Source organism: Blastomyces gilchristii, assembly GCF_000003855.2.
Source record: "Blastomyces gilchristii SLH14081 genomic scaffold supercont1.1, whole genome shotgun sequence".
Taxonomy (NCBI): Eukaryota; Fungi; Ascomycota; class Eurotiomycetes; order Onygenales; family Ajellomycetaceae; genus Blastomyces; species Blastomyces gilchristii.
The window spans coordinates 2,173,219-2,245,307 of record NW_003101682.1 but is presented as its reverse complement, the minus strand read 5'-3'; the positions used below and the strand labels follow the sequence as shown (position 1 = coordinate 2,245,307).

Sequence of the window (72,089 nt, the reverse complement as noted above, 5' to 3'; positions counted from 1 at the left end):
CTGCTATATTCTGAATTTTATCAGAGATGATGTGCATTGAAGTCTTCTACAATGATAGAGTGTTTTAAAGAGATTATATTTAAAAATCCTCTGTTAATTGTTCAGATATTGTTGTTTTCTTTCAATAACTTTTCATTATAGATATTTATGAGTTGTATAATATCAAACTCATTCTTTTTATCTATAATATCACTCACTACAATATCAGAGACAGATATAATATCAAATCTCACATTAAATTGATATCTTGATCTTTTTCTTCTGTAAATCACTACTCTTGATTTTATCTCAGATTTTTCAGGTAGAAAGTAGTAATAGCTTGAATGAGAAATAATGTACTTTTGCTCAGTATCAAAGTTTCATTCTTGAAGATGTACAAAGTCAACTTTTTATTCAAATGCAATCTGAAGACAATAATAAATACAATTTAAGTTTCTATTCACATTGTTTTGAATGAATGTGATTTTTGAAGAATTCTCAAACTTTTTTTGTTATTTTTGTTGTATATTCATACTAAAAGACAGTAGAAATAGAGTAGAATCTAATCACTATCATTTGATAGTAGATTATAACTGTTTTAAGAAGCAGGAATTTCAACTGCTTGCATTCTTTCTAGTTTATCAACAGAGTTATTTCTCAATTCTCTAATCTTAACAGATGTTTAAGAATTCAAATTCTGTTTGTATTTAGCTAAAGAATTTTTGTTTGAGAATTTAGATGATTGAGAGCTTCTTCTTTTTGAGTTTACAGTTGCAGATTTACTGACTTGACTGTTATCTTCAGTTTTAAATTGACTTTGAGCTTGTTCTTTTCTTCAGTTCTTTTGAATTCTTGAAGCAAATGTGCAGTTTTTTGAATTAGATACATGCTTTTCTTTACATTTAGAGCATTTAAACAGAGTATATTGACATATTTCATCTCTTTTTAAGCATATTTCATATTTATACTCACTAGTTTTATAATCTTTAGCACAGAATCCACATTTTGTATCTCTGAAATAAGAGATTATAGAGTGTCTATATCTTTGACAGTTTGAACACTGTGTTTGTGTTTTGAGATTCATTCTTGAGTCTTTATATTCATGAACTCTCATTTTCAAACCTGTCACTCTCACTTCAGAGATTTTTGATTTTCCAAGTGTCTTGATATAAACTAAAACAGAGATATTTCTTTTAATTTATCTGAATTCAATTAAATTCAGTTATACAGACTCCTTTCTCAGTTGAATAGAATTCTATTTTTCTAACTCATTTTTGAGAAGTAGCATTTCTTTCTCACAGTCAAAAATTTCAACTGAAATATTATAAAGAATGAATTTACTTCACTTTTCATCTCTCTCAGATAGAATTGTTGTATTTAATAGAGATTCTATTACTGATTTCCAGATATTCTCATTCTCAATAAGAAATTCCGCGCTGAATTCAGGCATTGTAGTTAGAATGATAGAGTTTTCAAAGAAAGATGACTCAATTGAAGCTACAACTGATTTTTGAACTTTAATATCATATATTAACTGAGAAAAGAACTGCTGATTAATTTCATTTCTAATTTTAAAAATGAGATTTGAGTTCAGCTTGTTCTTCTGCAGAATCTCTCTATTTAAGTCTTGGAGAATATGTCTTCTATTTCTGAAGATTTGATCATTGTTCTCTTTTTGCATTTTCCTCTCTTCTTTCTTATAAAGAGAAGTATGAGTATTTTTTCTCTGAGTACTTTCAGAGTTTTGAGCAGGTTTTGAGACAGTAGGTTTAGAAACAGCAGATTCTGCTGCTTGAGCATATGTTTTTTCTGATTTGAGAATGAAAAAGATGAAGAGGAGTCAGTGATTGTACTAGAAATTTTTAATGTTTTTTGAACTGTATTTGAAATTCCCAGCTTGAACTTAAATACTTCCTGTAGTTGTCTAGCCTGAGTATGAAGAATTAACAGAACTTCTTCATTCATCTCAATCAGACACTGTTTTTCAAGAATTTCTTTACTTGTTTTTTCATGTTCATATCTTTATCACAATCAGATTCTTAGCAAAGACTGTGTTATTCTGACTTGTTAGAATTTACAGTATGAAAGTGATGTCTCAGCTTCTACAGATATCTTATCTACTCAGATAGTTTTCAAGTAAACTTATTCATCTTATCAGAATATTCTTATCATTAAATCTTGAATCAGAGCTTATAATCTTACTTCTCTGAGTTAATAATCTCTTTAATCTAATATTTTCTTTCACTCTCTAGTAATTTATAAACAGAGTTCTATCTATTTAATGTGTTTATCTTTAAGACTATGTTCTCCTTTCCTTTGTCATGATATTTTCAAATGGTTTCAAAGTATCAGAAGGTGTTGAAATACTGCAATTTGTAAACAGTTTTTGTATTCTGAGCTGTAATTTTCTCATTTTGCATATCGGAAATTAGTAAATGTATAATAGTTGACTCTATAGATATAGGAAAAACCCTGAAAACTAAAAGTTCTCAGATAGATGTCATAGTCTCTAACTGCATACATCTATAATTGAAGAATAATAATAATATAAACAGAATAATAAGTCACAGAGTTCTCTTCTGGGAATTTCTTATATTTATAAAGTAGAGAGATATAAAAAACATTATATATCTGTGGCTCAGATAACAGTTTCAATCTGTAGAACTATAAGCTAACTTTCTTCACAATCTTATAAGACTCTGTTTATAAGAGATTCAGTTTCTTACTAGATCTCTGTATAATAATATTTTTCAGACTTAGTCAGACTCTATTATCTTTCTTAAAACTCTTTACAATGTATTTAAAGTTATAGTATCTCTTTTAATACTCTTGAGTCTTTTTTAAGAATTGATAAGCTTTCTCTCAGATATTAATAAACATCTTCTTCATCTATATAAATGCAGCTTCAGTGTTCACTGATCATTGAAATACTGAGTCTTTCTTAGTGAGATCTGTAAGTAATCTCATAATGTCTGAGAAGTTTCATATAAATCACTGATAGAAGTTAGTGAATTCATTGAAGCTTCATACATCTTTTACAGTATATGAAGCTTTTCATTCAAGAATGGCAGAGACCTTCTTAGAATTCATTCAAATTTCCTTACCAGCTTCTATGATAAAGCCTAAGTATTTAGTACTTCTAACTTTGAAATCACACTTGTTAATATCAATTAATAGTTCTGCTTCTCATAGTCATTGTAATACTCTTCACACATACTCTTGATACTCTTTTCTGAATTCATCAGTGAAGATGAGAATGTCATCTAGATAAGCAGATACAAACTTATCAAGAAAATCTCAGAGTGCTCAGTTAATATACTTCTGAAATATACTGAGAGTGTTAGCCAGTTCAAAGAGTGTGACTATTCATTCAAAGAGATCATAATGTGTTCAGAATGCTGTAAGCTATTCATCTTCTTCAGTGATACAAATCTTATAAAACATGATGATGATATCTAGTTTTATAAATCATTGAGCTTGTCTGATCTGTGCTAGGATTTCATTGATGAGAGATAAGAGATATCAATCTTTCTTTGTCAATCTGTTCAGATCTCAGTAGTTCACACAGAATCAGAGTTCTTCACCTGACTTCTTTGCAAAGAGAATAGAAGCTGCAGTGCAAGAGTTACTAATATATATAAATTTCTTATTTAACAGATCATTGAGTGTCTTCTGAAGAAGAAGAAGTTCATCTTAAGACATATTATAAAGAGAGTGTTATGATGACTCAGAGTTCTTATCATTCTTCTTTTCTAACTTAATACTGTGATTCACTTCTGAGCCTTGTAAAGAAGATATATTTATAATATTATCTTATCAGAAGACATCTAGGTATTCATAATATTATTAAGAGAGTTTTATGTGAGAATCTGTTATTATAGTATGAGATAACCTTTCTAGAGCTTTCTTAATATCAGTCAGACTGATAGAATAGATTGGTATATAATTCTACTGTCAGTGACTTTGTCAGTAACTCTATCAGCAGTTTTAATGACTTCTTTTTCAGAGTATTTTGTAAGTATTGACAGAGATCTGTGTCAGATTCATAGTCTTATGAATATCATCTTCATGAATTCTATCATTATTGAATAATATTAAACTCCTGTTTCAAGCATTCAATAAGATGTCTTATTCAGATAGTCAGACAAGTTCTAACATTAGATTATAATCAAGATTATCAACTTTATATGTATAAGTATCTTCACACTGATGTTCTTCAATATCTATGTTTAGTTTCATTATATAATGAGTGTAAACATCTTTTGAATCATTGAATTCTGTGAGAAGTCAGGGTTTTGATAAGAGAATACACTGAAGATTATGATATCTTATAACTGAAGATTTTATCATTGTATAGTGACATAGATCACTGTCTATCATGGCTTTCATATTATATATATTATCAATCACAGTAGATACAAGAATCACATTCATTGTTATTTTCTCTTCAAATCATTGTTATCTGATCTCTTCAAACTTCTGTTTGTGAATTTGAACAGAAGCTAATCTTTTCCCTGTTTCATCAGAGCATTCTTATAGTTATCTTCTGAATCTTTCTCTAATGTCACATGATTGATGCAGACAGGTGTTGATTCATTCTTTGAGCAAAGAGACACATAGACTGATCAGCAGTTGAAAGCAATGTGTTCTGATCAGTTACAGTTGATATACACTTCATATTAATGTCAATCAGCGACTTCTTTGAGAGTGATCTCAGAGACTCAGAAGCCTGTTCAAACAGTGAAAACTCTTGCTTATGTATAGATATTTGAATCTATTCAGTTCATAGCATCTGCATCATTACTGTTCTTCAGTGTGAGTGTATGAGTCACTGAGATGTAATGTCTTCTGCCACTGTTCTATATACTCTTGAGCTTGGTAAGACAGTCATTCAATGTCTGAAGCTGTGTGCAGAAGTCTTCATAAGTCTGGTCTTCATCTACACTTACAAGAGTCTGTAAGAGTTCAAAAGTCAATGTCTTCTTAAGCATGCTAATCTTCATTCAATTCTCTCAAGATTAATCACCTGCTTCTAGAATCTTGATGTTGAAGTCAGAGATGAATATTGTAAGAGAAGTATTTCTCTGTTAGATGCTCTGTAATCAATCTAATACTTTCTATTACATAACAGTGTCTCAGAACAGAACATTAAGATATTTAATAATATTATCAGATATTCATAACACTGGTTCACATGCTTTCATTCATGAATGAAACTTCTGTTTTATATAATCCTTCAATTGTTCATTGATATATCAATCTTGATTAGTTATTGAACTGATGACATCTTCATCTACACTCAGTTTCATGAGCATTTTCATTCTTCATGATAAGTAGAGAGTGAGATCAGAAGCATTGAAATATGCAGAAGCATCTAAGTGTTCTTTCAGCACTTTTATATTCAATTCTATAGGTGTTGAAATTGCATGAGTTAATCATTGAATCTCTTTGTATTGAAGTTGCTGAGTTGCATGCATATCTGCTATCTGTTATTATTATAATTTCAACATTGCTCAGAGCCACTGTGATATTACTTCTATACTCACATTTGAGAGTTCTCTCATATTATCATTAGACATGGTTATATCATTTTATTGAATGTATGATATCTGTGAAATCTGAAGAAGTGTAATTGTATTCTCATATATCTGAGTGTCAGAACTCTCAGGTCTTTCACTGATATTCTCTTGTAAGATCTTACTCTCTTTGTAAGATCTTGTTGTGAGGCCAGAATGACTGATGAGCAAGCTTCTATCTGAGAACTCAGTGTCTACTTAACTGTTTGACTGTTTCTCTATTTCTTACACATTGTTACATGTTCAGATATCTCTCAATGAATAATCATTTCTAATGAGAAGATGATGAACATTTTTCTAGTATAAGAGGCCTACACTGAATAGATCAATATGATATTGATAGGTCTTATATAACAAAGAGAAAAACATTAAAGAAGGAAAGAAAGAGAAAGTGTGAGAATCAGCGATTGAGATGAATATTTATACACATATGTGGTGGCCGAGGATCAGTGATTGAGAATGGCTGAGAATCAGAGCGTACGCGTTCGTGGCGGCTGAGGATTGGTGATCAAGAATGGCTGGGAATCGGAGTGTACATGTTCGAGAGTGAAGTGGAAGTATCTATGAAGTGTAACAGAATAGTCTATATGATTGATCGGGCGCAGCCCGCCACAGAGTACTTTTTAAAAAAAGTATAGAGAGATTGTCTGAACAGATCTTTTTATTAAAATTACTACTAAAACAAGAATTTTGTAAGAGATCTATACTAAATATGATCAGTATTAAGATATAGATCTTATATAACTAATATGAAAAACATTAGAGAAGGGAAAAAAAGAGAAAGTATAAGAATCAGTGATCAGAGTAAATATTTATACATATATAAGATCAAGCTTCAGAGTAGCAGAATAGAAACTTCATATTAAAGCTTTCAGATTAAAATCTATGAAGTGTAATGAAATAGTAACTCTGTGTTAAAGCTTTCAGATCAGAATCTATGAGATGTAATAAAATAGTCTATATAATTAATCAGGTGCAGCTCATTACATTAGTCTTCTCTTTCTGAAAGTAAGCACAGTTCTCATCAGTTAAGAGCTGCTGTATCAGATAGCACTGAGTCTGAGGTTCAGATTAAACAGTTATAATCAACTCATTTCATAAGATATTGTCAGCTACAGTTACAGAGCCTTTCATCAAGAATATTCTCAATCTCTTATTCAAGTTCATTATCTTCTTCTATAATTCCTGACAGTTGTCAGTTAGAAGTCAGTTGAGAAGAGAATGAGTCAGTGACAGTATAGTAGAGTAAGCTTATATGAAATATATCATGAATTTCTGATAGAGTATTAAGACAGTAGTTGTAACTGTCTAGAACTTCTATTACTTTGTATCTTATATAATGATAATTCAATGTATGAGATAAGTGTGGGATTCATATATTTTTCAGATTCAATTATACAAGATCTTCTATCTTATATTACTTCATAAAATCTTGTCAGATATTAACTTAGTCTTCTTAATCTTGTTTAGTACTTGCTATGAAGGCTTCTGCTCAGTCATAAGTATCTTAAAGCTTTATTACTATATTATCAGTAATCTGAATCAGACTGTGAGAGTTCAGTATTAACTGTATAATCTCTAGAAGATTCAACACTTTCATGTAATAATTATATGTAAGAAAGAATAGACTTACATCTGTTAAAATAGTATCTCAGTCATTGATGATAACTTCAGCATGTAGAAAAAGATCATATCAGTTATCTTATAAATAGTTATAGAACTTATAAAAATAATTCTTCACTATATAAATTATTCATTCTGATGTATCATCAGTCTCAGAGTGATAAGTAGTTGATAAGTGATATGTGATCTTGAGAATCTGATAGATTCTTGTTCAGAGAGTGCTTATAAAGTAGTAGTCTTAATCAGATATAATAGATCTCAGCAATCTATGCATGTGATAGAATAGACTTTATAAGAAGACTTCAGTAACTTATTCAGTGTTTATCTTATTATAAGATTTCAATATTATATCTTTACTCAATCAGTTAATGATAATCAGAACATTCTTACAACTCTTACTTTTAAGAAGATTAATAGTGAAGTTAATTACTATATCTCATCAGATTCTATCAGAGATATTAAGTGATTTCAGTAGATCTTTTCTACAGTTATTTTATAAGATGATAGAAGAATAACAGTTACAGTTTCAGATAAAATGTCAGATGCTGTTTAATATCTCAGATCAGTAGAACTCTCAAGAGATTATTCAGTATAGCTGCTCACAATCTGAATAACTGATTATATGTGAATCATGCATCTCTTACATTATCTGAGTGTGTAAGAGTTCAGACTGAGAATCTCAATGTCACTCACAGAATCACAGAGTATTATTGTTATTAATTAAGTATTCTGAGATATCAGTCTTTATATGTAGTTCTGAAGAGAATTGAGAAGCTTTTTATCATACTGCTTCAGTGAGAGTCTGAAGAAGTTTATCAGTTTGAGCTGTTATATATCACAGTTCTTTCAGTGAAGATTTGAAAGAAGTTGAGACATCAGTGACAGTTCTAATCAGACAAGTATGTATAGTGTTATAAGTTATTCTATTGTAATTAACTAGTATTTTCAGATTCAAGAGCTGATACTCTCAGTTCATTCAGTGAGTGTCAGTTATATCAGAAGACATATCTTACTGTTATTATAAGATAGTATCTGTTATTGAGTTCTAACTGCTGAGATAGTTGTATATTATGAAATGAAGACAGCTTAATAGGTCAGATTATTGTATCTGTCATTCAGTAAGCTTACAGATAATTATGAAATACTTGAGATTCTTATAATCTGTAATTATCTCAAATTTAAAGACACTTCAAAGTTCAGAGTCTTATTTTTCTAGATAGTATACTATTATGAGAAGTTTCTTATTATAGATCTCATAATTATACTCAACAGAAGTCAGTTTCTTAGATATGAAGATATATCATATATAATTATAAGATATCTTTTTTATTTTATTGTAATATAGCTTCTTTTATAACATAGTCAGAGAAATCAGCTTTAACAACTATCTCACAATCAGAATCAAATGTTGTTAGTAGAGAAGTATTAATAAACATCTTTTTCATCTGTATAAATACAGCTTTGATATTTACTGATCATTGAAATACTGAGTTCTTCTTAGTAAGCTCTATAAGCAGTCAAGTAATATCTGAGAAGTTTCATATAAATTATCAATAGAAGTTAATGAATTCAATGCAGCTTTATACATCTTTCATAGTATACAGAGCATCTCATTCAAGAATAGCAGAGACTTTCTCAGAATTCATTCAGATTCTCTTATCAGCTTCTATAATAAAACCTAGATATTTTTTACTCTTGACTTTGAAATCATACTTGTTAATATCTATTGATAGTTCTGCTTCTTATAGTTGTTATAATACTCTTCACATGTGTTCTTGATATTCTTTTCTGAACTCATTAGTGAAGATGAGAATGTTATCAAGATATGCAGATGTAAATTCATCAAGGAAATCTCAGAGTGCTCAGTTAATATACTTCTGAAATGTACTGAAGACATTAGCTAGTTCAAAGAGTGTGACTACTCATTCAAAAAGATCATAACATGTTCAGAATACTATAAGTTATTCATCTTCTTCAGTAATACAGATCTTATGAAATACAGTGATGATATCTAGTTTTATAAATCATTGAGCTTGTCTGATGCAAGCTAGAGTTTCATTGATAAGAGATAAAGAATAGTGATCTTTCTTGATTAATCTGTTCAATTCTCAATAGTTTACACAGAATCAGAGTTCTTCACCTGATTTCTTTGCAAAGAGAATAGAAGCTGCAGTGAAAGAGTTACTAATATATATAAATGTTTTATTCAACAGATCCTCGAGTGTCTTCTGAAGAAGAAGAAGTTCATCTTGAGATATATTATAAAGAGAGTCTCATGATGACTCAGAATTCTTATCATTCTTCTTTTCTAACTTGATACTGTGATTCACTCCTGAGCCTTGTAAGAGAGGTATATTTATAATATTATTTTATTAGAGAATATCTAGATATTCATGATATTATTGAGAGAGTTTTGTATAAGAATCTGTTATTATAGTACAGAATAACTTCTCTAGAGCTTTCTTAATATCAGTCAGACTGATAGAATAGATTGTTACATAATTCTGCTATCAGTAATCTTTTCAGTGACTTCTTTTTCAAAGTATTTTATAAGTGTTAACAGAGATCTGTGTCAGATTCATAGTCTTGTGAATATCATTCTCATAAACTCTATCATTGTTAGAGAATATTAAGATTCTGTTTTAAGCATTTAATAAGATGCCTTGTTCAGATAGTCAGACAAGTTCTAATATAAGATTATCATCAAGATTATCAACTTCATATACATAGACATCTTTACATTGATTTTCTCTGACATCTATGTTTAGCTTTATTATGTAGTAAATGCAAACATTCTTTGAGTCATCAAATTCTGTAAGAAGTCAGGAATTTGATAAGAGAATACACTGAAGATTATAATGTCTTATGACTGAAGATTTAATTATTGTATAATGATATAGACTGCTGTCTATCATGACTTTTATATTATATATGTTATTGATCATAGTAGATACAAGAATTGCATTCCTTGTCATTTTCTCTTCAAATTGTTATTATTCAATCTCTTTAAGCTCCTGTTTACAAATTTGAACAGAAGCTAATCTTTTCTCTGTTTTATCAGAGCATCTTCATAGTTATCTTCTGAATCTTTCTTCAATGCAATGTGATTGATATGTATCACCAGCATTAATCTTTCTTTTGAATGAGGAGATATATAGACTGATCAGCAGTTGAAAGTGATATGTTCTAGTCAGTTACAATTGATACACACTTCTCATTGATGTTAATCAGTGACTTCTTCAGAAGTTATTCTGAGAACTCAGAAGCCTGTTCAGAGAGCAGAAACTCTTGTTTATGTATAGATATTTAAGTTCACTTAATTCATAACATCTGCATTATTATCCTTTGATGCAGATATATGAGTGGCTGAGATGTAATATCTCTTATCACTGTTCTGTATACTCTTAAGCTTGATGAGACAGTCATTCAATGTTCAGAGTTGTATGCAGAAACCTTCATAAGTCTGGTTTTTATCTATACTTATGAGAGTCTGTAGAAGTTTGAAAGTGAGTGTCTTCTTGATCATGCTAATCTTCATTCTATTCTCTCAAGGTTGATCACCTGCTTCTAGAATCTTGGTGTTAAAATTAGAGATGAATGTTATGAGAGAAGTATTTCTCTGTCAAGTACTCTGTAATCAATCTAATGCCTTCTGTTGTATAACAGTGTCTCAGAACAGAATATTGAGATGTTTGATAATGTTATCAGATGTATATAACATCAGTTCACATATCTTTATCTATGAATGAAACTTCTGTCTTATGCAATTCTTCAATTGATCATTGATATATCAATCTTGATTAGTTAATGAACTGATGACATCTTTATCTACACTTAGTTTCATGAGCATTTCCAATCTCCATGATGAATAGAGAGTGAGGTCAGAAGTATTAAAATATACAGAAGTATTTAGACATTTCTTCAGTGCTCACATAATTATATCTGATTCAGTTGATGTTGAAATTGCTTGTACAGAGGTTTCTAGTTGAGATAATCATTGAATTTCCTTGTATTGATGTTATTGAGTTGCATGCATATCAGCTATCTGTTGCTGTTGTAATTTCAATATTGCTCAGAGTTACTGAGACACTGTATCTATACTTGTGTTCGAGAGTTCTCTCATATTATTAGTAGATATAGCTGTATCATTCATCAGATGTATAATTGTATAAATATCTCATACATCTGTGTCAGAACTCTTAGGTCTTTCACTGACATTCTCTTGTGAAATCTTATTACAGAGTCAGAGTGACTGATGAGCAAGCTTCTATTTAAAGACTCAGTGTCTGCTTAACTGTTTAATTGTTTCTCTATTTCTTACACATTTGTTACATATTCAGATATCTTCTTAATAAGTAATTGTTTCTAATAAGAAGACAATGAATGTTTTTCAAGTGTAAGAGATCTACACTGAATAGATCAGTATAATATTTATAGATCTTATATAACAAAGTGAAAAACATTAGAAAAGAAAAAGAAAGAGAAAGTGCAGAAATCAGCAATCAGAGTGAATATTTATATGCATACATAGTGAAGCTTCAGAGTGAAAGAATAGAAATTTCATGAGTTTTCAGCTAAGAATCAGTGACTGAGAATTGAAGCTTCAGCAGAGAATTGACAACTGAGAATCAGAGCCTTAGTAGAAATCTGTGAAGTGTAATAAAATAGTCTATATAATTGATTGAGCGCAGCTCATCACAACAACTGACTTAGTGAATAGAATATAAAATTACAAACAGAGATAAAAGTGAAATTGTGATAAATTTATTATATTAAATACTTATTTATTAAATTTTTATTAATATAAGCTTTAAGTAATGTTATAATTATTAATCAGATGTTTTTTTTTTTTTTGCTTTTTTATAATATAATGTATTTACTTTACAAGTTTCTTCTAAGAGAGTAGTAGTATTATTATTAATTACTAAAATCTTAAACATATTAATATAAATGTAATAAAACAATTTTAACATTTGATAGATATATTGAATGAAACAGTAGTTAAATAATTATATTAATAAGAAATTATTATTATTATTATTATTCTTCAATTATAGATGTATGCAGTCAGAGACTATGACATCTATCTGAGAACTAAAAGTTCTCAGAGTTTTTCCTATATCTATAAAGTTAACTATTATACATTCACCAATTTCAGATATGCAAAATCAGAAAATTCCAGCTCAGAATACAAAAACTGTTTACAAATTGCAGTATTTTAACATCTTCTGATACTTTGCAATCATTTTACATGATAAAAGAAAAGAGAACACAGTCTTAAAGATAGACACATTAAATAGATAGATAGAAAAGAATAGAAATAAAAAAGTAAAGTAAAATAAAGAGAGACTGTAATGAAACAAATTATTAAAAGATAGTATATAGCTGTTTTAACAGACTATATCTGATTAATTTCCCCCTCTTCATATTCAGATATTTCTAAATTCAGTCATTTTCTTATAGCTGCTTGAGTTTCTGATAGAAAGTCTATTAAGTATTTAATTCCTGTCTCAGTTAAGAATAAGAATCTCATATTTAATTGATTTAGATTATACTTCTCTTTCAATCTGACTCTGAGACTATTGTATAATGCACAGTGTACTACAATATACTCAGAATTCTCATTTGCATTGCAGAATAAGCATTCTATTGAATCAAATCTATCATCAAATCTTTGCATATAGGATTTGAAATAGCCATGTCCTAGTTTCAGCTGTATTATAGATGAGAATATTTTCTTTTTACATTTAATTGAACAAGATTTTCACTTGAGTTTTGTTTCAAATCTTGAATAATGTGTACTCTTCTTTTGTTTCTGCCAGCTTTCATTTCACTTGTCTAAACAAGATTCTTTTATTTTTCTCTTTATAAAAGACCAGAACATAATTTTTTGAATAGATCTGCTTAATTCTGCACCCTTTTTTGCAGCTGAATCAGCCAATTCATTGTCATGAATATTCATATGAGTAGGAACTCAGTGTAGATGAATTATCAGCTTTGATATTCTTCTATTTTGAATTTTTAAAATGAAGTTTAAGATCAGTTCAAGATTCATTTGATTGCTATGAATCTGACTATTTCTAAGTCTTTTTAAAGCAGCTTGACTATCAGAGAATATTCATATCTCTTTCAAACTATTTTCTCTTTTATGAGATTTTTTTTTAATAAGTTTGAAGCTTTCACTATTGTAAATAGTTCAGTGTCAAAGACTTCAGATTCACAGCCTAAATTCCAGAAATCTGAGATAAAATTAATATTATCTTCAGTATAAGCAATGTCTGCATCTAATCTATTCAAATTCTCATTTTTTAAGTTATCTGAATAAATCAGAATAGAGTCTTTTATATTGATTGTAGAAATTCTCTTCACATACTATTTATATTCTTTCTCTTTAAATAGTTCACTTATTTGTAAGTCTATAAGAGATTCAAGCTTTTCTCTTCAGAGAGATAACTTCTTATGATCAACTTTTTCAATATTTAAAGAAGAAAATTAATTTTTAATCAGTAAGCATAGTCTGTACAGTTAAGAAGGCATTTTCTTTAAAGAATTATTTTCATTTCAATCAAGAAATATATTTCAATCTAGTTCATTTCCAGAGTGAATTAATGAAAATGAAGAAGAAACTCTTTCTCTGATTATATGATTTAAGCTCATCTTTATAAATCTCAGAGCATAGTTCATACAGGTCTTTTGAAATGTAATAGCAGGAGAGAGAATTGAAGCTTCAATTTTCATTGCTTTAATAGAAGATGATTTGAATGCTCTCAGAATTCTTCTCAAAGCTCTGTTTTGCAGACTTTGAAAGAGTTCAGTGAAATTTTCTTGATTATTTCATCAAACTTGAACTTCATAATCCGCTACTGAGATAATACAGACTATATATAACTGTCTTATAGCCTGAAAGAATAGACCTCTCTCTGTATTTGATAGTCTGATAATGTTGTTCAATAGTCTTTCTGTCTTGACAGTTCTTTGTTGAATATGATATTTAAAATTCAACTTGGAGTTTAATCATACTTCTAATCATTTGACATTTAAACTGGGTTTAATCTCTCTATTTAAAAGAGTTAGAGATAGTTCTTTCTCATTGAATCTAGGAAAGAAATGAATTAACTCAGTTTTATTCATATTAAGTTGAATTTACTTGATATCTGCTCTAACAAGGATTTTCTTTGCAGCTTTTTCAATCACTTTCAAATTCTCTTTGATAGTTTTTAAGCTGTAGACTAGATCAATATCATCTACATAACTTGAAAATCACACTATTTTCATATTTCTATCTTTGAATAGATATGCAGTGTATATTACAAATAAAATAAGTGAGATTGAAGATTCTTATAGCACTTCTATTTTTATCTCAGTCTTGTCTTATTTCATTTTATCAAAGAAAAGTTGTATAATTCTTTTAGATATAAAACAGTTAACTCATTTTATTAGAGAAAGTGACAGTTTTAATATTTTCAAAGTCTGAATTAACTTTGACTTTGAAATATAATCAAATACTTCTTTTATATCAATAAAAACTGCAGTTAAGATCAGATCTTCATGCTTTGCTATTTAAATATTATAAATAACTGAGAGAACAGTGTCAATTGCAGAACATTGTTTTCTATCTCTCATTTATTCACTGAATAAAAGAGAGTTATTAATAGAGCTTCTAAAAGATAGTTGAGTAGCTATTATCTTTTTCAAAATCTTTTCTAGACAGTTTAATAGAGATATTACTCTATATAACTTAGAAATTGAAGTTTTTCTATTAGATTTTACAAGAATCACTTCAGTGACTTCTCTCCAGCATTCAGAATAATATTCATTTTTCAAGAGATTGAAAAAGAGCATAAAATACTCATTCTATAAGTAGGAATATGTATTTTGAATAATCAAGTGACTAATTGAATCAGGTCTGCAGCAGTTTTAACAGAAGTTGAGAAGATATCTAACTCTAATTCATCTTGTATAAGATCAGGTCATTTCCAGTCATTTTCATCAATGTAGTTAAGAAGTGATATATTCTCTTTCTCTGAATCTGAATCTGGTGAGTTCTGAAAGAGAATTCTCATAAAAGCTTGACATTTTTCTTCAAAAGAGTTTGCTGTATATGATTCATTCTGAAACTCATATTCTAAGACTGAAAGTTTTGCTACACTTCTTATTTTAGTATAGTTAAAAGCTTTAAAAACTTTCTTTTCTTATGCTTCTTCAAGAAATTTATTTCAGCAGTCTATTTTAGTTTTTTTAATATCTGAAAAATATTCATTTCTGACAGCTTTAAACTCTTCATCAGATATTACATCATTCTTTCAATCCCTTCTAACAGTAGCTAATTGTTTTCTTTTAGATAAGATATTCTCATTTCATCAAGATTTTGAATACTTAGAAGATTTTCTCTTTGAAATATTATCTCTAACACTTGTTAGAATAATAGATGTAATGAGCTTCACTCTATTCTTAAGCATTTCATTTGAGATATCTTGATCAGAATTTCAATATAGCTTACTCTGTCTTTCAGATTTTAACAGTTTTATACTTTCTTCAACTGCTTTTCAATCAGCTTTTTCAAAGTTAAACTGATTAGAGAGAAGAGGATTTTCACTTATTTATTTTTCACTCAGTTTAATATTAAATTGAATAATCTCATGATCTGATTCTGATGTCTCATTTGAATCAATAAATCAGTTTACAAGTCTTTTTTTCATTAGATTTTATGATATGAAGATTAGATCTATAATAGATTTCTGTTTCATATCTTTTCTAAAGAATGTTTGTTAATCAGACTTATTAATCAAATCTATTGAATGCTCAAAGATTCATTCAATCAGATTATCAGCTCTTACTGCTCTCTTGCATTCTGAATTTTATCAGAGATGATATGTATTGAAATCTCCTGCAATTATAGAGTTTCTTAATGAAGTTATGTTTAAAAATCCTCTATCAATTATTCAGATATTGTTATTTTTCTTCAATAACTTTTCATTATAGATATTTAAAAGCTGTATAGTATTAAACTCATTTTCTTTATCTATAATATCACTCATCAGAATATCAGAGTCAGACATAATATTAAATCTTAGATTAAATTGATATTTTGATCTCTTTCTTTCATAGATCACTACTCTTGACTTTATCTCAGACTTTTGAGGTAGAAAGCAGTAGTAGCTTAAATAAGAAATGATGTATTTTTACTCAGCATCAAAATTCAGTTTCTGAAGCAGTATAAAATCAACTTTTTATTCAAATGTAATTTGAAGACAAGAATAAATATAATTTGAGTTTCTATTCACATTATTTTGAATAAATGTGATTTTTGAAGAGTTTTTACACTTTTTTTGTTATTTTTGTTGTACATTCATACTAAAAGAGAGTAGAGATAGAGTAGAATCTAATCACTATTATCAGATAGTAGATTATAACTATTTTGAAAAGTAGAAATCTCAACTGCTTACATTATATCTAGTTTATTATCAGAGTCATTTCTCAATTCTCTAATCTTAACAGAAGTTTGAGAATTCAAATTCTATTTACATTTAGCTAAAGAATTGAAGTTGAAAGATTTAGATAGTGAAGAGTTTCTTCTTTTTGAGCTTGCAGTTGTAAGTTTACTGACTTGACTCTTCTCTTCAGTTCTAGATTGACTTTGAGCTTCATCTTTTCTCTAGTTCTTTTGAGTTCTTGAAGTAAATATACATTCTTTTGAGCTAGATGCATGTTTTTCTTTACAATTAGAGTACTTAAGCTGAGTATGTTGATATATTTCATCTCTTTTTGAACATATTTCATATTTATGCTCACTAGTTTTGTGATCTCTGGCACAGAATGCATATTTTAAGTCTCTAAAACATGAGATTACAAAGTGTTCATATCTTTGACAGTTTAAACACTGTATTTGAGCTTTGAGATTCATTCTTGAGTCTTTGTATTCATGAACTCTCATTTTCAAATCTGCTACTCTTACTTCAGAGATCTTTGACTGTTCAAGTGTTTTTATATATACTAGAACAGAGACATTTCTCCTGCTTTATCTGAACTCAATTGAATTTAGTCATATAGACTCTTTTCTCAGTTAAATAGAGTTGTACTCTTTCAATTCATTTTTAAGAAGTAGTATTTCTTCTTCACAGTCAAAAATTTCAACTGAAATATTATAAAGAATGAATTTGTCTCACTTTTCATCTCTCTCAGATAGAATTATTGTATTTAGTAAAGAGTCTATCACTATCTTTCAGACATTCTCATTCTGAATAAGTAATTCAGCACTGAATTCAGACATTGTGATCAGAATGATGAAGTTTTCAAAGAATAATGACTCAATTGAAGATATAACTGATTTTTAAACTTCAATATCAGTTATCAACTGAGAAAAGAACTACTGATTAATTTCATTTCTGATTCTGAAAATGAGATTTGAGTTTAGCTTGTTTCTTTGTAAAATGTTCTAGTTTAAGACTTTGAGAATAAGTCTTCTATTTCTGCAGATTTGAAAGTTTTTCTCTTTTTACATTTTCTTTTTCACTTTTCTATGAATAGAAGTATGAGCAGTATTCTTCTCAGTTTTCTCAGGATTTTGAGCAGGTTTTGAGATAGCAGATTTAGAGACAGTAAATTCAGCTGCTTGAGCATATATTTTCTTCTGATTTAAAGAAGAAGAAGAAATAGAAAAAAAAGAAGAAGAGTAAGATGAAGAGTCAGTAATTGTACTAGAAATTTTCAATGTTTTTTGAACTGTGTTTGAAATTCTAAGTTTGAACTTGATCATCTTCTGTAGTTGTCTAGTCTGAGTATGAAGAATTAACAGAACTTCTTCATTCATCTCACTCAGACACTGCTTTTCAAGAATCTTGCTTACTTTTTCAAGTTTCTGTATTTCAAGAACTTGTTATTTCTCTATTTCTTCTTTCTTTCTTCTCTTCAGAATTGCAATCTTAGAAATAGTATTTGAGAAAGCATCTTTTTCCACATCAACTGAGTGTATTTTTAAACTCATTGTTCTCACTCAATGAAAAGTTGATCAGACTATTTCAATTGAGATATTTATTGAACTCTTTTGAAAAGTTAGTCAGACTGTTTCAATTAAGAGATTTCTAAGTCTGTTTTCAATTGAAAAGTTGATCAGACTGTTTCAAAAGAAGAATAAAAGACTTTTATGTATAAAACACCTGATTTTTTTCACACTAGTTCAGTAACTAGATTAGATTTTTAGAGAGAATCTAATAAACTAAAATTAATTTTTGAGATAAATCAATAAAATCTTTACAATCTCTTTCTTAAGATATAGTGAGAAAAAGTATGATATCAATTGATAATAAATCAGATAATATGACAGTTTTTAAGAGAAAAACTGATAAAAAATAAATCAATTTTTTACAGAGAAATTGATTAAAAGTATTTAATTTTATTCTAAATTATTCAATTCTTCTCACACAATAAGTGTGCAACTCAAATCAGTTAATAAAAAGTGTAAAAAAGAATTAAGTATTAATAAAAGCTCTTTAGTCACTGAAAAAGTAATTCTTACTTAAAAGAATATGAAATTATAATAGAAAACAGCTCTGTTTTTAATTCTTTATAAGAATATTATATAAAACTCAGAGAAAAACATCTTACTTTTTGAAGAGAAGTAAAAAACTATTTCTAAGATCTTTTTTTTTTGCATTAACTGTTACAGAAGAATGAGATAGAAACTGCTAAGATATATACTACTGTATACTCTCTATCAAGACTTTCTCTCTTCAGAGTCTTGATATTATAGAGAATATAAGTCTGTTTCTATATAATAATATAAATATTGTCAGCAGAATGTAGAGAAACTGATTATTTATATCTCAAAATAGAAGACTTTGTCAATGATTATATCAATATAGAGCTAATTCTCAAATTTAATAGAAATCTAGTATTGCTATTCTCAATCTCTTGCAGAATCTATTGAATATTGAGATATTAAAACTGGATTTAATATATCTCACTATGCAGAGATTAAAGACTCAGTTCAATCTTGAGATATACTGATTTTATAGTTGTTGATATACTGTTGACTCATTGTTTGCTGATTATATATTGAATGTTGTTGCTGAGATATCTTTTTGTATTATTCTGTCAGAGATGAGCCAGATTGAAAGAGGTAGTACAAGGGTGAGACTTAGTGTTGAAGTCTAGATACACTGATAACAGACTTCAGAGATTGCACTTCAGAAGTGTCTGTTAATTATATGCTTGATATTATCACTGAGATATCTTTTTGTATTTTTCTGCTGAGGATGGGCCAGATTGAGAAGGGCGGTATGAGAGTGAGACTTGATGTTGATGTTTTGAAACATCAAAGATGGACAGGGTTTTCACAGAGATCACTTCTCAGATATCTTCACAATTACAGATCAGAGATCTTTCAAAATCAAGAAGATTGATGCATATGGCTAGGTCTCTTCACCTTACAATTTGTATGGCAATTTGGCCCGGGGTTGTGGTGTGATAGGGGTGAATGGGGGATAATCCCACACAGGAGTTTTGAACAACATCTGGTTCACATTTGGCTGGATATCTCCACCACCACACGGGGTATGCGGTAGGCGATGGGGTCAAAATGCTCGTATGATCGAGGGCTTTTCGATGGATCTATCGGCGGGTTCTTATTCGAAAAATCGGGCGAGTTCGTGGTGGAGCGGTGGGATTAACATCATTGAATAAGAAATTATGAATTAATAGTATTTGTATATAAAATGAGTTTCATAACCTGTGAAAAATGTAAAGCTTACTTAATTGAAAAAATTACTAGCTTGTGAGAAGTTATATAATGAAAGAATTAATTAGTCAGAATATATAATCTGATATAATCTCTTTATTTAAAAGAGTTAAATGTAATTTTTTCTTATTATTATTATTATTCTTCTTCTTCAATTATAGATGTATACAGTCAGAGACTATAATATCTATCTAAGAACTTTTAGTTCTCAGAGTGTTTCTAATATCTATAGAGTTAACTATTATACATTTATGAATTTCAGATATGCAAAATCAGAAATTTTCAGCTCAGAATATAAAAACTCTTTATAAATTACTGTATTTTAACATCTTCTGATACTTTAAAATCATTTAAAAATATCATGATAAAAGAAATAAGAACACGCTCTTAAAGATAGACATATTAAATAAGTAGATAGAAAAGAACAGAAAAGAAAAACTACAGAATAAAATCTCTACAGTTTACATCTTAAGTAATATACATATTTTAACACTCTATATAACTGATCACTGCCTCTGTTCTCTCAGACTTACTTCAGAGATTATCATTCTCTCTAAAGAGTTATCACTGAGCTAGCTTCTGTAACTAGCTTACTTATAAGTGAGATTCTTACTAAGAATAATATCAGAGCTACTCAATTCTAGTTAAGTTTCTAATCTTTCAGCTGTTAATCTCAGTATTTTAGTCTATTAATTAACTGTCACAGTCTTACTTACACTAATCATCTATTAAAAGTATCTAAATCTTATCTCATTTAAATTCTTATTAAATCTGAGATGTTCTAATTAGATAGTTTTTAAATTTCAATTCTCTGCAAGTAAGTGTTTAAAGTGAGAGAGATGAGATTTAATTAGTTAAGTTTAATAATAATTCACTATTCTACAGATATTCTAAATCTCAGTTACTTTAATACTGATCTAACTTGAAGTATCTGAGAGACTGTTAACTCTAAGATCAGTAAGAATTAGTATCTGAGAACTCTTAGAATGAATATCTTAAGCTTAATAATAATTTACTATAGTATACTCAGAGATTCTCAGTACTGTTTTATAACTTAATAGTGAAAGCTGTGATTAAAATAACTCTTACAGAATTTAAATCTACTCTCTTTTAACATTCATTTCTCAGAGAAAAGGTCATTAATTGAGACTTTATAGTAGCGTAGTTAACTACTACGTCACCAGGCCGTTTTTTCTTATTAAATTTAATTAAAAAGTGAATTAACTTAGTTTTATTTATATTAAATTGAATTTGATTGATATCTACTTTAAGAACAATTTTATTTACTACTTTTTCAATTATTTTTAAATTGTTTTTAATTATTTTTAAATTGTAAACTAAATTAATATTATCTACATAGCTTGAAAATCTTACTATTTTCGTCTTTCTATTCTTAAATAGATATGCAGTGTATATTGCAAATAAAACAGATAAGATTGAATTTAAACTCATTTAAAACAATAAAATAAATCAAAGATTAAGAGGTGAAAATTATAATCTTATTTTAAAAATGTAATTAAAACTAGATAGTTGATTTCACTGAAACTATATAAAATTACTATCTAGTTTCAGTATTATATACTGAGATTAATCAATTTAATAATAAAATTATTAGATATTTTAATCATAATTTGATATATACTCATATAATCACTTAAAGTTTAACTGTTTAAAAATATTGTATCTTTTTTTTAAATCAGCTTTTTTATAAGACTTTATTTCAATCAATTTAGAAGCTTTTATTATCATAAGGTATTTAGTATTAAACACTTTAATTTCATTTTTTAAATTTGATAAATCTGAAATAAACTTAATATTATCTTCAGTATAGATAATTTCTGTGCTTAATTTATTCAAATTCTTATTTTTTAAGTTATTTAAATAAATCAGAATTGAACTTTCTATTCTGATTTTAAAAATTCTTTCTAAATACTGCTCATACTCTTCTTTTTTAAATAATTTACTTATTTGTAAATTTATTAAAGATTTCAGTCTTTCTCTTTATAAAGATGATCTGATGGCGTAGTAATTAACTACGCTATTATGAAGTCTCAATTGACAGTCTTTCTCTCAGAAAATGAATGTTAAGAGATAGTAGATTTGAACCCTGTAAGAGTTATCTTAATCACAGCTTTCACTGTTAAGTTATAAAATAGTATTAGAGACTCTCAGATGCACTATAGTAAATTATTATTAAGTTTAAAATATTCATTACAGAAGTTTCTAAGTACTAATTCTTATTAATCTTAGAATTAACAGTCTTTCAGACACTTTAAGTTAGATTAGTACTAGAGTAATTAAGATTTAGAATGTTTACAGAATAATAAATTATTATTAAAATTAATTAATTAGATCTTATTTTTCTCACTTTAGATACTTACTTTCAGAAAATTAATATTTAAAAACTATCTAATTAGAATATCTCAGATCTAGTAAGAATCTAGATAAGCTAAGATTTAGATACTTTTGATAAGTAATTAGTATAAACAAGATTATAATAGTTAATTAATAGACTGAAATACTGAGATTAATAGTTAGAAGATTAAAGACTTAACTAGAATTAAGTAGCTCTAATATTATTCTTAGTAAGAATTTCATTTATAAGTAAGCTAGTTACAGAAGCTAGCTGAGTAGCAGCTCTTTAGAGAAAATAATAATCTTTAAAGTCAGTCTGAGATAAACTCATTATATAACTGTGTCTGAAACCAGAATCAGAATATTTAATAGTTTTATTTTCAATTTAACTAATCTTATTATACAGTTTTAAAATTAAATAGTAGTCTTATACTGTTTCAGTGAGACTTACTATCTACTCTTATTATATTTTTTAAATAAGATTATAATTTTCACTTCTTAATTTAAATTATTTTTATTGCTTTAAATGACTTTAAATCTTATTTAAGTGTTATTAAAAAGTGTTACTTTTTAAAAAATTAAAAATAGTCTAAAAAAAACCTTAAATGTCTAAAATAGTCACTTATATAGATGAGACTAATAAGACTAAATAAGATTACTTTCTCATTTTTCTAGTAATGATTTCATTTAAGATCCTGATATATTAGTTACTTTGTTATGTTTTTTTTAATACCTAGTTCCAGCCGGGATCTTCATCCAGAATGGTATGGAACCAGGATAAATGAGGATAAATGGGATTCTTCGTGGATTAATGATTTATACAACCCTCCGATTACATCCTGGCGGGGAAAACCCAGGCATGTTGGATTCCAAACCCTGAGAGGAATCATTAAATCCGAAACTTAAGCCTCTCAAAATTCTAATTAATACAAAGGGGGACAAATTACTTCAACCAATTGCTCTTTTTTCCCGGAATGAGAAGGTATTGTTGCATGTAATTAATTGTCCCCTCCTTGTATTTTCTAAGTTTCCGGTATCCTGGCATGGTCTCAACCCCTGTTTTTCCTTCTGTATAATCAACACTTAGCCTGTATTTAACATCACACAAGGGCTCATCATAAACTTCGCTTGCATATAAGTATAATGAAAGAATGATAATAATAATAGTAATAAAGATTAAATATGAAATTCATAATCTCAGCAGCTAGTCTAGTCTGAGAGAACAGAGACAGCAGTCAGTTATATAGAATGTTAAAATATGTATATAGCTTAAGATGTAAACTGCAGAGATCTTGTTCTGTAAATCTTTTAATATTTTTATTTTTATTATAGTCTCTCTTTACTGTACTTTTTTCTTTCTTTTCTTTTCTATTCTTTTCTATCTATCTCTTCTTAAGACTCTACTTGAGACTCTGTTCTCTTTTCTTTTATCATGATATTTCTAAATAATTTCAAAGTATCAGAAGATGCTAAAATACTACAATTTATAAAGAGTTTTTATATTCTGAGCTGAAATTTTCTGATTTGCATATTTTAAATTGATAAATGTATAATAGTTAACTTTATAGATATTAGAAAAACTCTGAGAAGTAAAAGTTTTCAGGTAAATATTATAGTCTCTGACTGTATACATCTATAATTGAAGAATAATAATAATAATAATAATCTTCATGAAGATATTTCCTCATACTCAATTCTCTCAATATTTAATTAAGAAAATTGATGTAAAATATCACACTTCTATCAACTTTCACTCAATCAATCTGGATCACTGAAGAGAGTGATGATTAGACTTTCTTCTCTTTACTCTCCTCCTCTTCTCATAATGAGCTTGGGATCTGTAAACTCCCGTTTCTATTTTCTCCTCGTATCACTCAGGGAGAGGGGATTGCTATTTACGAAAACGCGTGAACCTAGTATATGTCTGAGTAATAAGAAGTTCCACTCCGCCTCCATCAGTAAGGGGCCCATTTAAGCAAGGGTCATAAACCTATTGCCAATTTATAAAATCTGGGGAAACATAACTTGGCTGGGGATACATCTGGAAAGGCGGGTAGAACAGCATGCTCAAGAGTGAGTGATTGAGCAGCACATTCTGTGAATCCTCTCCTTCCCTCCTTTTGCAATACCTTCATAGTTCCAATGTTGTTGAAACTTGAGTGACTGTTTTGAGAATGTTTGCAGGTACGGTAGGTTGAGGGTGAGCCAGGACCGTACATGGGAGTGAGAAATTTCCTTGGCCCTCGAACGAGCAATCTTTATTCAACGAAAAAACATATTGCAATTTTACACATACCTGCATGCTGAAGGTGAACACAAGGGAGCAAGCAGCTCTTTAGGTCACCGAATAACGATGATCCTCCTCCAGGTAATCCGCTGCATACATGTAATGTACTCGGAATTGCATATCAATGCATATCCGCGGCGGTATGATGCGTCATTCACACTTGTATAAGAGCGCTTGAAGATACGTAGCTTGCATCGAAGTATTTTCTCGGGCAGATACAGACATCTATTCGACGTCTTAGATGATTGGAACCGGCTCACCTACACGGAGCATACCGAGGGTTCTATGGAATGCTTGGAAGTGTCCCCCGTCTGCACAGTGATGTCATTAATAATGATTCATGCATGCACGGTATATCACTCGTCTCACAGTACTCCGTAGACTTATTCTATCTACATGCAGGGGCTACCCGGTAAACAGGATACCCCACACAACCATGAGTAGATTGACTCGATATATCGATTTCATGCTTTCTCAGATTTACCCTGTTCCCTAAATTGATGATGATGATGATGATGATGATGATGATGATGATGACGATTATTATTATTATTATTATTATGAAATCTCCACATAGTGTACAGTCACCATGCACGGGATCATGCACTGGATCATGCACCGGGACAGAAAATTTCGAACATCGAACAAACATGCGGCCAGGAGTAAGATAGGGCGACGATCGATTAATGACGCTAAAGAAAAGGCTGGGAAAGGGCGATATGGTCGTTCCAATGGTCAGCTGGGTTAACTTAGTGCAAGAGACTCGGGATGGGAGGGTCTGTGTGTCCACCATTTAGGCGCAATGAAAGTAGGAAACTGGTTCAAAATCACTCATTTCATTTCCTCCTGTCGTGAGTAGATTTTTACGAGTTCTCGTTTTTGCCATTTTTTCCCTTTCTTTTTATTTTTAATGTTGGATTGAACAGGATCTCCTTGAGTGTTTTTCTTTCCACTGCTCCTTTCGTTCTTCGATTCCTCCTCACATTTGAGATGGGACAAAAAAAGAAACATCGCAGATGAACAGAGGCTGACACCAGGAGAAAAACAAAACAGAAAATGTGGGCGCCTATCCTTTATCCCGGGTCTGCGCGACTGCACTAGTGGCTGTTCGAACTTGACGTTGGCTTCCAAATTGGTTAACTTTCTTGGATATCGCTGAGGGAGAAGGCGTCGGGAGGGGGCCTCAGGGACCACCAATCTCGAAGTCTATTTGGCTATAGACAGGGTGGAGGGGTCGCCAAGCCGAAACCGCATAACTATAGTATGGTAGTGAAAATGGCCATTGGCCACAAGAAGACTTTCGATACATCTCATATGGCTTAACCCGATTTGAGCAACGAATCTAGCCCCGGCACTCCGAGTAAATGAGGGCATAAACCTCCGCACCACGTTTTCCTCGGGGAATTGGACGGGGCTTCTGTGAAGAGAGATTGGTTCAATTCGAAATTCAAGCAGTCGACTCCGTATACTTGAAGGAGAAGGATTCCGTGCCAAACCAGCGTGGCTTTTTCAAATGGCGCCAACATCCAGGATACCGGTTTCTTTGGCGTAGAAGTGGTGCTCTTCTATGGCGATCATATAGGGTAATTCATGGTATGATAGCATTGATAGCCTCGATAGACAGGGAAATAATTTCTTTTTTTGAGACACTTGCAGCTATCACAATGGTGAATCAATCCAACAACCAGGGTTTGATAATTGATCATAGTGTAGGGGATAAAGTTTAGCCGCAACTATGGGCAAAACGAGATTTTTTGCATTTAGGATATCGTGGAGGGGAAGGGGGACGAGGGGGAGGGGGGGAGCTTTACTATCTCGTCTTTGAAGGACTTAGAGTACTGTTCATGTCCCTAAGCAGCGATCGAAGTAGAATAGCAAAAATGAGGAGTCGAATGACTCTACCCGTATCAGGATCAACAATCACAACCTTAGGCTATGCATGGTGGGGGCCACTGGCAGTCTCAATCAAACTTCATAAAAATCATACCGCTAAAAACTCCCTGAAAGAATGGAAACGCTTATACGAATATAAGGAAAATAGCGAATAGAGTCTGTTCAAGATATGCATCATTGCTGTGAATTGCAAACCCAGCCGATGCTGTGTTGGTTGACGTTGGCCGATGAATTAAAAAAAGAGCAGTCAGTTTGAGGATAGTTTGTCCGCGCCCAGACCCGCCAGCAACCGACGACAACAACAATATCATCATCGATGCTCGAACAAACCCCCAATCTAGCCCTTTCACGATCAGGAACCAGACACCACAACAACAACAACACCTTGCTTGTTCTTTTTGATTTTTTATCATCAAACTCTAAGAAGTTAATTACATACCATCACATCCCGTATTTTCATGATGTTCGCAACCAGGTGTTTCGCTGCCACTGCAATTCCCCGCGCCAGCCCCCCCGTTGCGCTCTTCCACAGCACACGGCCAGCCTTCGTCAAGGTTGGGGATGCAGTGCCGGACCTCGAAGTGTTGACCGAGAATTCACCCGGAAACAAGGTCAATTTGGCAAAGGAGCTCCAGGGGAAAGGTTTGATTATCGGAACTCCCGGTGCATTTAGTAAGTACACCTCCTATTTGCTTCATTGGTTTGTTTCACACGCCATCTAAATATCTGATTCAAGATTGAAATTTCTGAAAATCTTTTTCATTTGATTGGAGATTAAAAACCCTACCTCCCTTTCCTCCACTAGTCTTCTACATTTCCCTCTCAACTGGAGTTTTGTCTAATGAATATATCGTATAGGCCCCGCATGTTCCGCCGCACATGTTCCCGGCTTCGCCAATCACCCGAACCTGAAGGATGCGGGTAAGGTGTTCGTGGTCTCCGTCAATGACGCATTTGTGTAAGCAGTCATATTCCCACAGCACTTCAACGTTGTCGACGGATTGGAAGCTATCTCTCCACAAACTTCCCCCTCGAACTCTCTTTACATGGATAACTAACGTTTGGCTGCTGTGTGATACAGAACGGGTGCATGGTCTAAGATGGTCGACCCAGAGCAGAAGAGCGGGGTATGTAACATGTTCCAAATCGCTGCATATGTGCCCTTTTTTTACATGTTTTTTTTAAATCGTTTAACTATATCTGACTAGACGAACTCTACTGACATGTTGTAGATCCGATTCCTTGGAGATCCAAAGGGAGAATTCACAAAGGCCCTGGATCTAGACTTTGATGCAAGCGCTATTTTCGGGAACCTCAGGAGCAAGCGGTATGTTTTGGTGATTGAGGACGGGAAGGTTAAGAAGACTTTTATCGAACCGGATAACACTGGCCTTAATGGTAAGGAAAAAAGCAAAAAGCATATCTCAATCTTTCCCCGAATTTTTAAAAACAGAAGAAGTAGTATGCTAAGATCAAACTCTCGCCGTAGTGTCGAAAGCGGAGAATGTGTTGGGATAGAGAGGAGTGACAAGACTTTTGAACTTTTTATGACGGATTCCCGTTCTATTATCTAAGGAAATACGGGTGCATGTACCATAATGAAGAGTAGCGCTTATATATTTAAACAAAATACGCATTTCAATAACTAACCTAGAAAATGCAAATATTCTCCTCTCAATTTGCAAAGCTCCCGTCCGATCCCCCGCGTGTCGGTCATGGTGGCAAGGAAAAATAATTCAAAACGCCGGAACCCATGTGTATCATAGTAAAACAAGAACATGAATAAAAACTAACGAGGAGGCGGACGGGGAGGGTAAATGGTTATCCCAAAGTAGTTCGCCCTTCCAATCTTCCATAGTACACCTGTGTCCGCATATGTGACACCAATCCTTGCTCGAGATGTGCATCCAGATATATATTTCTCTCTCTAAAATGAACCCCCGCCCGAACTAAGACTGCTGTTCCTTCAGTACGTTCTCCCACTGTTCCGGTGTGTAGCATTTGGGCGTCCAGGCATGGATAGCCGCAATTTCCGCCTTAAGCGCGGAATTGACGAGCCGGTGTCTTGCGAGCGTGGTTTTCTTATCGAATTGCGGGGAAACTATGATTGCTTGGAAAGCCTGGCCGCAGCCTCCTATATGTAGCGGAAAATCGCGGTTAGTTTCTTAGTATATATATATATATCCAGCCGGTGATTATTGTAGATGCGGTGAGAGAGCGGAAGGGAGAGGGAGGGTCAGAGAGGGGTTTTAGTTTTTGATTTAAAGAAGCTCTGATCGTACCAGACATATCTTCAATTTCCACATGCTGAGCGTCTAGCTTGGCGATCAGTGTGTCTTTGAGAGATGCTACAGTGACGCCCGATGTATTTGCCGTATCTGCCATGGCGGCGTTGACAGCGCTGTGGGCGCTTGCTGTGAAGTGGAACGGTCTCTGGTGACGGAGGATATGGAGGCAGCTTCTGCTAAATGCGGTCCGGCGGAGGAACATATATGATTGTAGGAAACGAAAGATTTAATCAGAAGTATTACAACAAAACAAGAAGGGAGAGGACAAAGGTAGGATGTAATTGGAGATAACTACGTCGATATATATTTCTTATTTTTTCATTCTTTGTTGCTACGAATTGTTGCCGACCAAATAATTCCTGCTCCGACTAACGTAATCAACCACCTAACGCTCGTTTCCACCTAATGCTCGCCTTTGTAAATCAATTACAATCAACTTCAAATATTCATATCTCAATGAATATTTATTTAAAACTATGTTAAAAAACAGAATGATAATTTGTAGATATATATTATATTATATTAAATTTCTATGAGAAAATAACATATAATTATTAATTTATTAAGCTTTTTAAAATACTATTTTAAAATAAAATACACAGTCTATATTTATAAATATATTTATAAATATAAATTATTTTCACATGAAAATTAAATATCTTATAGATTATATATATTTTTAATAAAATATAAAATTTTATCTTCAAATTCTTATTTATTATTAATTTATTTAAATTTTTATATAAAATTTTATATTTTAAAATACTATTTTTGTAATAACTATGTCTTATTTATACTTTAAAATTATAATTTAAATAAATTATTATATCAAATCATTTAAATATATTTATATTTAATAAATTATTTTTCAAAATTTAAAATTTCAAGAATTTTCAAAATTTCACTTATAGTTTATAAAAAAAAATTATAATAAAAAAATAAAGAAATTCTTAAAAATTAAAATATAGAATTCTTATATAAAATAATTTAATATTTATTAAATTATAATATATTTATATAAGAATTATTATTTTTAATAATATATAATATATATTTGTAATAAGCTATATCTGATTAATTATATAGACTATTTTATTACACTTCATAGATTTCTGCTAAAAGCTCTGATTCTCAGTCACTAATTCTCTGTCAAAGAACTTATGAAATTTCTATTCTTCTATCTTAAAGCTTTATCTTATATGCATATAAATATTTACTCTGATTACTGATTTCTACACTTTCTCTTTTCTTTTTCTTCTCTAACATTTTTCACTTTTATTATATAAGATCTGTATATTATACTGATCTATTTAGTGTAGACCTTTTACACTTGAAAAATATTTATTATCTTCTTATTAAAAATGATTACTTATTGAGATATCTGAACATGTAACAATATATAAGAAATAAAGAAATAAATAATCAGTTAAGTGAATACTAAGTCTCTAAATAGAAGCTTACTTATTAGTTACTCTGACTCTGTAATAAGAACTTATAAAGAGAATATCAGTGAAAGATCTGAGAGTTCTGACATCTTAGATATATAAGATATTCATATAATTACACTTCTTCTCATTTTATAAATATTATATATCTGATGTATAATATAGCTATGACTACTGATAATATAAGAGTATGATGAGCTGCGCCCGATCAATTATATAAACTATTTCATTACACTTCACAGATTTGAACCACTTCATTCTTGAACATGTACACTCTGATTCTCAGTCATTCTCAATCACTGATTCTCAGCTGCTATTAATATGTATAGATTCTTCCACTCTGAAGCTTCATTACATACATCATCACATATATGTATAAATATTCACTTTAATCACTGATTCTCATACTTTCTCTTTCTTTTTCTTCTCTAACATTTTTCTCTTTATTATATAAGATCTATCAATATCATACTAATCTATTCAGTGTAGGCCTCTTATACTAGAGAAACATTCATCATCTTCTTATTAGAAATGATTATTCATATATCATCTTCTCATTAGAAATAATTATTCATTGAGAGATATTCAAACACATAATAACATGTAAGAAAGAGAAACATAGTTAAGTAAACACTGAGTTCTTAGATAGAAGCTTGCTTATCAGTCACTCTAACTCTGTAATAAGATCTTATAAGATAATATCAGTGAAAGATCTAAGAGTTCTGATACTTAGATATATGAGATATTCATATAATTACACTTCTTCAAGATTTCACAGATATTATACACTCAATGAACAACATGTCTAATGATAATATAAGAGAACTCTTGAATATGAGTATAGAAGTGATATTACAGTGACTCTGAGCAATGTTGAAATTATAACAGTAATAAATAGCTGATATGTATGCAACTTAACAACATTAATATGAAGAGATTCAACAATTATTATAACAAGAAACTCATGCAATTTCAACATCTACAGAATTGAGTATAAAAGCACTGAAAGAATGCTTAGATACTCTCATATATTTTAATACTTCTGATCTCACTCTCTACTCATCATGGAGAATGAAAATACTCATAAAACTGAGTGTGAATAAAGATGTCATCAGTTCACTGATTAATCAAGATTGATATATCAATAAATAATTGAAGAATTGTGTGAAACAGAAGTTTCATTCATGAATAAAAGCATGTGAATCAGCATTGTGAATGTCTGATAATATCATCAAATATCTTGATATTCTGTTTCAAGACACTGCCATGCAACAGAAAGTGTTAGATTGATTATAGAGTACTTAACAGAGAAACACTTCTCTCACAACATTTATTCCTGACTTTGACACTAAGATTCTAGAAGCAGGTGATCAATCTTGAAAGAATTGAATGAAGATTATCATACTCAAGAAGACATTAACTCTCAAACTCTTACAGGCTCTTGTAAGTGTAGATGAAGACCAGACTTATAAAGATTTCTGCATACAACTTCAGACATTGAATGACTGTCTTATCGAGCTCAAGAGTATACAGAACAGTGATAGAACATGTTATACTTATACATCTGTGTCAAAGATTAACAATGATGCAGATGCTATGAATTGAGTAGACTCAAATATTTATATATAAGCAAGAGTTTCCACTGTTCAAACAGATTTTCAAGTTTCTGAGATCACTTCTGAAGAAGTCACTGATCAATGTTAATGTAAAGTATACATCAACTGTAACTGATCAGAACACATTGCTTTCAACTGTTAATTAATCTATATGTCTTCTCAATCAAGAGAAAGATCAGTGTCTTCTTATTCAAAGAATGAATCAGTGTCTGTCCGTGTCAACCACATTGCAGTGAAGAAAGATTCAGAAGATAACTACAAAGATATCTCAGTGAAACAGAGAAAAGATTAACTTCTGTTCAAATTTATACACAGAAGCTTGAAGAGATCAGATAACAATGATTTGAAGAGAAAATAACAATGAATGCAATTCTTGTATCTACTGTAATTAATAACATGTATAATATGAAAGCTATGATAGACAGTGGTCTATTTCACTATACAATGATTAAATCTTCAGTCATAAGATATTATAATCTTCAGCATATTCTCTTATCAAAACCCTGACTTCTTGCAGAATTTAATGATTCAAAAGATGTTTGCACCTGTTATATAATGAATCTAAACATAGATATCAGAGAATATCAGTGTGAAGACATCTATATATATGAAGTTGATAATCTTGATTATAATCTTATATTAGAACTTGCCTGACTATCTGAACAAGGCATCTTGTTAAACACTTAAAACAGGAGTTTAATATTCCCTAACAATGATAGAGTTCATGAGAATGACATTTACAAGACTATGAATCTGACACAGATTTCTGTCAACATCTATAAAATGCTTAGAAAAAGAAGTCACTGAAAGAATCACTGATAGCAGAACTATGTATCAATCTATTTCACCAGTCTGATCAATATTAAAAAGGCTCTAGAAAAGTTATCCTGTGTTATAATAACAGATTCTCATACAAAACTTTCTCAATAATATCATGAATATCTAGATGTCTTCTGACAAGATAATAATGCTACAAATCTATATCTCTTATAAGGTTCAGAAGTGAACCACAGTATTAAGTTGAAAAAGAAGAATGATAAGAACTCTAAATCATTATAAGATTCTCTTTATAACATATCTCAAGATGAACTTCTTCTTCTTCAAAAGACACTCAATGATCTGTTGAATAAAGAATTCATACATGTTAGTAACTCTTTCACTGCAGTCTCTATTCTCTTTGCAAAGAAATCAGGTGAAGAACTTCAGTTCTGTGTGAATTATCAAGAATTGAACAGATTAATAAAGAAGGACTGTTATTCTTTATCTCTTATCAATAAAACTCTAGCTCACATTGAACAAGCTCAATAGTTTACAAAGTTAGATATTATCACTGTGTTTCATAAGATCTGCATTGCTGAAGAAGATGAGTGACTTACAGCATTTTGAACATAATATAGTCTCTTTGAATGAGTAGTCACACTCTTTGAACTGACTAATATCTTCAGTATATTTCAGAAGTATGTTAACTGAGCACTTCAAGATTTCCTTGATAAATTCACATCTGTATATCTTGATGACATTCTCATCTTCACTAATGAATTCAGAAAAGAATACTAAGAACATGTGTGAAAGATATTACAACAGCTACAGAAAGCAGAACTGTCAATAGATATAGACAAGTATGATTTTAAAATTAAAAGTATAAAATATCTAGACTTTATCATAGAAGCTGATAAGAGAATCTGAATGAATTCTGAGAAGGTCTCTACTATTCTTGAATGAGAGGCTCTGTACACTGTGAAAGATGTATAAAGCTTTATCAGATTCACTAACTTCTATCAGTGATTTATATGAAACTTCTCAGATATCACAAGATCACTTATAGAACTTATTAAGAAGAACTCAGTATTTCAATGATCAGCAGATACTGAAGCTGTATTTACACAGATGAAGAAGATGTTTATTAATATCTCTCTACTAATAATATTTAATTCTGATCACAAGACAGTTGTTGAAGCTGATTTCTCTTATTATATCACAGAAGAAGCTATATTGTAATATGATAATGAAGATGTCTTACAATCATACATCTTCATATTTAAGAAACTGAGTTCTGCTGAATGCAATTACAAGATCTATGATAAGAAACTTCTTATAATCATATACTATCTAGAAGAATGAGACTCTGAACTTCCAAGTGTCTTCAAATTTGAGATAATCACAGATTATAAGAATCTCAAATACTTCATAACTATCTGTAAACTCACTGAATGACAGATATGATGATCTGAGTTTCTAAGCCACTTTCATTTTACAATACACTATCACTCTGACAGCCAGAACTCAATGACAGATGCACTCTTGTGATGAGAACAAGATATGCTGTCTGATGTGACAGACATGCACTGAATGAATTGAGAACATTAGCTCTTGAACTCAAAGATATTAGTTAATCATGATGAGACCACTTATAACACTATACACACTTCTCTGATTAGAACATTCTCTCTCTGAACTGACACTGATATCTTCACTTCTTCTACACTAAATAAACTGTGATATACAGCAGCTCAGACTGATGAACTTCTTCAAACTCTCACTGAAGCAGTATAATAAGAAGCATCTCAATTCTCTTCAGAATTACATACAAAGACTGATATCTTAAAATGTTCAATAGATGACAGTAATGCTCTGTGATTCTGTAAATGATGCTGAGTCTCTTACTCTGAACTCTTACACACCTGAATAATGCAAGAGATGCATGATTCATATATAACTGATTATTCAGACTGTGAATAACTGTATTGAATGATCTCTCAAGAATTCTACTAATCTGAAATATTAAATAGCATCAGACATTTTGTCTGAAACTGCAACTATTGTTCTTTCATCATCTCATAAAAGAACTGTAGAAAAGGCCTGCTGAAATCACTCAATATCTCTGATAGAATCTGATGAAATGTGATAATTGACTTCACTATTAATCTCTCTGAGAGTAAGAGTTGTAGAAACATTCTGATCATTGTGAATTGATTGAGTAAAGATGTAATATTGAAACCTTGTAATAAGATAAATACTGAACAAGTCACTGAAGCTTTTTTACAGAGTCTGTTCTATTGAATGCATGAATTACTGAGATCTATAGTATTGAATCAGAGTCATTAATTTATGAGTACTCTCTGAACAAGAATCTGTCAAGTTCTCAAGATTATATACTATCTATCAACTGTCTATCACTCTGAGACTGATAATGCATCAGAATAGATAATTCAGACTGTAAAGAATTATCTCTATAAGTTCTATAATCACTTATAAGATGATTGATATAACCTGCTTCTACACACAGAGGTTGCTATCAATGAATAAGATGTTATTTCAACAGACATAAGTCTGTTCTTTCTTACACACAGTTATTATATGAAGATATTAAATCTTCTAGAGACTACACAGTTCACACTGAATCTCTGCAGTCTGATTCAGAACACTGATAATAAAGTAACAAAGCTCTGAGATATCTGTAACTGAGCAGAGGTCTTCATGACAACTGTGAAACAAGATTAAGAGAATCAAATCAATATTCATCAAGACTTCACTGAACAATATAAGATAGAAGACTTAGTGTGATTAAATCTTAAGAATATACAGATCACATGTTCATCTTGTACACTGAATTACTGTCATATTAAGTATAAAGTGATAGAAGTTCTAGATAGTCATAACTACTGTCTTAACATATTATCAGAGATTTATAATGTCTTTTACACAAGCTTGCTCTGTCACACTGTCACTGACTCATTCTCTTCTTAACTGACTTTCAACTTGCAGTCACCAGGCATCAGAGAAGAAGATAATGAGCTTGAGTGAGAGATTGAGAATATTCTTGATAAGAGATCTCACAGCTGCAGCTGACAATATCTCATGAAATAGTTTAAGTATAATTGCCTGATCTGAACTCTGAGTTTTATATTATCTGAAACAGTGACTCTTGACTGATGAGAACTGCTTCTGAAAAGAGAGGGCTAATGTGACAGACTGTGTCTGATCAATTATATAGACTATTTCATTACACTTCACAGATTTCAACTGCTTCATTCTCAAATGCATACACTTCAATTCTCAGCCATTCTCAATCATCAATTCTCAGCTGCTACTACGGTCCGTCGCCTGTGTATCTAGACTTCAACACCAAGTCTCACCCTTGTACTACCCCTCTCAATCTGGCCCATCCCCAGCAGAACGATACAAAAAGATACCTCGGCAACAGCATTCAATACATAATCAGTGGACAACGAGTCAACAGCACATCAACAACTATAAAATCAGTATACCCCAAGGTCTGACTGAGCCTTTGATCCCTGCACAGTGAGATATATTAAATCTAGTTTTAATACCTCAATATTCAATAGATTCTGCAAGGGATTGAGAACAGCAACACTAGGTTTCTATTGAATTTGAGAATTAACTCTATATTGATATAATCATTGACAAAGTCTTCTATTTTGAGATATAAATAACCAGTTCCTCTACATCCCGCTGACAATATTTACATTATTATATAGAAACAGACTTATATTCTCTATAATATCAAGACTCTGAAGAGGGAAAGTCTTGATAGAGAGTATACAGTAGTGCATAGACTGACCGTGTGACCGTGTCTAAGACCAGGACCAGATTTTTTGATAGTCTCATTACCAATTCGACTTCTCTTGAAAAAGTAAGGTGTTTTTCTCTGGGTTTTACACAATATTCTTACAAAGAATTAAAAACAGAGTTGTTTTCTGAATGAGACCATGATTTCCACTTCTCAATTTAAATTATTTTTAGTGCTTTAAATGACTTTAAATCTCATTTGAGCATTATCAAAAAGCATTACTTTTTAAAAAATTAAAAATAGTCTAAAAAAAACCTTAAAATGTCTAAAAATAGTAACTTTATGCCAAGAATGGGACTAAATGAGATCAAATGAGATCACTTTCTCATTTTTTTCAAGTCATGGTTCCATTTTAAGATCTGATATATAGTCACTTTACATGTTTTTTTGATAGTCAGTCCCAGCGGGATTCACGCCAAGAAATGTATGGGACCAGACCAAATGAAACCAAATGTGAAATTCATGGTCCCAGCGACCAGTCTAGTAGTGCATATCTTAGCAGTTTCTATCTCATTCTTCTGCAGCAGTTAATGCAAAAAAAAAAAGATCTTAGAAATAGTTTTTTACTTCTCTTGAAAAAGTAAGGTGTTTTTCTCTGAGTTTTATACAATATTCTTACAAAGAATTAAAAACAGAGTTGTTTTCTGTCATAATTTCATATTCTTTTAAGTAAGAATTACTTTTTCAGTGGCTGAAGAGCTTTCATTAATACTTAATTCTCTTTTATACTCTTTATTGACTGATTTGAGTTGCACACTTGTTGTGTGAGGAGAATTGGATGATTTAGAATAAAATTGAATAGTTTTAATCAATTTCTCTGCAAAAAATTGACTTATTTTTTGTCAGTTTTTCTCTCAAAAACTGTCATATCATCTGATTTATTATCAATTGATATCATACTTTTCCTCACTGTATCCCAAGAAAGAGTTTGTAAAGATTTTATTGATTTATCTTAAAAATCACTTTTAGTTTATTAGATTCTCTTCAAAAATCTAACCTAGTTACTGAACTAGTGTGAAAAAAAAATCAGGTGTTTTATACACAAAAGTCTTTCATTCTTCTTTTGAAACAGTCTGACCAACTTTTCAATTGAAAATAGACTAATAAATCTCTCAACTGAAACAGTCTGATCAACTTTTCATTTGAAAATAGATTAATAAACCTCTCAATTGAAACAGTCTGACCAACTTTTCATTTGAAAATATACTGATAAATCTCTCAATTGAAACAGTCTGACCAACTTTTCATTCAGTGAGTAAAATGAGTTCAAGAGTACACTCAGTTGATGTGGAAAAAGATGTTTTCCCAGATGCCATTCCTGAGATTGAAATTCTAAAGAGAAGAAAGAAGGAAGAAATAGAGAAACAACAAGTTCTTGAAATACAGGAACTGGAAAAAGCAAGCAAAATTCTTGGAAAACAGTGTCTTAGTGAGGAGAATGAAGAAGTTCTGTTAATTCTTCATACTCAGGCTAGACAACTACAAGAAGTGATCAAGTTCAAACTTGGAATTTCAAACACAATTCAAAAAACATTGAAATCTTCCAGTACAGTCACTGACTCTTTTTCATCTTCTACTTCTTCATCTTCTTCTTCAAATCAGAAGAAAACATATGCTCAAGTAGCAGAATCTGCTGTCTTCAAACCTGCTAGTTCAAAATCTGCTCAAAATTCTGAGAAATCTGAGAAGAATATTTCTCAGACCTCTGTTCATAGAAAGGAAAAAAAAGAAATGCAAAAAGAGAAGAACTTTCAAATCTCCAGAAACAGAAGACTTATTCTCAAAGTCTCAAATCAGGAGAGCTTGCAAAAAAACAAGCTAAACTCAAATCTCATTTTCAGAATTAGAAATGAAATTAACCAGCAGTTCTTTTCTCAGTTAATGACTGATATTGAAGTTCAAAAACCAGTCATAGCTTCAATTGAGCCATCTTTCTTTGGAAACTCTATTATTTTGACTACAATGCCTGAATTCAGTGCAGAATTCCTCATTCAGAATGAGAATCTCTGAAAATCAGCAATAGAATCTCTACTGAATACAACAATTCTATCTGAAAGTGATGAAAAGTGGGACAAATTCATTCTTCATGATATTCCAGTTGAAATTTTTGACTGTGAGAAAGGAATGCTGCTTCTCAAAAATGAATTAGAAGAATACAATTCTATTTAACTGAGAAAAGAGCCTGTATGACTTAATTCAATTGAGTTCAGACAGAGCAGAAGAAATGCCTCTGTTCTAGTATATACAAAGACACTTGAACAATCAAGAATCTCTGAAGTAAGAGTAGCAGGTTTGAAAATGAGAGTTCATGAATACAAAGATTCAAGAATGAATCTCAAAGCTCAAACACAGTGTTCAAACTGTCAAAGATATGAACACTTTGCAATCTCTTATTTCAGAGACTCAAAATGCACATTCTGTGCTAGAGATCACAAAACTAGTGAGCATAAATGTGAAACATGCTCAAAAAGAGGTGAAATATGTCAACATACTCTGCTTAAGTGCTCCAATTGCAAAGAAAAACATGCATCTAGCTCAAAAGAATGTGTATTTGCTCCAAGAACTCAGAAGAACTGGAGAAAAGATGAAGCTCAAAGTGAATCTAAAACTGAAGAGAAAAGTCAAGCTAGTAAATCCACAACTGCAAGCTTAAAAAGAAGAAACTCTCAACTATCTAGATCTTCAAACTCCAATTCTTCAGCTAAATGTAAACAGAATTTGAATCCTCAAACACCTGTTAAGATTAGAGAATTGAGAAATGACTCTGATAATAAACTAGATAGAATGCAAGCAGTTGAGATTCCCGCTTTTCAAAATAGTTATAATCTACTATCTGGTGATAGTGATTAGATTCTACTATATCTTCACTCTCTTTTAGTATGAATATACAACAAAAACAACAAAAAAAGTTTAAAAACTCTTCAAAAGTCACATTTATTCAAAATAATGTGGATAGAAACTCAAATTGTATTTATTCTTGTCTTCAGATTGTATTTGAACAAAAAGTTGACTTTGTACTTCTTCAAGAACCAAATTTTGATACTGAGCAAAAGTACAGCATTTCTCATCCAAGCTATTACTGCTTTCTTCCTGAAAAATCTGAGATAAAATCAAGAGTAGCAATCTATGGGAGAAAAAGATCAAGATATCAATTTAATCTGAGATTTGATATCATATCTGACTCTGACATTCTAGTGGGTGACATTATAGATAAAGATAATGAGTTTGATACTATTCAACTTATAAATATCTATAATGAAAAATCATTGAAAGAAAACAACAATACCTGGACAATTGATAGAGGATTTTTGAATATAACTCCCTTAAAAAACTCTATAATTGCAGAAGACTTCAATGCACATCATCTCTGATGGAACTCAGAGTGCACAAGAGCAGTAAGAGCGGATAAACTGGTTGAATGAACTTTTAAGCATTCAATAGATTTAGTTAACAAGTCTGATCAACAAACATTCTTTAGAAAAGGCATGAAACAGAAATCTATTATAGATCTAACTTTCATGTCACAAAATCTAATTGAAAAAAGACTTATAAACTGGTTTATTGATTCAAATGAAACCTCAGGATCGGGTTATGAGATCATTCAATTTGATATTGAACTGAGTGAAAAACAAAGAAGTGAAAATCCTCTTCTCTCTAATCAGTATAACTTTGAAAAAGCTGATTGAAAAGCAGTTGAAGAAAGAGTAAAACAGCTGAAATCTGTAAGACAGAATGAGCTCTATTGAAATCAAAGTCAAGATATATCAAATGAAATACTTGAGAATAGAGCAAAGCTGATTACATCTATTCTTCTAACAAGTATTGAAGAAAATATTCCAAAGAAAAAGTCTTCTGAGTATTTCAAACCTTGGTGAAATGAGAATATCACTTCTAAAAGAAAGCAATTAGCCACTGCTAAGAGAGATTGAAAGAATCACTTAATATCTGATGAAGAGTTCAAAGCTATTCAAAATGAATATTTTTCAGATATTAAAAAAGCCAAAACAGATTGCTGGAACAAATTTCTTAAAGAAGCACAAGGAAAAGAAGTTTTCAAAGCCTTCAACTATACTAAAACAAGAAGTGTAGCAAAGCTTCCAACCTTAGAATATGAATTTCAGAATGAATTATATACAGCAAATTCTTTTGAGGAAAAATGTCAAGCTTTTATGAGAATTCTCTTTCAAAACTCATCATCACATTTAGAAGAGGAGAATATGTCATTTCATGAATATATTGATGAAAATAACTGGGAATGGCCTGAGCTTACATATGATGAACTAGAGTCAGCAATATTCTCAAGTTCAATTAAACTGCTGCAGGGCCTGATTCAATTAATCACTCAATTATTCAAAACACATATTCCTACTTGAAGAATGAATATTTTGAGCTCTTTTTCAATCTCTTAAAAAATGGTTATCATTCTGAATGCTGGAGAGAAGCTACTGGAGTAATCCTTGCAAAACCTAATAGAAAGACTTCAATTTCTAAGTCATATAGAGTAATATCTCTGTTGAACTATTTGAGAAAAATTCTAGAAAAGATAATAGCTACTAGATTATCTTTTATAAGCTCTATTAGTGATTCTCTTCTATTTAATGAACAAATGAGAGGTAGAAAACAATGTTCTGCAATTGATACTGTTCTCTCAGTTGTTCATGATGTTCAAGTAGCAAAGCATGAAGGCCTGGTCTCAACTGCAGTTTTTATTGATATAAAAGGTGCATTTGATCATGTGTCAAAGTCTAAGATGATTCAAACTTTGAAGATGTTAAAACTGCCACTTTCTCTAATAAAATGAGTCAATTGTTTCATGTCTAAAAGAATTATACAACTATTCTTTGATGGAAGAAAACAAGATAAAACTGAGATAAAAATAGAAGTATCACAAGAATCTCCAATCTCACCTGTTTTATTTGCAATATACACTGCATATCCATTCAAGAATAGAGAGATGAAAATAGTGAGATCTTCAAGTTATATAGATGATATTGGTCTACTCTACAGTTCAAAGACAATCAAAGAGAACTTAGAAGTGATTGAGAAAGCAGCAAAGAAAATCTTTGTTAGAGCAGATATTAATCTAATTCAATTTGATATGAATAAAACTGAGTTAATTCACTTTTTTCCCAGATTTAATGAGAAAGAACTAAGTCTAACTCTTTTGAATAAAGAGATTAAACCCGGTTTAAATGTTAAATAGCTAGGAGTATGGTTAAACTTCAAGCTGAATTTTAAATATCATATTCAACAAAGAATTATCAAGACAGAGAGACTACTGAATAGTATAATCAGACTATCAAATACTGAGAGAGGTCTATCCTTTCAGGCTATGAGACAGTTATACATAGCCTGTATTACCTCAGTAGCTGATTATAGAGTTCAAGTTTGATGAAACAATCAAGGAAACTTCACTGAACTCTTTCAAAGTCTACAAAACAGAGCTTTGAGAAGAATTCTGAGTGCATTCAAGTCATCTCCTATTAAAGCAATGGAAATTGAAGCTTCAATTCCACCTCCTGCTATTCAATTTGAAAAGGCCTGTATAAACTATGCTCTGAGAGTCATGAAGATGAGCTCAAATCATATAATCAGAGAAAGAGTCTCTTCTTCATTTTCATCAGTTAACTCAGGAAATGAACTGGATTGAAATAGATTTCTTGATTGAAATGAGAATAATACTTTAAAGAAAATGCCCTCTCAACTGTATAGACTATGTTCACTTATTAAGAATCAATTTTCTTCATTAAATGTTGAGAAAATTGATCATGAGAAGATATCTCTCTGGAGAGAAAAGCTGGAATCTCTCATAGACTTACAAATAAGTGAACTATCTAAAGAGAGAGAATATGAACAGCATTTGAAGAAGATCTCTACAATTAATATAAAAGACTCTATTCTGATCTACTCAGATGGCTCAAAAAATGAGAATTTGAATAGATTAGGCGCAGGCATTGCTTATACTGAAGATAATATTAATATTATCTCAGATTTCTGGAATTTAGGCTGTGAATCTGAAGTCTTTGATGCTGAACTATTTGCAATAGTGAAAGCTTTCAAACTCATTGAAATAAAGTCTTATAAAAGAGGAAATGATTTGAAAGAGATATGAATATTCTCTGATAGTCAAGCTGCTTTAAAAAGACTTAGAAATAGTCAGATTCATATTGATCAAATGAATCTTGAACTGATTTTAAACTCTGTTTTGAAAATTCAAAAGAGAAGAATATCAAAACTGATAATTCATCTGCATTGGGTTCCTGCTCATATGAATATTCATGGCAATGAATTGGCTGATTCAGCTGCGAAAAAGGGTTCAGAATTAAGCAGATCTATTCAAAAAACAGTGTCCTGATCTTTCATAAAGAGAAAGATAAAAGAATCTTGTTTAAACAAGTGAAATGAAAGCTGGCAGAAACAAAAGAAGAGTATACATTATTCAAGATTTGAGACAAAATCAAAGTGGAAATCTTGTTCAATTAAATGTAAAAAGAAAATATTCTCATCTATAATTCAGCTGAAACTAGGACATGATTATTTCAAATCTTATATACAAAGATTTGATGATAGATTTGATTCAACAGCGTGCTCATTCTGCAATGTGAATGAAAATCCTGAGCATATTGTAATGCATTGTGCATTATACAATAGTCTCAGAGTCAGATTAAAGAAGAAGTATGATTTAAATCAATTAAATATGAGGTTCTTATTCTCAACTAAGACAGGAACTAAATACTTAATAGACTTTCTATCAGAAACTAGAGCAGCTACAAGAAAATGGCTGAATTCAGAAGTATCTGAATATGAAGAGGTGAAAATTGACTAGATATAGTCTGTTAAAACAGCTATATATCATCTTTTAATAATTTTGTTTTGTTATAGTCTCTCTTTACTGTACTTGTTTCCTTCTGTTCTTTTCTCTATCTATTTAATGTGTCTATCTTTAAGACTATGTTCTCTTTTCTTTTGTCATAATATTTTCAAATGGTTTCAAACTATCAGAAGGTGTTGAAATACTGCAATTTGTAAACAGTTTTTGTATTCTGGGCTGGAATTTTCTGATTTTGCATATTTGAAATTGATAAATGTATAATAGTTGACTCTATAGATATGGGAAAAACTCTGAGCACTAAAGATTCTCAGGTAGATGTCATAGTCTCTGACTGCATACATCTATAATTGAAGAATAATAATAATAATAATAATAACTATCAATGACTGAGATACTGTTTCAACAGATGTAAGTCTGTTCTTTCTTACATATGATTATTATATAAAGATATTGAATCTTCTAGAGATTACACATTTCACACTGAATCTCTGCAGTCTGATTCAGATTGTTGATAATATAGTAATAAAGCTTTTAGATGTTTGTGACTGAGTAGAAGCCTTCATGACAAGTATTAAACAGAATTAAGAAGATCAAGCTAATGTTCACTGGCATTCTACTGAGTAATATGAGATAGAAGATCTGATGTGATTGAATCTTAAGAATATATAAATCACACACTCATCTTGCACACTGAATTATTACTATATTAAATATAAAGTGATAGAAGTTCTATTCAGTTACAATTATTATCTTGACACATTATCAGAGATTTATAATATCTTTTATATAAGCTTACTCTGCTGTGCTGTCACTAATCTGTTCTCTTCTCAACTAACTTCTGACTGACAGCTATTAGAGATTGTTGAAGAAGACAATGAACTTGAATAAGAGATTGAAGATATTCTTAATAAGAGACTCTCTGACTCTGTAACTGCAGTTGATAATATCTTGTGAAATAAGTTAACTATAATTATCTGATCTGAACTCTGAGCTCTGTGTTATCTGAAACAGCGGCTCTTGATCAATGAGAACTACACACAATCTCATCTCTGAAAAGAAGAGTCTAATGTATTAAGCTGTGCCTGATCAATTATATAGACTATTTCATTACACTTTATAGATTGTGCTGAAAGCTTTGATTCTCAGTCTGTTAAAAAGCTCTGATCTTCAGTTGCTGATTCTCAGCTGAAAACTCATGAAATTTCTATTCTTTCATCTCAAACCTTCACTGTGTATGCATATAAATATTTACTTTAATCACTGATTCTTATACTTTCTCTTTCTTTTCTTCTCTAATGTTTCTCATTTTGTTATATAAGATCTATAAATATTATACTGATCTATTCAGCGTAGACCTCTTACAATTTATAAATAAAGACATGTGAATTAGTATTACATATATCTGGTAACATTATTAAACATTTTAATATTCTGTTCAGAGATACTGCTATACAGCAGAAAGCATTAGATTAATTTCAAAGTATTTAACAGAGAAATACTTCTCTTACAATATTCATCTCTGACTTTAATATCAAGATTCTAGAAGTAGATGATTAATCTTGAGAGAATTAAATAAAGATTAGCATGCTTAAGAAGATACTAACTTTCAAACTTCTATAAGCTCTTATAAGTATAGATAAAGAACAGACTTATGAAGACTTCTGCATATAACTCTGAACATTGAATGATTATCTTATCAAGCTTAAGAGTATACAGAACAGTAGTAGAAGATATTACATCTCAGTCACTGATATATCTGCATCAAAGAATAACAATAATACAGATGTTATAAATTAAGTAAACTTAAATATCTATATATAAATAAGAGTCTTCATTATCTGAACAAGCTTCTAAGTTTCTGAGATTGCTTTTGAAGAAGTTACTGATCAATGTCAATGAGAGATATACATTAAATGCCTCAGTGACTGAATGGTTAATGCGGCCACTCAGTAGTGCCTTGATGTGAGAAACTAAGACGCGTGGGTTCGAAACCCGCAGAGAATACATTAAATCCAGAACTTAAGCACCTCAGGTTTCTAATAAATACAGAGATGTACAAATCACTTCAATGAATTGCTCTATGTTTCTGAGCTGAGAAGTTATTATTGCATGTATTTAATTATCACTTCTTTGTATTTTTCTATATTCTTATTTATCTTGATATAATCTTAACATATGTATTTTCTTCTGTATAATTAACACTTGACCTGTATTTAACATTATATAAGAACTCATTATAAGCTTCACTTGTATATAAGTATAATGAAAGAATAATAATAATAATAATAATAATATACATTAATTTTAACTAATCAGAATATATTATTCTTAACTATTAATCAGTCTATATATCTTCTTATTTAAAAGAAAGATTAACTTATAAATCACTATAGTATATAAGTATCAACATTTTTTCAACATTGATATTCATAATATTAATATATTTTTAATAATAGTATCTAATAATACAATTTCATAACACTCTCTTTTACAATATTAATATATTTCAAGAAATATAACAGAGATTAATCAAGATTGTTTATTTTCTTTTATACATTGATAATATTCAATCTGAGTTAGTACTAAAATTATAACTAAGTTAAGAAAGAAGATTATTTTCTCTTATAATAATTCTTCTTACATATATCAGTGATCAGTTATTATCTTTATTAAAAATAAATTATTATCTTTCTTAAATCTTTATTATATTTTCTGAATTCACTTCTTTCACTTCTTTCACTTCTATTGAAGATTCATAAACTCTTTAAGAAATTACTGTAAATTACAAAGTCTATATTATTTATAATTCAACACAGAATACTCTCTTTCAATTATAATAAATAATCACTTCATTTTTCACATCTGATTTCAGGTTATGAAATTTATGAAAAACTCAACACAAATATTAAGATGAACTATGAAATAATTATTAATAGATTATATTATAGATTACTGAAGAGTCATCTCTCTGCTATAATTACTATAACTTTATTCAGAAACATTCATTATAAACTGATTATAACTCTGAAGAAATTTCTCAACATCTGAAGTTATCAAAATACAGATAGATAATAAAAGAAAAATAATCAGAAAATTACTACTAAGCTGATAAGTTACTCTATCAGATAATGATTTTTAATAATACTAACTTTCTAATTTGAAGAAAATTATGTGAAAATGATTATATGTTAGTACTCTGATTTCATAACTCTCATTTAATAACTTTAATAAATAATTACTTTATATGTATATATCTCTGAATTCTTTTCTTTAATTAATTGAAAACTCTGAATTCTGAATACTTCTTCAAATGCTTAATTAGACTGATCATGTGACCGTGTCTGAAACCAGAATCAAACTTTACAGTTATTATATTGCCTAAAAGCATTACTTCTAATCATGATTTGTGTTCATTACATTGATTTCAAATCATGTTATTTCAAATATTAAAGATCTCAGATTCACTTTTCAAATAAAAATCTAGTCTCAGATAAAGAAAATATTTGAATTTTTAGTTACATTTTCATTTTGATTTTATTATTGAGAATGGCATTAAATGAGACTATAAAATCATTTCTCACTGACATAATATCATAACATAGTACTTATTTGTTGAAAATTCAACAGAGAGTATTATCAAATATCATTACTTTTCTAAACACAGATCATAATTCATATAATTTTAATTATAAAAAAAATATAAAATATAAAAAAAAATAAAAAAATAAAAAACAAAATAAAAACAAGAAAAAATCACAATAAAAAAAAAGAGAAAGAAAAAGAAAAAAAAAATAAAAGAAAAAGAAAAAAATACAAAATAAAAATAAAAAAAATCAAGATTACAGAGCTGTAGTATTCTTAAAATACTCACTTTTCAGAGTCTTTACAATGTTTATTATCAACTGTGTATCTCTCATAGTAAGAATAACACAGCTGTGATGAGTCATTATCTTAATATCATCTAATAAATAATCAGTATATATCTGTATAAATGTGAATAATTAGACAATATATATTTAAAAAGTGTGATCAGAGTGGACTCTGCTGTCACTTGAATAACATCAAGAATAGAATGCTGAAATTGATAATTTCTCTCATTAATTTCACAGACAAGATGTGTGAAGATGATCTTAAGAAATATAAGATTCTCTGACTTCTGATAAAAATGAATCTCATAAAGAGACTCTATTTTCATCATATCAGAGACTGAGTGTTATTAAAAAGCATTACTTCAATGTACATGTACTTACTGCAGTGATTCACTCTCTGCATATATAACTGAGAGTTGCAGCTTTTTCACACCACACAGCTCTTTCTGAAATACTGCTGTCAGTTTGTAACTCACACAGTCTCTTAGTTCAGCACACACTGTGTATATACAGCCCTGCATGCTGGGGTTGTGTTGATCATTATAGCCTGACATGATACTCACTTTTCATGAGCCATGTTTCATTTGATTGAGAGAGAGAAGGGACACAACTACTGTTTTATTTAAGAGAGAATGAATAATTGAATCTGTAGAAGATAATTTGATTTCTTCTGTATTTGAAATTTGATTAGTCTATACTCTTCAATTTGAGAGTTTCTGAGAGTGTTTTAATAGTGTTTATATCAGCTTGAAATTAGTGATTGATTGAAGAAGAGAAAAGAGAGAAGAAAGAAATGAGAATAACTTATCTTTATAATATGAAAACAGAGAATTGCTGTAATCATTTATTCTAGTAATAAAGATCTGTTTTCTGCATGTATCTCTGATACAGATTATATGATAACTGCATACAAAGAATATTAATAGTGTATGTATTGAATGAAGATAATGTTATTATACAACACTGTAGCTGTTTCTATACATCTCTGAAAGCTGTTAATATTTTCTTTAAGTCTCTCTATATTTGATAAGTCAGTAATATATTTCAATACACTTCTTCTTTTATTATTATTATTATCATTATCATTATTATCATCATCATTATCATTATTATTACTATTATTATTATTATTATTATCATCATCATCATTATTATCACTATTATTATATTATTTCTGACTGTCTCTTCTGTCTTCACTTCTCTTCAACACTTACTGAAATCAATTATGTCATTTCTCTTCAAATATTCTGCGGTTCTGCAGATCACTAAGACATGTGAGTGTCATCACAGAGTGAAGAAAGAGAAGAAGAAGATGTTTAAGTAAGAAGAGATAGATTGTAAGACATGTTATAATGTCTTGAAGAGACTCTGTAAGAGAGTAGAATAATAACAATTTTAAGTAACACTTCTAATAGATTTAGACTGAACTAAGTATAGAAATAATATAAATGACATCATCTGTGAGAGATTGAAAAAGAAGATAATGAAGAGTCTTATACAGTAGTGATGAAATCAGAAGAAATTCTGAGAATAATTTAAGATTAAGATAAAGAGAGAAAGAGAGAAGAAGAGTATTACTGTAAATAAACAGCAGTAGAAGAAGATTAAGAGAGTATTAAAGTAGAAGATAAAGAAGTTAAAACTGATAAGTTTTTTATTTATTAAGAGATAATAATTTTTGATAACACTTCTATTCTCTAATTAATTAGTAGGAGCTGACAGAGAAGAAGAGAATTAAGATCTTGTTCAGATCTTGAATACACTTTATAATTCAGAATATTAAGAAGACAGCTCTGCTCTCTGAGCATATCAATCTACTTATCACTGAGATGAAACCTGAGACAGCAGATCAGAAAATGTGAGATTTTGAGACATAGATTAATCTGGCTGAGAGAGAGCAGTAGAAACTCTTCTCTGAGAAGACAGCAGAGAGAGATTTTAAGATAATTATCATTTCAGATAAGAAGAAGAAGAAGAAGAATAAGAATAAGAAGTGAATTGTAAAGAATAATAAGAAGAATAAGAAAGAGAAGAAAGATTATTATTATTATTATTATTCTTCTATTATACTCATATGCAAGCGGAGTTTATAATGAGTCCTTGCGTGATGTTAAATACAGGTCAAGTGTTAGTTATACAGGAGGAAATACAGGTGTTGAGATCATGCCAAGATAACAAGAATATAGAAAAATACAAAGAAGTGACAATTAGATACATGCGATAATAACTTCTCAGCTCAGGAACATAGAGCAATTCATTGAAGCGATTTGTACACCTCTGTATTTATTAGAAACCTGAGGTGCTTGAGTTCTGGATTTAATGTATCCCCTGCGGGTTTCGAACCCACGCGTCTTGATTTCCTACGCCAAGGCGCTACCGGGTGAAGAGAAGAAAGATGATAAGTAGAAAAAGTTTTTTTCTTTTTATATTAGTTAGTTGTAAGTTCATAATTATTAATAATTAAAATCAATTTTGAGTTTTCAAAAATTATTGTACAAGTTGTAATCAATGTCAGGAATAATATATGTATATATATTTAATAATCATGATTTACAAATCATCATAATATATAAGTATTAACATTTTTTCAACATTGATATTTACAATATTAATATATTTTTAATAATATTATCTGATAACACAATTTAATAACACTCTCTTTTGTGATTCGGAAGAATGTATGATCACTGAATAATAACGCGGCTGCTTCTGAACTTGCTTATGAATGTAAAGAAGTTATAGCAGTCATCAATTAATTTAGTATACTGTATATAAGAAGTCAGTGTATATCTGTAATTATACACTGACTCAAGCAATCTTTGAATCACATCTGATAGCATGTCTAAAAACTGGTGAGAAGTGCAGGCTTCTCCAGAGCATGATAATTTCATCTACAAAGTGATTTGTAGTTATCATGCCAGTGTGATTCTAAAAATACCTTAAAAGATAGTATATAAAGAGTGATGAGTAAAAGAGCATCTGATTAATACTGTTTCACTTGTTGTGGAAAAACTTCACACTCAGATGAATGCCATGTATGCGAATGAATGAGATGTGAGAAAGAAGATGAGAGCAGTGAACCAGATTTAAAGAAGTTCACTCTCTACTTAAAAGAAGAATAAAAAGAGAGATGATTATTATTAGAGTCATACAATAATAACAGGAAACAGAAATCAGAAATCATATAATGATATAATAATATAATAATACAACAATAGACATCATACAATCAATGAGAAATCATTAAAATGAACATCTTCTCTAGTTAATATAAACACTCTTCTCTGCTACCTGAACTGGAAGATATGCAGAACCTCTCAGAGAATTTACTTGAAGTAGTAAGAAAAGCAGCTGAGATCACTGAACTGAAATCAAAGCTTCATATATATATGAGAATTCTAAATAAAATCAAGGCCTTGCATATGCAGTGGCAGGCTGAGACAGAAGTTAAACAACAATTGATATTCACTGCAGATTAAGCATTCATTATGAAGAGCTTCACTGATACAATCATCACTATTAATAAGAATAGAGAAAATCAGGTTATAGATCTGCAGTGAGAGATTGAACATTTACACAGATAGATGATCATACTGAATCTGAAGATCTCATCACAATTGTTCATAATCTCTTAAGAAGTGTACACACTATCAGAGATCACTGCGCAGAATGAGAATCTGAACATAAAATATATCAAGTCAGAAGATCTGTCAGAATCATCGCACTTTAATAACAACTGAAAAAATAATGCTGTAATCAGCTGACTAAGTCAGATGTGATCATATTATCAGATTAAATATGAACTCATAGACAGACAGTTAACAGAATTTCAACAAGTCTTAAGATCTGTCACATTTCTACACAGAAAAGTGAAGTCATTATAAATAACTGATAAAAAGATGAATCTCACAGACTCAGAATAATATTCATTTTCATGAATATGAAACAAGTTTTTCAAATGAATCTTACATAACTTTGAGAAAGTGAACATATGAGACAAGTGTTACAAATGCTTCACTAAGTGTAGATAAGTGAGTGATCTTATATTATACTTCACACACTTCAGCTTACATTATCTCATATTGAATGAAGAGCTTTCAATATCATTCTATTTACAGATCTTTATTCATGATCTTATATCTGAGTTAAGAGCAGAATAAAAATGCTTAACTTTACAATCAGATATAGTGAAAGAAGCATACAATATTCTCATTGTACAAAAATAGATGAGTTAATTATAATAGAAAATACTGCAATTGAGTATACTTTAACAGAGAACAGATAATCAGACTTCTATGACACAAGTTACACACTCAGATGTGATAAATCTAGATCTGAATGTCATCACTAAAGTGCTGAACTCTCTGAAAAAGAGATTCTCTGAGTGAAAATCTTGATATTATGAGTATTGAGCTTGCTTCAACTGCAGATGTTAGAATTATGATGCAAAGAATTACACACAGTGTGCACAGTCAAGAGAAGCAAGAGAGTTAAAAAACTAGCAGAATTAGTAAGCTTAAAGACACTCACTGATATTCTATAAAAAGCCTTTAAGATGAAAGAGATGCCTGCATTAGATGACTCTCTGAATTCTGTAAATATCAAGAGAAAGCAGGCTTCTAAATGAGATGCAGGTAAGAATGATGAAGAGAACACTTATCTCAACATCTTGAGACCTGAAATATTAATGTATAAAGAGCACTTAAATAAGAATTGAGAGATGACTGTAAAAGTGTTAGCAGATATAGAAGCTTCTATATAATATAATAATGATTATATAATCTGATAACTGAAAGATATTTATCAAGTGAAGAATCTCTGATGTATAAGATTGTCTAATAACTAATATTTAATATTATCTATAAGAGTAAGAGTTCTCTTACACTTCAGAGAATGATCTTGTTATATTTAGATGTGAGAGCTGCAGAATGTGAAATACAATCTTATTCTCAAACTTAATTAATTTCAAAGGTTTAATCTGCAGATTCAATAATGTATGTATTATATATAGTTAACTGATAGAAAGAAAACAGTCTATACAATTCTATCAACTGATATAAGAAGAACATTTCATATCTCTGATATAGAAGAGTTAAATCTGCTTATACATCAATAAGCAAAGAGAATAATTCACAAGATCTCATCTGAGAGCATTCTGTATGTTATACAGAACTCAGAAGTGAAGAAAATCAAGATAAAGAATATATAAGAGAATAAGTATATGAAGAAACTTCTCAAGAAGTATAAGAAGGTCTTTTGAACAGATCTTTTATCAGAATTGCTGCTGAAATAAGAATTTGTACATGAGATTGACACAGAGAATGTGAAACCAGTCAATCAAAATACATATTCTCTGTCATAAACACATCTCAAAGAACAGAAGTGTCAGATCACAGACCTTCTAGAATGTAGTCTTATACAACTCTCATCAAGTGTGTGAGACTTCTCAGTTCTATTTATGAAAAAGACAGGTGAGAAGTGATGAATGTGTATTAATTATCAAGTACTTAATAAGCTTATAATCAAGAATGAATATTCACTGCCATGAATTCAATAACAGTTGAATACAGTCAGAAATGCCTGATATCTATCAAAGATCAATCTTCTCTCAGAATACTGACAGATTCATATAGATGAACTGGCCCGGTGGCGTAGTGATTAACTATGCTATTATGAAGTCTCAATTAGCGGCCTTCTCTCTGAGAAATGAATGTCAGGAGAGGGCAGGTTCAAACTCTGTGAGAGTCATCTTAATCACAGCTTTCACTGTTAAGTTATAAAACAGTATCAGAGACCTCTGAGTGCACTATAGTAAATTATTATCAAGCTTAAGATATTCATTCTGAGAATTTTCAGATGCTAATTCTCACTGATCTTAGAGTTAACAGTCTCTCAGACACTTCAAGTTAGATCAGTACTAGAGTGATTGAGATCTAGAGTGTCTGTAGAATAGTGAATTATTATCAAGCTTAACTGACTAAGTCTCATTTCTCTCACTCTAGACACTCACTTCTGAGAAATGAGATTTAAAAACTATCTGATTAGAACACTCTGAGTCTAGCAAGGACCTAGATGAGACAAGATCTAGGTGTTCTTAATAGGTGATTAGTGCAAGCAAGACTGTGACAGTCAATTAGTAGGCTGGAATACTGAGATTGACAGCCCCGGTGGCCGAATGGTTAATGCGGCCACCCGGTAGCACCTTGGCGTGGGAAACCAAGGCGCGTGGGTTCGAAACCCGCAGGGGATACATTAAATCTGGAACTCAAGCACCTCAGGTTTCTAATAAATACAGAGGTATACAAATCGCTTCAATGAATTGCTCTATGTTCCTGGGCTGGGAAGTTATTATCGCATGTATCTAATTGTCACTCCTTTGTATTTTCCTATGTTCTTGTTATCTTGGCGTGGTCTCAACACCTGTATTTCCTCCTGTATAATCAACACTTGACCTGTATTTAACATCACGCAAGGACTCATCATAAGCTCCGCTTGCATATAAGTATAATGGAAGAATAATAATAATAATAATAACTGAGATTGACAGCTGGAAGATTAGAGACTTAACTAGAATTGAGTAGCTCTGATATTATTCTTAGTGAGAATCTCACTTATGAGTAAGCTAGTTACAGAAGCTAGCTGAGTGACAGCTCTTTAGAGGGAATGATAATCTCTGAAGCAGGCCTGAGAGGACAGAGGCAGCGGTCGGTTATATAGAGTGTTAAAATATGTATATAGCTTAAGATGTAAACTGCAGAGGTCTTGTTCTGTAGCTATTTATTTAATGTATCTATCTTTAAGACTGTGTTCTTTTTCTCTTTTCCTTTGTCATGATATTGTCAAATGGTTTCAAAGTATCAGAAGATGTTAAAACACTGCAATTTATAAACAGTTTTTATATTCTGAGCTGGAATTTTCTGATTTTATATATCTGAAATTGATAAATGTATAATAGTTAACTTTACAGATATAGGAAAAACTCTGAGAACTAAAAGTTCTCAGATAGATGTCATAGTCTCTGACTGCATACATCTATAATTGAAGAATAATAATAATAATAATATAGATGAACTATTAGTATCATAAACAGCATTTAATACATAATGAGAGAAGTTTAAATTCCTGATAATATTATTCAGTCTGATAAATGCATCTGTTATCTTTCAAATAATAATGAATATAATTCTTTATAAACAGAATAAAATCTCATATCTCATATATCTGAATAACATTCTAGTCTTCTCAAACTTATATAATGAATATCTGAAGTATATTAATAAAGTGCTTATAACTCTGACAGAGTATAAGCTCTATATCAAATCAATTAAGTATGTGTTTGAAATGAAAGAGTTGAAGTTCATGAGATATGTGATAAGTGATAAATGTATACACCTCATTCTGAAGAAATTGAATGTTATAGTGAATTGACTGTGGCTGAGAAATGTATATCATGTATAATAATTTCTTGAGTTGATCTCATACTACTGCAGATTTATCAAGAATTTCACATAAATAGCTGCAGCACTCTCAGATCTCTTAAGAGAAATAGATGCTAATCTGCAGAAGAAGAAGTTTCAGTCAATCATCTGAAATATTATGTGTAAAGAGGCCTTTCTCACACTGAGAAAATGTATGATAACATTCTCAGTACTTATCTAACCAGATTATGATAAACCTTTCTACATTGAGATGAATGCATCTGAATAAGCTATCAGAGACACTCTTCTGCAGATGAGTAAGAACAGCAAGCTGCACTCAGTGACATATGATAATAGAAAACTATCAGATACTGAGCTCAATTATTCAGTGTATAAAAAGAAATTGCTAGTGATCAAGCATATACTGATGTTATAAGATAGATATATTAACAACAGATATATAATAACAGTGATCACAGATTATAAAAGTCTTATCTATCTATAATTAATAATAAAATCTTTCAAATACTTAGCACATTGAATCTCAGAGTTTTAAGTATACAATCTTCATATTAAATACTGAAAGAGATCAGATACTGTGATATCTGATACAATCAGTCACAGACCTGATTTCATAAGTGAGAGTTCTGTGAATCAGATACAAGAGAAGTTCACATTAAATACACTGAGAGAATACAAGAAATCAGAATGAGTGAATACAATGATCTCTCACTTGAAGAATGATAAGATGTCAGATAACAAGTGTCTTGTAAAAGTGATAGAAGAGATGCATCTGAACTTCAAGCTGAGAAAATTGAAAAATAATATTGTACTTTACTGTGATCTAGAATATATAGAAGCTCTTTATCTGAAACATTTATTTAAACATAACTTGATGACTTAAATGTACAAGGAATTCAGTTACTTAGAAAGCTCTGAACTCATAAGTATACTCAATTCAAGAGTGTACTGGTCAAGCATGGCTGAGAATATTCAGATATACACTCATGAGTGCCTGAATTACCAGGTTGTGAAAGAATCTAAGAAAGGGTTAGAATACAAGAAAGTGTAATATCAGATGAAATGTAAGATACAACTGTTTAAATAATGAGAGATGAATCTCATGAACATATTACTGCAAACACTAAATGAAAATCATTAAATAGTCACTGCTATTGACTACACAACTGACTGATCAGTTGTGAAAGCAGTTTCAGAGATAACAGAGCAGATGATAATGAAGTTTCTATATAATGAGATCTATATTAACTATGAAATGCTGTGTGAGATTCTAACTGATAATAATGTAAATCTCATAGAAGAAGTAGTAAGGCATTTCATGAGTCAGTTACAGACAAGACATTGTAGAATAATATCATATCATCTGTGAATAAACAGGAAGATGAAACACTGAAATGAAATCTTGAGCAATATACTAATGAAATATCTAGTGAGCAAGCCTATATAACTATGAGATGAATATCTCAGTCAGGCATTATTAGCCACGCGAATTCAGCAGTATGTAGTCTTCAAGTGTTCATCATTCTATCTGTTATATGAACTGAATCCGCGCATTCTGAAGAATGCTTTAGAAAAAGATGAGAAAGAGAACAGCAGTTGTAGATACAACAGTCACAGACACAGCAGTCACAGACATAGAATCAAGATTGAAAGAGATCAGTCACACACATGTAAAAGCTAATAAGTTACTTCTGAATCAAGCAATTCAATTGAAAAGAATAGAAGACTCACTAGTTAAGAAATTAAGTCTTAAGATGAGAATATGAGTTTTTGTATATAATGAGAGTTCTGAGAAGTGTCAATCTAGATGATTTGAGCTATATAAAATACTCAAATCACATTCTCTGAGAACATATGCATTGAAAGAATCAGAGAGATGAGTTATATATAACTTAATAAATAATTCACATCTTGTGAAAGTAAAGATGCAAGACCTGAGTAGATTATAGTCATCTACAGCACTATTATCAGTGTTAAAAAAGAAGAGACTTATAATTGAAAAGTCTCACAAAGTAAGAGAAATCATAGACACTTATGAATCAGACAATCTCACTTATTTCAATCTTTTCATAATTATAAGAAAAGAATGAAAAGAAATAAAGAAATCAGATGAACATTACACTTCAATAAGTAATAAGACTGTAACTGATTGTATAATAACACATCACAGATAGTAGATATAACATGGTAAAAAGCAGTCTCAAAGTGACAGACTTGCACATGAGTCAGGTCATAGAAGAAAAAGGAATTCAGAGTTGAATTTAACTGTTTACACCAGTTCAATTACAGAGATAACAGAGGATGAAGCATCTGAAACATTTACAGATATGTGAGATTAAGTTATCTTGATCTCTAAGAATGCTCAGAGATCAGATAAGATTAGTTTTAATAAGCTGTTCACTGTAGTAGTCTGAGCAGGTGAAGAGAGACAGTATAATGCATGAGACATAATTATAAAAGATGAAAGCTGCTGAATCTAGTCACTGAATGCTGTACTATATAGAGATTATGTAAGAGTAGTGACTAGCAGACAAAGAAAAAAGTGTAAGAAAAGAGAAGAAATAATGAATTAATCATCATCTATAAGAGTCAGCTGTAAAAGACAAATGTTATTATATATCTCATTCATTTTCATATATCACACATCTAATCTATTTCCAACACCATGCCATCTCAAAAATATCAAAAACAAAGAAAATCTCAAAACTCAAGATCTGTAAGGAATTTGAGAGCTGTAAACTACTCTTGTAATAATACTGTATATATCTCTGATTTCTCTATCACTCTGTATATGACATTAATATCATTTATCACAAGATTGACTGAAATGCCAATATAGAAATGTGTACATGTGTACATAGAAAAATTGAAGAAGAGTGCAGAACCCGCAGAACTAGAAGTTAAAACAGAGAGAGCAGAGACAGAAGAAGAAGAAGACACAGAATCAGACAAATAACAGCAGAAGTCACTCAGAGCTGAACACTTATAACTCAGTATATATATAACCTTTTCTATAGAGAAGAAAGAGAAAGCACTGAAAGAAGCTTGAGAGAGAGTAGTCTCAGCAGTATTATTATCTTCAATTACAATGATCTCTGGCACTGAAGCAACTAAGAACTATTATTAGCATATAAAAATTATAAAATCAGAGATGAAAATAGTTACTGAATGAACACTCACTAACCTTAGAATTGTACACACAATTACAACACACACAAGGCTTCTCAGAAAGAGAGAGAGAGATGCAGAGAAATACAGAAAGCAGAACACAGTATATGAACAGCTCATTCTCATAATAACATTTCAGACAAGACATATGAGTCTCACACTCATGAGTGTAAAAGAGTACAACATCTGTGTTCTCATTTCTGAAAACATGAATATCTTTTGCCTGCATCATGAAGTTGAGTGATAGATATCAGAGAATAGACTGATACAGATCTATTATTCTGAAGAAATTTATCAGAGTAAATATCTCTGTGATGTTAAACTTTACAGTTGTAAAAAGTTTCTTAATATCTGTGAATATCATGACTTCATATACAATAAAACCCATAACAATTTTCCCTAGAAAAATTAGTGTTAGAAGAGAAGATGAAAAAAGAAAAGACTTATAATCTTAATACTGTTGAGAAGAGAGATAATTCTCTGATATAAATGAATAATTATCTTATTATGAATATTTAAAATAAATGTAATAGTCAGCATCTGTAACTGAGCTTTAAATAATCATATCATACACAGTCTTCATATAATAAATTGTTCTAGAGGTCAGTAAGAAAGACAGAAGTGTATACACTGAGAAATATGATTTATCAAGTCTACATAACATCTTCTTGAAATGAGGAGAGCTTATAATAAAGGTAGCAGCGGGAACAGAAGTAGCAGGAGTAGAGATCACAGAAATAGAAGTAGCAGAAGCAGGAGAATCAGACACAGAAGCAAGTGTAGAAGATTGAGAGAGAGTGGCAGAGAAAGAAACAGAGAGAGCAGAGAAGAACACAGAAGACTCAGTCACATATAATACAGATAATTTCTTCATTATTACATCTCTCAAGTTCTCAATCAATAATTCAATATTGAGATCATAATCATCAGCAGATACAGATCTGTCAACACATGAAGATTCTATATAAATTAAAATAAATATATCAGTATTTGCATTCACATAAAATAATCAGGAAATATAATCAGAAAACATGATCAGATACTCACTGAAAAAAGAAGGTCAAGAATGTATAAGAATATACAGAAGATATGTCATTCATGATAGTACATTCTGATGATTATTAGAAGATAAACAAGTTCTGATCATGTTTCACAATGCATTACACTTACAGCTAATAAACTGCCTGATATAAGTACTATAATGATACTTGTTGTAAGAACAGAGAGTCATCACCAGAAACATGTACAATGTAATAGATAAATGAATGTAAGGTGTTGAATAGAAGAAGAGGCAGGAATCTTGAAGAAGATAATGATATTTAATGATGACAATGATGAAGAAGATAATTGAAGAATGAGAAAAGTTAGTGAATAAGTGATGTAATATAGTGAAAGTTTCTTTGTAAAGATATATATAGAATGCTAGCTGAATCAGAAATAGATTACATAATTACAAACACTAGTGATGTGCTAATCCGCATGAAGCTAGAATGTATGTTATGATCACATGAGCATGACTGAATCTGATGAAGAAGAATATGATTTAAAAGAATGTACAATTATCAGATAATAACACAGTCACTTTCAAATATGCTTATAAATGTAAAGAGGCCATAGCAGCCATCAATTAATTTAGTGTACTGTATATAAGAAGCCGGTGTACGCCTGTAATCGTACACTGACTCAAGCAACCTTTGAATCACACTTTCACAATATTAATATATTTCAAGAAATATGATAGAGATTAATCAAGATTGTGTATTTACTTTTATATATTGATAATATTCAATCTGAGTTAGTACTAAAATTATAACTAAGCTAAGAAAGAAGATTATTTTCTCTTATAATAATTCTTCTTATACATATCAGTGATCAGTTATTATCTTTATTAAAAATAAATTATCATCTTTCTCAAATCTTTATTATATCTTCTGAATTCACTTCTTTCACTTCTTTCACTTCTATTGAAGATTTATAAACTCTTCAAGAAATCACTGTGAATTACAAAGTCTATATTGTTTACTATTCAACACAGAATACTCTTTTTCAATCATGATAAATAATCACTTCATTCTTCACATCTGATTCCAGGTCATGAAATTTATGAAAAACTCAACACAAACAGTGAGATGAACTATGAAATAATTATCAACAGATTGTATTGCAGATTACTGAAAAGTTATCTCTCTACTGTAATTACTGTAACTTCATTCAGAAACATTCATCATAAACTGATTATAACTCTGATAAAATTTCTCAACCTCTGTAGTCATCAGAATGCAGACAATAAAAGAAAAATATTCAGAAAATTACTACTGAGCTGGTAAGTTACTCTATCAGATAATGATTTTTGATAACACTAACTTTCTAATTTGAAGAAAATTATGTAAAAATAATCATATATCAGTACTCTGATTTCACAACTCTCATCTGATAACTTCTGTGAATAATTACTTTGTATATATATATCTCTGAATCTTTCTCTTCAATTAATTGAAAACTCTGAATTTCAAACACTTCTTTAAATACTTAATTCAAATCTTTATATTTCACATCAATCATGTCTTCAGTTCAATCTCAAGACATACTATAAAGTTAATATACAACATCTAGAATCAGAGTTAAAGAATCATCAAAGAGTGTCTCTTACAGTGAATATATGAACTAGTACAAACAATCTTACATTTATAAGAGTTATATATTATTACATTGATAAGAACTGAACTTATTAAGAGATATTAATTGAATTTGAATCATTGATCAGTAGTCATACTGAGAATTATATAGCAGAGATATTAATGACAGTGATTAAAAATGACTATTGAGATATTAGTCTCAGTCTTCTTACAATTATAACTGACAATGCTGTGAATAACTACACTATGATGAAGAGCTTAGAGTAAAAATTGATTTTGTATTTCTAAAATGATAAATAAGATCATATTCTCTGCATTACTCATGTGATTTAACTTGTGATGTAAACACTGATAAAGAATCTTAATATCAAGATAATAAATAATGAGATGACTGATTCTTGAGATGAGAATGAGATGAAAGTAATTATTAAAGTAACTTTTGTATTCACTTTATAAAAGATAATGTTTTTTAATAACACTTTTTAATATTGCTTTTTAATAACACTTTTTGATAATGCTACTGTTAATTTTGAATAGATTGACTAATAATTTAAATATCACAGATTTAAAATATTGATAATGTGATTTGTATCTCCTCTAATTAACAATAATCATTTCATGATATTTAATAAATAAACAAATCAGTCATATCACTGAATATGATACAGAATGTTAGAATATAGTGAAGTTTAATATATAAGATAACTGTTCAGACTCTTTAATTATGTCAGATAATTAATCACTGAGTGTAACACTCTGATTGAAGAAAGATTCAGATATTGAAACTTTCTGATATGAAGTGAACTCAGTTGAAATATATGATTGATTTACTGTTTCAGTTTTATAAGATAATAAAGACAGTCTCAATCACTTGTACATCAATGCTGCAGTCGGTCTGATGAGTGTATAACAGTTTATTTACTCATCTTAAGAAGCAGTTGAATCACTTAAAAACAAATTCAGTCTGAAATAATGCTATAGCACAGACTATTATTACTGTAAGAAATAAACTGATATATTATTACAGTAAAACTGAACAATCTTTTGCAAAGTACTATGCTGTAGCAGCTCTACTAGATCTCTTCTATTAAGTTAATATTTACACTTCTTAAGATTGAACAGAGAAGAAATGGGACTTATATATTAAATTAGTCTGAGACTACTATAATATCAACTATCAGAGATTTGAATGAGCAGATGTTAGAGATGTGAAGACAGTGAAATACAATTCTCTAGTAAGTAACAATCTTTGATAACACTTCATATTATATAGAACTATAATACTAACTTTGAAACAGAACTTCTATACATTAATTGCAACTGAAAATCAGGCAAAACTACATACTTGTAAAACTTAATTTGACTGCTATCTTCAAGATAATCTGATAAATTTACACATTAAATTAATTCTAGAGTTATGAAAAATTATTGAGAGTATATATTCAACTGTTGCACTGATGATATGTGATATTCTGACAATTTCATTGATAGAGATGAGAATGAAGTGAAAGTTCAACTCAAGCTGAGATATTTATCACTATTATCAGAGACAATTATAAGAAGAAACAATCAAGAAACTCATGATTATAAAACATGAAATTATCAGACAGTTAAATACCTCTGATTAGACTGACTACTGAGATTATGAATTTCACATTTGATCTCAATTGATCTGGTCTTATACATTTCTTAATGTGAATCTCACTGAGACTAGTCATTAAAAAAACATGCAAAGTGACTATATATCAGATCTTAAAATGAAACCATGACTAGAAAAAAATGAGAAAGTGATCTCATTTGATCTCATTTAGTCTCATTCTTAGTATAAAGTTACTATTTTTAGTCATTTTAAGGTTTTTTTTAGACTATTTTTAATTTTTCAAAAAGTAACACTTTTTGATAACACTTAAATGAGATTTAAAGTCATTTAAAGCAATAAAAATAATTTAAATTAAGAAGTGAAAATTATAATCTTATTTGAAAAATGTGATAAGAGTAGACAGTAAGTCTCACTGAGATAGTATGAAACTACTATCTAATGTTAAAACTGTGTAATGAAATCAGTTGAATTAATAATAAGACTATTAAAAAATCTGGTTCTGATCTCAGATACAGTGAAATGATCAGTCTATCTCTGATCACAGTATATTAGAGAAGTGTAGTTTTCATAAGAAAGTGAAGAATAAACTTGCATAAGAATGTATTTAGTTATTTCATGAGTGTTATCAATAATTGTTATCAAATTCTAATTATATAAGCAGTCACTGAATGAACTGAATAAGACTGAATTTAATCTTCAGTCTCAGTCTTATTCTGATGCCAGCGTGGCTCAGTTGATAAGACTGGTAATCAAGGCCGTACATATTAGAGATGCGTGGGTTCGAATCTCACCACTGACATCTGTCACTTCTTACCCATGAAAGCCCTCATGTAATAGAGGCTGAGTCTAATTAGTAAGGCTTGATGTGAGATAGAACTCTCTACTGCAAGCTAAGTCACTAGTTAAGTAAGATTCTGTGAACACTTATCAGAGCTGATATAGAATGTTAATATCTCACTATTCTACTATATATCTGTCAAGGTTCTAACAATATAGAGTCAAGTCTAATGTAGTGATTATACACTACTTAAGTAAGTCTCTAACTAGAACTGTTATCAGAGCCTAGCTCTCTCTCAAATATAGAGAATAATTTTAAAAACTATCTAACTAGCAGGTCTAGTTATGTATCTAGACTCTAGACAGAGCACTCTGATAGACTAGAGTCTGCAAGCTCACTGTTAAGCTCTAATACTGATAGAGAGAACTGCAGTTATCAAGTCTATGATTAGTCTCTAACACAGAGTGAGATCACAATAACTGATTGATAGACCTATGAGCATCTAATGAGACTGAGATCAGCAACTGAAAGCTTGATGTGTACATCATTAAATGAGTAATGACAGTTACTAACTAACATCTCTGGAAATTAGTGACTGACCTGAGAGAACAGACATGATGATCAGTTAATTATAGAGGATTAAATGTAATTAGCTTAAGATGCATTCTGCGGGTGGCTAGCGCCTGTAGTCAATTTTAGTTTATTAGATTGTCTTTAAAAATCTAACCTAGTTACTGAACTAGTGTGAAAAAAATCAGGTGTTTTATATACAAAAGTCTTGTATTCTTCTTTTGAAACAGTCTGATCAACTTTTCAATTGAAAACAGACTTAGAAACCTCTTAATTGAAACAGTCTGACCAACTTTTCAAAAGAGTTCAATACATATCTCAATTGAAACAGTCTGATCAACTTTTCATTGAGTGAGAATAATGAGTTCAAAAATACACTCAGTTGATGTGGAAAAAGATGCTTTCTCAAATGCTATTCCTGAGATTGAAATTCTGAAGAGAAGAAAGAAAGAAGAAATAGAGAAACAACAAGTTCTTGAAATACAGAAACTTGAAAAAGCAAGCAAGATTCTGGAAAAGCAGTGTCTGAGTGAGATGAATGAAGAAGTTCTGTTAATTCATCATGCTCAGGCTAGACAACTACAGGAGATGATCAAGTTCAAACTTGGAATTTCAAACACAGTTCAAAAAACATTGAAAATTTCTAGTATAATCACTGACTTCTCATCTTGCTCTTCTTTCTCTTTTTCTACTTCTTCTTCTTCTTTGAATTAAAAGAAAACATATGCTCAAGCAGCTGAATCTGCTGTCTCTAAACCTGCTATCTCAAAACATGCTCAAAATCCTGAGAAAACTGAGAAGAATAATACTCATACTTCTATTCATAGAAAAGTGGAGAAAAAAATGCAAAAGAAGAAAAACTTTCAAATCTTCAGAAATAGAAGACTTATTCTCAAAGTCTTAAACCAGGATATCTTATAAAGAAACAAGCTAAACTTGAATCTCATTTTCAGAATCAGAAATGAAATTAATCAGCAGTTCTTGTCTCAGTTAATGACTGATATCAAAGTTCAAAAACCAGTTATAGCTTCAATTGAGTCATTCTTCTTTGAAAACTCTATCATTCTGACTACAATGTCTGAATTCAGTGCAGAATTCCTTATTCAGAATGAGAATCTCTGAAAATCAGCAGTAGAATCTTTGTTAAACACAATAATTCTATCTGAGAGAGATGAAAAGTGAGACAAATTCATTCTTTATAATATTTCAGTTGAAATTTTTGACTGTGAAGAAGAAATGCTACTTCTCAAACATGAATTAGAAGAATACAACTCTATTCAACTGAGAAAAGAGCCTGTATAACTAAATTCAATTGAGTTCAGACAAAGCAGAAGAAATGTCTCTGTTCTAGTATATATAAAGACACTTAAACAGTCAAAGATCTCTGAAGTAAGAGTAGCAGGTTTGAAAATGAGAGTTCATGAATACAAAGACTCAATAATGAATCTCAAAGCTCAAACACAGTGTTTAAACTGTCAAAGATATAGATACTTTGCAATCTTCTGTTTTAGAGACTCAAAATGTGCATTCTGTGCCAGAGATCATAAAACTAGTAAGCATAAATGTGAAACATGCTCAAAAAGAGATGAAATATGTCAATATACTCTGCTTAAATACTCTAATTGCAAAGAAAAACATGCATCTAGCTCAAAAGAATGTATGTTTACTTCAAGAACTCAAAAGAACTGGAGAAAAGATGAAGCTCAAAGTAAATCTAGAACTGAAGAGAATAGTCAAGTCAGTAAACTCATAACTGCAAGCTTAAAAAGAAGAAACTCTCAACTATTTAAATCTTCAAACTTCAATTCTCCAGCTAAATGTAAATAGAATTTGAATTCTCAAACTTCTGTTAAGATTAGAGAATTGAGAAATGACTCTGATAATAAACTAAATATAATGCAAGCAGTTGAGATTTCTACTTTTCAAAATAGTTATAATCTACTATCTGATGATAGTGATTAGATTCTACTCTACTCTCTTTTAGTATGAATATACAATAAAAACAAAAAAAAAAGTTTAAAAACTCTTCAAAAATCACATTTATTCAAAATAATGTGAATAGAAACTCAAATTGTATTTATTCTTGTCTTCAAATTACATTTGAATAAAAAGTTGATTTTATACTACTTCAGGAGCTGAATTTTGATGCTGAGTAAAAATATGTCATTTCTCATTTAAGCTACTACTGCTTTATACCTCAAAAGTCTGAGATAAAGTCAAGAGTAGTGATCTATGAAAGAAAGAGATCAAGATATCAATTTAATCTAAGATTTGATATCATGTCTGACCCTGATATTCTGATAAGTGATATTATAGATAAAGAGAATGAGTTTGATACTATACAGCTCATAAATATCTATAATGAAAAATCATTGAAGAAAAATAATAACATCTGAACAATTAATAGAGAGTTTCTGAACATAACTTTATCAAGAAACTCTATAATTGTAGGAGATTTCAATGCACATCATCTCTGATGAAATTCAGAATGCAAAAGAGCAGTAAGAGCTGATAATCTGATTGAATGAATCTTTGAGCATTCAATAGATTTAGTTAACAAGTCTGATCAACAAACATTCTTTAGAAAAGACATGAAACAGAAATCTATTATAGATCTAATCTTCATATCACAAAATCTAATGAAAAAAAGACTTGTAAACTGGTTTATTGATTCAAATGAGACATCAGAATCAGGTCATGAGATTATTTAATTTAATATTGAACTGAGTGAGAAATAAATGAGTGAAAACCCTCTTCTCTCTCATCAGTTTAACTTTGAAAAAGCTGACTGAAAGGCAGTTGAAGAAAGTATAAAACTGTTAAAATCTGAAAGACAGAGTGAGCTATATTGAAATCCTGGTCAAGATATCTCAAATGAAATGCTTGAGAATAGAGTGAAGCTCATTACATCTATTATTCTAGTAAGTGTTAAAGATAATATTTCAAAGAGAAAGTCTTCTGAGTATTCAAAACCTTGATAAAATGAGAATATCACATCTAAAAGAAAACAATTGACTACTGCTAGAAGAGATTGAAAGAATGATATAATTTCTGATAAAGAGTTCAAAGCTGTCAGAAATGAATATTTTTCAGATATTAAAAGAGCTAAAACAGACTGCTGGAATAAATTTCTTGAAGAAGCATAAGAAAAGGAAGTTTTTAAAGCTTTTAACTATACTAAAACAAGAAGTGTAGCAAAACCTCCAACCTTAGAATATGAGTTTCAGAATGAATCATATACAGCAAACTCTTTTGAGAAAAAATATCAAGCTTTTATAAAAACTCTCTTTCAAAACTTATCAGATTCAGATTCAGAGGAAGAGAATATATCACTTCTCAACTATATTGATGAAAATGACTGGGAATGGCCTGATCTTACTCAAGATGAATTAGAGTCAGCTATCTTCTCAAGTTCAGTTAAAACTGCTGCAGGGCCTGATTCAATTAATCACTTGATTATTCAAAATACATACTTCTACTTAAAGAATGAATATTTTGAGCTCTTTTTCAATCTCTTGAAAAATGAATATCATTCTGAATGCTGAAGAGAAGTCACTGAAGTGATTTTTATAAAACCTAATAGAAAAACTTCAATTCTCAAGTTATATAGAGTAATATCTCTATTGAACTGTCTAGAAAAGATTTTAGAAAAGATAATAGCTACTTGACTATCTTTTATAAGCTCTATCAGTAATTCTCTTTTATTCAGTGAATGAATGAGAGATAGAAAACAGTGTTCTGCAATTGACACTGTTCTCTCAGTTGTTCATAATATTCAAATAGTAAAACATGAAGATCTGGTCTCAACTGCAGTTTTTATTGATATAAAAGAAGCATTTGATCATGTTTCAAAGTCAAAGATAATTCAGACTTTGAAGATGTTAAAACTGTCACTTTCTCTAATAAAATGAGTTAACTGTTTTATATCTAAAAGAATTATATAACTTTTCTTTGATGGAATGAAATAAGACAAGACTGAGATAAAAATAGAAGTACTGCAAGAATCTTCAATCTCACTCATTTTATTTGCAATATACACTGCATATCTATTCAAGAATAGAAATATGAGAATAGTGTGATCTCTGAGTTATGTGAATGATATTGATCTAGTCTACAGCTCAAAAACTATCAAAGAGAATTTGAAAGTGATTAAAGAAGCTGCAAAGAAAATCTTTGTTAGAGCAGATATCAATCAAATTCAATTTGATATGAATAAAACTGAGTTAATTCATTTCTTTTCTGAATTCAATGAGAAAGAACTATCTCTAACTCTTTTAAATAGAGAGATTAAACCCAGTGTAAATGTCAAATGATTAGAAGTATGATTAAACTTCAAGTTGAATTTTAAATATCACATTCAACAAAGAACTGTCAAGACAGAAAGACTATTGAACAACATAATCAGACTATTAAATACAGAGAGAGGTCTATTCTTCCAGACTATGAGACAGTTATATATAGCCTGTATTACATCAGTAGCTGATTATGAAGTTCAAGTTTGATGAAATAATCAAGGAAATTTCACTGAACTCTTTCAAAGTCTGCAAAACAGAGTCTTGAGAAGAATTCTGAGAGCATTCAAATCATCTCCTATTAAAGTAATGAAAATTGAAGCTTCAATTCCTCCTTCTGCTATTAGATTTGAAAAGGCCTGTATGAACTATGCTTTGAGAGTTATAAAGATAAGCTCAAATCATATAATCAGAGAAAGAGTCTCTTCTTTATTTTTATTAGTTAACTCAGGAAATGATCTGAATTAGAATAGATTTCTTAATTGAAATGAGAATAATGTTTTAAAGAAAATACTCTCTCAACTGTATAGACTATATTCACTTATTAAAAATCAATTTTCTTCATTAAATATTGAGAAAATTGATCATGAGAAGATATCTCTTCAAAGAGAAAAGCTGAAATCTCTCATAGACTTATAAATAAGTGAACTATCTAAAGAGAGAGAATATGAACAGTATTTGAAGAAGATCTTTATAATCAATATAAAAGACTCTATTCTGATTTACTTAGATGACTTAAAAAATAAGAATTTGAATAGATTAGACACAGACATTGCTTATACTGAAGATAATATTAATTTTATCTCAGATTTCTGAAATTTAGACTGTGAATCTGAAGTCTTTGATGCTGAACTATTTGTAATAGTAAAAGTTTTCAAACTCATTAAAATAAAATCTTATAAAAGATAAAATAGTTTAAAAGAGATATGAATATTCTCTGATAGTTAAGCTGCTTTAAAAAGACTTAGAAATAGTCAGATTCATAATAATTAAATGAATCCTGAACTAATCTTAAACTTCATTTTAAAAATTCAAAAGAGAAGAATATTAAAGATGATAATTTATCTACACTGAGTTCCTGCTCATATGAATATTCATGACAATGAATTGACTGATTCAGCTGCAAAAAAAGGTTCAGAATTAAGCAGATCTATTCAAAAAATTATATCCTGATCTTTTATAAAGAGAAAAATAAAAGAATCTTGTTTAGACAAGTGAAATGAAAGCTGGCAGAAATAAAAGAAGAGTATACATTATTCAAGATTTGAAATAAAACCCAAGTGGAAATCTTGTTTAATTAAATGTAAAAAGAAAATATTCTCATCTATAATACAGCTGAAATTAGAACATGGCTATTTCAAATCTTATATGCAAAGATTTGATGATAGATTTGATTCAATAGAATGCTTATTCTACAATGTAAATGAAAATTCTGAGCATATTATAATGCACTGTGTATTATACAATAGTCTCAGAGTCAGATTGAAAGAGAAGTATGATCTAAGTTAATTAAATATGAGATTCTTATTCTCAACTGAGACAGGAATTAAATACTTAATAGACTTTCTATCAGAAACTCAAGCAGCTACAAGAAAATGGCTGAATTCAGAAATATCTGAATATGAAGAGGAGGAAATTGATCAGATATAGTCTGTTAATACAGCTATATACTATCTTTTAATAATTTGTTTCATTATAGTCTCTCTTTATTTTACCTTACTTTTTTCTTTCTATTCTTTTCTATCTATCTATTTAATGTGTCTATATTTAAGACTGTGTTCTCTTTTCTTTTGTCATGATATTGTCAAATGATTTCAAAGTATCAGAAGAGGTTAAAACACTGCAATTTGTAAACAGTTTTTGTATTCTGAGCTGGAATTTTCTGATTTTGCATATCTGAAATTAATGAATGTATAATAGTTAACTTTATAGATATAGGAAAAACCCTGAGAACTTTTAGTTCTCAGGTAGATGTCATAGTCTCTGACTGCATACATCTATAATTGAAGAATAATAATAATAATAATCAGTCTGAATCTCTATGCATCTGAATAATGCAAGAGATGTATGATTTGTATGTACTGATCATTTAAGTTATGAACAACTATATTGAATAGTCTCTTGAGAATTCTACTAATCTAAGATATTGAACAGTATCAGACACTTTGTCTGAAACTGCAACTATTGTTTATCTATCACTTCATGAAAGAATTGTAGAAAAGATCTGCTGAAACTGTTTGATATCTCTGATAGAATCTGATAAGATGTGATAATGGACTTTGTAATTAATCTCTCTGAGAGTAAGAGTTGTAGAAATATTCTGATCCTTATGAACTGATTAAGTAAAGATGTAATACTAGAATCTTGTAATAAGATAAATGCTGCATAAGTTACTGAAGTCTTTCTACAGAGTCTGTTCTATTAAATTCATGAATTACTGAGATCTATAGTATTAGTAGACTGACCGTGTGACCGTGTCTGAGACCAGGACCAAACTTTACAGTTGTCATGTTGCCTAAAAGCATTACTCCTGGTATGATTTGTGTTCATCACATTGATTCTAAATCACATTATTTACAATGTTCATCACCAACTGTGTATCTCTCACAGTGAGGATAACATGATCATGATGAGTCATTGTCTTAACATCATCTAATAAATAATCAGTATATATCTGTATAAATGTGAATATTTAGAAAATATACACTTAAAAAGTGTGGTCAGGGTGGACTCTGCTGTCATTTGAATGACATCAAGGGCAGAATGCTGGAATTGATGATTCCTCTCATCAATTTCACAGACAAGGCGGGTGAAGATGATCTTGAGAAATATAAGATTTCCTGACTTCTGATAAAAACAGATCTCACAGAGAGACTCTATTTTCATGATATGAGAGACTGAGTATTATTAAAAAGTGTTACTTTCATGCAATGTACATGCACTTACTGTAATGATTCATTCTCTGTGCATATGATTAAGGGTTGTGGCTTTCTCATGCTGCACAGCTCTCCCTGAAATGCTGGCACTGGTTTGCAACTCACACAGTCTCTCAGTCCAGAATGCACTGTGTGTATACAGCCCTGCGTGCTGAGACTGTGTTGGTCATTATGGCCTGATGTGATACTCACTTTTCACAGGCCATGTTTTATTTGAGAGGGAGGGAGAGAAAGACATGACTGTGATTTTATTAAGAGAAGATGAATAATTAGTAATATTGAATATAATTTGATTCTTCTGCATTAAAAATTTGATTAGTCTATACTCTTCAATTTGAGAGTTTCTAAGAGTGTTTTAATAGTTTTCATATCAGCTTGAACTTAGTGATGAATTGAAGAAGAAGAGAAAAGAGAGAAGAAAGAAATGAGAATAACTTATTTTTATAATATGAAAACAGAGAATCACTGCAATTATTCTCTCTAGTAACAAAGATCTGTTTTCTGCATGTATCTCTGATATAGATTATATAATAACTGTATACAAAGAATATCTAGACTGCATGCATTGAATGAAGATAATGTTGCTATGCAACACTGTAGCTGTTTTCATATATCTCTGAAAGCTGTTAATATTTTCTTTGTCTCTTCATATTTAATAAGTCAGTAATATATTTCAATGCACTTCTTCTTTCATCATTATTATCATCATCATTATCATCATTATCATCATTATTATTATCATCATTTCTATCATCATTATCATTATTATTATTATATTATTTCTGGCCGTCTCTTCTGCCTTCACCCTTCTCTCACACTCACTGAAATCAATCATGTCATCTCTCTCTAAATATTCTGCAGTTCTGTGGACCATCAAGATGCATGAGCACTGTCACAGATTGAAGAGAGAGAAGAAGAAGATGTTCAAGTGAGAGAAGACAGATCATAAGACATATTATAATACCTTGAAGAGGCTCTGTAAGAGAGTAAAATGATAACAGTTTTAAGTAATACTTCTGATAGATTTAGACTGAACTAAGTATAGAAATAATACAGATGATACTGTCTGTAAGAGATTGAAAAAGAAGATAGTGAAGAGTCTTATACAGTAGCAGTAAGACTAGAAGAAGTTCTGAGAATAATTTAAGATTAAGATAAAGAGAGAGAGAGAGAAGAAGAGTATTACTATAAATAATCAGCAATAGAAGAAGATTGAGAGAGTGTTAAAGTAAGAGATAAAGAAGTCAAAACTGATAAGTTTTTTATTTATTAAGAGATAATAATTTTTGATAATACTTCTATTCTCTAATTAATTAGCAGAAGTTGATAGAGAAGAAGAAAATTAAGATCTTATTCAGATCTCAAATACACTTCATAATTCAGAATATTAAGAAGACAGCTCTGCTTTCTGAGTATATCAAATCTGCTTATCACTGAAGTGAAACCCAAGACAGCAGATCAGCAAATGCAGGATTTTTGAGATACAGATTAATCTAGCTGAAGAAGAGCAGCAGAAACTCTTCTCTAAGAAGATAGTGAAGAGAGATTTTTGAGATGATTATCATCTTTAAATGAGAAGA

The 72,089-nt window shown here is 30.2% G+C and overlaps 3 protein-coding genes and 1 pseudogene across 6 annotated transcripts; 3 read left to right on the top strand and 1 right to left on the bottom strand.

Moving 5' to 3' along the window:
• Positions 1–25,078: 25,078 nt before the first annotated feature.
• Positions 25,079–28,212, top strand: BDBG_00342 (peroxiredoxin (alkyl hydroperoxide reductase subunit C)). Of its 3 annotated transcripts, none has more exons than XM_031719842.1 (6): positions 25,117–25,364; positions 25,610–27,121; positions 27,308–27,407; positions 27,531–27,576; positions 27,682–27,847; positions 27,939–28,195. In XM_031719842.1, exons 2-6 carry the CDS (start codon positions 26,908–26,910, stop codon positions 27,965–27,967), a joined length of 555 nt encoding a protein of 184 aa, XP_031575743.1. In that variant the 5' UTR covers positions 25,117–25,364; positions 25,610–26,907; the 3' UTR covers positions 27,968–28,195. The 3 variants fall into 3 exon arrangements, with proteins under 3 accessions (XP_002629096.2, XP_031575743.1, XP_031575744.1); XM_031719843.1 differs by having other exon boundaries at positions 25,117–25,407; positions 27,939–28,141; XM_002629050.2 differs by having other exon boundaries at positions 25,079–27,121; positions 27,939–28,212.
• BDBG_00341 (BolA protein) lies at positions 27,201–29,139 on the bottom strand. The gene is made up of 2 exons (XM_002629049.2): positions 28,732–29,139; positions 27,201–28,583 (listed from the first exon to the last, which is right to left on the bottom strand). Exons 1-2 carry the CDS (start codon positions 28,937–28,939, stop codon positions 28,399–28,401), a joined length of 393 nt encoding a protein of 130 aa, XP_002629095.2. The 5' UTR covers positions 28,940–29,139; the 3' UTR covers positions 27,201–28,398.
• Positions 29,140–36,802: 7,663 nt separating this feature from the next.
• On the top strand, positions 36,803–38,399 carry BDBG_16090 (uncharacterized protein; the record flags this gene model as incomplete). The annotated part of the gene is made up of 2 exons (XM_031724109.1): positions 36,803–36,875; positions 37,642–38,399. Exons 1-2 carry the CDS (start codon positions 36,812–36,814, stop codon positions 38,397–38,399), a joined length of 822 nt encoding a protein of 273 aa, XP_031575742.1. The 5' UTR covers positions 36,803–36,811.
• Positions 38,400–53,251: 14,852 nt separating this feature from the next.
• Positions 53,252–53,340, top strand: BDBG_16089 (annotated as a pseudogene). The gene has a single exon. The product of its transcript is annotated as a tRNA-OTHER (tRNA).
• The last annotated feature ends 18,749 nt before the right edge of the window (positions 53,341–72,089 follow it).

What these genes read in the sequence shown, in the direction of transcription:
- BDBG_00342 (XM_002629050.2), top strand. Translation starts at nt 26,908, where the DNA reads ATGATGTTCGCAACCAGGTGTTTCGCTGCCACTGCAATTCCCCGCGCC. An exon ending in CGGAACTCCCGGTGCATTTA is followed by an intron (nt 27,122 to 27,307) that starts GTAAGTACACCT and finishes TATATCGTATAG; the next exon opens with GCCCCGCATGTTCCGCCGCA. An exon ending in ACCCAGAGCAGAAGAGCGGG is followed by an intron (nt 27,577 to 27,681) that starts GTATGTAACATG and finishes GACATGTTGTAG; the next exon opens with ATCCGATTCCTTGGAGATCC.
- BDBG_00341 (XM_002629049.2), bottom strand. Translation starts at nt 28,939, where the DNA reads ATGTTCCTCCGCCGGACCGCATTTAGCAGAAGCTGCCTCCATATCCTC. An exon ending in GGAAATTGAAGATATGTCTG is followed by an intron (nt 28,584 to 28,731) that starts GTACGATCAGAG and finishes CGCTACATATAG; the next exon opens with GAGGCTGCGGCCAGGCTTTC.